This window comes from Dipteris shenzhenensis, chromosome 16, assembly GCF_047967505.1.
Source record: "Dipteris shenzhenensis isolate YYH24624 ecotype China chromosome 16, Dip_SZ_1.0, whole genome shotgun sequence".
NCBI lineage: Eukaryota > Viridiplantae > Streptophyta > Polypodiopsida > Gleicheniales > Dipteridaceae > Dipteris > Dipteris shenzhenensis.
The window spans coordinates 28,130,939-28,203,027 of NC_141611.1; the positions used below are offsets into that span (position 1 = coordinate 28,130,939).

Here is a 72,089-nt window from a genome sequence, read left to right on the forward strand (position 1 = left end):
TTTCTTATTTTGCATCTTATGATCATGACATATTAATATATTTCATATGTCATGCTGGACAGTGTTGCATATCAGCTAGTATCTGCTGTCAAAACAACCACGGAGCAACAAGATCAAGTAGAATTCAAAAGACATCTGCCAGTGGAGCAAAAAGATGGACACAGCTGTGGGCTCGGGGGGGTCACTCATCATATGTAAGCCTATCACGTGAGTTCAAAAGAAGGATATTTTTTATTCCTAAAATTTATAGAAATAAATATACATAAGGGACTATTTAAAATAGTTTTGGAAAAAATTTACAGATTTGTATAGAAAAGGGGTACATTTTATTAATGAAAAAATTTACAGATAAGGTATTTTAAATATAGGCCTTGAATGCACGTGATATAGAGGGTTTATACATAGTGACCCCTCCGAGGCTGTGGGTGGAGAGTTGCCTATAACTGCATGTTGTTTCTTAGAGAGATTTTTGATTTGGAGTTACCAGTCAAAATGGAATCATATACAGAAGCTGATCTGCTAGCATTTCGGGCTGAGAGTATTCAACATCTAATTACTACCATTGGGAAACAACATGAAAATATGACTACATTGCAGCATGTATAAAACCTTATCTTTATACTTGTATGCTTGTTCCAGCCTTTAATTGGGATGTGTAAATCTCATAACTTTTTTATATTTTCTTCCAAGAGGAGAAGAGAATGAGTCTAATGAAAGCATGCTATCTTTATACTTTTATGATTATTTAAACCATTAATTTTATTTGGGATGTGTAAATCTCATAACTTGTCTAATGAAAGCATGCTATCTTTATACTTCTATGATTATTTAAACCATTATTTTTATTTGGGATGTGTAAATCTCATAACTTTTTAAATTTTTCATCCTAGAGGATGAGAGACTCACTCTAATGAAAGCGTGTATGAAACCTTTTTAAATTTTTGCTCCAAGCAGAGGAGAGACTTACACTAATGAAAGCATGTATGAAACCTTATCTGCTTGTTTAAGCCTTTATTTGGGATGTGTACATCGCATAACTTTTTTATATTTTTATGGCAGAAGGAGGATGTGGAGGACATAGCAAGTGAAGAAGAATACGATGTAGACTACTCCCTCAATAAGATGAGTCATAAAAATATGAATCTATTGGAGCAGATTGGAAGTTCATTCACTGCTATGTTGTTAATTCGACAACAACCTCATTTTTTTGAATTTGGTGAAGAAGAGATTTCAATCCTCTTGAATCCTAAGAATGAGGTTAATGTCAAAGTCATTACAACCATCCTCAGGTTTTGATGCAGCCTTTTCCTTGGCTTTATACTTTGCTTATTTTGATTAAACCCAAGAAGCTAATACTTCTTTTTTTAAATATAGTAATGTTATAGAAAATTTTCCGCAAAATATACAAAGCGTTTCATATATGCTCGATCCTTGTATTTCGGAAGTGCTTAGCAACAAAGAAGAAACCATAGAGAATGTTTGCAAGTGGTTGAAGCACGTTCCTATGAATGATGCACGAGTTATTTACAGCATATTATGAGAAGTAAGCATCAAACCCTACTTGTTTTTTCTATTGCATTGCTAGAATTGTCTCAAACACAGTAATTATTCTTTATTGATAATGCAGCTCACATTGGAGTCTGGTAGTCATGGACATCCTTGCGAAAAAGTGCTTCTTTGCCAACTCAATGACATCCGTCCATGGCAATGTGTTAGTGTAAGTATAGACTACACTTGTTGTCACTTCTTGACATGTAGATTGATATGCAATGCACACATTCACTGTTGTTATATGTTTTGATATGCAGATCAGCTCGAAAATTAGTAGATGCTATCGACATAGTAATGCGGCAATGTGACTTGGCACAACAAATAGAGTATATAACATGTCAGGTATCACATCAAGAGAATAGCCACATCTATAATTGTGGATGGAGGGTGGGCTACAATTGCTTTTTGGTACTTGGTCAAAATTTTGAGATACAAAATGACACCACACTATCAACATATATGGATTTGCATCTCTATGCATTTATAACATGTACCATTCGAGCAATCATTGATTGCGAAATGAATGCCATCAAAGAGTCAAAGAGGATAGAAGACCTCAACTCTACAAACATGGCTTCATTAAAAGAATTGGGAAGCTCTTTTAATGTTAGGGTTATGATTCAACATAGACCTCAGTATCTTGAATTTGGGGGAGAGGAGATTTCAATTCTCTCTAGAGCTTCAAATGAGGTCAATAACAACGTTATGATGGCCATTCTCAGGTTTGATACAAACTTTTTCTCTACTTGATAATTCAATATTTTGATTAAATCCAATAAGCTAATATTCATTTATTTGTTGGTGCAGTATAGTTATCTCATGATTTGGTAGAGTCGTACAAAATCGTGTGTATATGTTGGATTCCCTCCTTTCTCCTATACTTAGCGATAGCAGAAAGACAACAGCCGATGTTTGTAAATTATTACAACCTTTACATTTACATGGCGTGCGAGTCCTATTTATGGCATATCATGAGATGTAAGTATCATGGCAACCTTTATTTTCATCTTATACTGGCAACATTGTGTTAAATAATAATGGTTCTTAATTATTTGTGTAGGGAACATTGGAGTCTGGCGGTTTGGAACCTTGAAGACAACTATTGTTGGTTTGTTAACTCGATTGCAGGCTTTCATGGCTCAGTGCAAACGTAAGTATTCTATTAATCTATTGTTACTTCTATATTATGTACCTTATGTGATAGACACACTAAGTTTTTTTAATATGTCACGATGAGCAGGTCGATTGAGAAGTTGGTATCTGCTATTAGAGAAATAGGACAGTACAAAGACTCGGTAGACTTCCAAAAGCGTTTAGTAGTAGAGCAAGAAGATGGGCATAGTTGTGGGTGGAGAGTTGCCTACAACTGCATGTTGATTTTCAAAGAAATTTTCTCACTTAAGCCACAGATCTCATCGAAAGACTCTTTGGAGCTCAAATATTCAGAGGAGGATATACAATTGTTTAGGGCTGAAATCATTCGAGACCTAATTGCTACCATTAGAATACAACGTGCAACTGAAGCAATATCAGAGCTTCCCTTTAAGGAAGAGGAGACTGAGTCTACTATGAAAGCACTGCACACTACAGAAGAAGTAGAGACCCAATGTACACCTACAGCACCACAGCCTCCACTGGAAGCATCAGAAGAGTTGCCACCGCCTCCGCTTGCATTTAAGGAAGAGGATACTAAGTCTACTCTGAAAGCACTACATACTACAGAAGAAGTAGAGACCGAGTGTACATCTACAGCACCACAGCCTCCATTGGAAGCATCCGAAGAGTTGCCACAGTCTCCACTAGAAGCATTACAAGAGTTGTGATGCATGTATGATGTTGTGTTTGTAGTTTTTGTTGATTATACACCAATTTCTGACTTATTACTTAAGTGGCATAATCATGATATTTATATAATTTCTTTATGCACACAATTTTATGATATGAATGTGTGATGATGTGATTATTTGGAAATAAATCCTTGTGTGATGAGAATTTTGATATGAATATGTGATGATGTAATATTTGTAATATAATTATTTCATGCACATAATTTTATGATATGAATGTGTGATGATGTGATTATTTGGAAATAAATCCTTGTGTGATGAGAATTTTGATATGAATATGTGATGATGTAATATTTGTAATATATTTCTTCATGCACACAATTTTATGATATGAATGTGTGATGATGTGATTATTTGGAAATAAATCCTTGTGTGATGAGAATTTTATTCAGTTGGACAGTCTCCACTCACTTAAAGTAGAGCATTTGCAATGCTTCTCTCACTTTATTCCAACCCTTATCCTTATCATCTCCACTCACTTAAAGTAGAGCATTCAATCTCCACTTGCTTTATTCCAACCCTTATCCTTATCATAGTGAACACATCGTGCCTCTCACTTTATTCCAACCCTTATCGTAGTGAACACATCGTGCCTTAATGCACTTGTATTCTTCCATCCTAGTCCTTCCACAAACACTCTCTTATTTCTTACATCCTAGTCCTTCTGAGTAACTTGTATTCTTCTATCCTAGTCCTTCTGCAAACACTCTCAGAGTCTTCTTTCATCCATCCTGATAACCAAGTATTCTTCTATCCTAGTATCCTAGTTCTTCCACAAACACTCTCTTCTTTCATCCATCCTAGTGCTTCTCATTAACTTGTATTCTTCTTGTATTCTTCTATCCTAGTCCTTCCGCAAACACTCTCAGAGTCTTCTTTCATCCATCCTGATAACCAAAGTATTCTTCTATCCTAGTTCTTCCACAAACACTCTCTTCTTTCATCCATCCTAGTGCTTCTCATTAACTTGTATTCTTCTTGTATTCTTCTATCCTAGTCCTTCCGCAAACACTCTCAGAGTCTTCTTTCATCCATCTTGATAACCAGGTATTCTTCTATCCTAGTTCTTCCACAGACACTCTCTTCTTTCTTGCATCGTACTCCATCTCCCTTTCTTTATCATCTCCCCACCCATGGATGTCCTTGGCATTGTCGAAGACGTGGAGTTCAGAATTAACAATCTCAAAGAATGGATTGCTGACCAAGGAGCACAGAGAGAGGCCAGAATTCGACAAGGTTCTCCTTTGACACACATGGAGAGAGAGGAATTTGCTGCACAAAGGCACGCAGAGAGGGAGGAGACTCTCAAGATAGCAGACAGTGAAAGACTTCTAAGACATATGATAAAAGCACGACAAGATCTATTAGACTTCTTAAGTAACCTGCATTATCACAGCTCTCGTCATGGGTGATTTGATGCGGATTCTGAGAGAACAATAAGAGCCTCTCAGAGAAATTATAAAGAAACAATTTGTGATTGCTTAAATTTCTTCTTTGCATGTAATTATGTTGAGGATACAGCTGTGGAGGTAGTGAAAGATTGGGTTGTTGAGAAGATAAGAGAGACCAATGATGAGATCTTCTAGAGTTAGATAAGAGAGATTGTATTAAGGTGTTTTTTGACACCATATGGCTTTCAGTAGTATGATCTACTTCTTGTACAAATGTGATGTTAAGATGATGTTAAGAGAGACTGTATTAAGGTGTTTTTTGGCACCATATGGCTTTGAGTAATATGATCTACTTCTTTACAAATGTGATGTGCTCTTTTTGAAATGTACTCTAGTTTTCATAACATGTCACGCCATTTTTTCTAATTTGATTTTTAAAAATCTTACTTTTTTGTCTCTTTTAACAATGTGATGTACTCTATTTTTAACATCTCACATCATTTTTTCTAATTTGATTTTTTAAAATCTTCCTTTTTGACTCAATGTTTTGTTTTATAAGAGCCTCTTTTTTTGAAATGTTTTATCCAAAATTATCTCACAAAATGAATTTGGACAGTGCAAGAGTCCAAAATTAGTGAAATAGGTCAAGAGGGGGAAGAGGGTAGCTACAACAGAGGGAAATCCCATATTCAAAAAATGGAGGGAGAAATAGGTTGGACCAGAACAGTGGACTAGAGAAAGAGGGTAGACCACCTAAGAGAGAGGGGGGAATCAAAACTTGCCCCAAGTGTGCCCACCACCTCTTGAATGTCATTTGGGGCTGATTTGGGGAAGGTGCACATGGAAGGAGCATTAGGCATGGATTAAGGGCGGGGGGGGGATGGTTTAGGTGGTCCCTACTATAAGGGGAACAACCAATAGGGGCTCTTTGTAGGCCTACCCACCATCCACCTCAACATACCATTGTCCCATGCCTTGGAGCACTGAAGAGGGGAGAGGAGAAAAGTGGAGATGAGGAGAAAGGGCACAGTTAGAGAGCACACCATGAATGACTAATTGTACAGTAGACTTAGTTGAAAATGTAGAATATATACAAACCCATTTAAGGTTAGGATTACGGCATCTAACCCTTTCCTTTATAGCACTCTATTGGGTTAGTTCTATGCACATATGATCACATGATGTTCAACATGATTTCTCAACACCTTCTCCTTCTCCCTCCCTTGTCCCCTCTCTTCTCCCTTCTCCCCCTTCCCTCTTTCTCTCGTGGAAAGACATTACAACAATCTGGGAGCTTCTTGAGTGACACATGTAGATGGCTCATGCTTTGCATTGCTCTCACAAGGAGTAGCTTGGAGTGGAGGCTCTGACGGCATTCCTTCAAGATCCCCTCGACATGTGAGTCATCATTGAGACTACACACCTCAACCATCGACACTAAGCAAAAAGTAGGGGAAGAGCTAAGTAAGAGTGAGCAAAAGAGATTGATGAGAAGTATTCAAGATGCCTTTTTTTTTAGGGTGTGCAACATGGAGGAGAGTGAGATGGAAGGAACCATGTCTACTCTAGAGTGAGTCAACACTATGAAGAGGAGGATTCTTCATGATCGTGAGAGTAGTTTGTAGTTTGAAGGTCATGATGACCTTGCCAGCTAGGTGCAATGGGAGATAGATGCATGCTTTTAGATGACAGCTTTATTACCCCCTCCCTCCTACTGTCCTCCTACTCCTCCATCCACATTCCCTCCTCCTCCACTCTTGCATCTGCACTCCCTCCTCCTCCATCTGCACTCCCTCCTCCTCCACTCCTGCTCCTCCTCCCCCTCCACACCTGCTAGTCCTCCCTCCTCATTCATGCTTGCGAGTCCTCCCCCTCAATCCCTCCTCTTCATATGTTTGTCCTCGATCCCTCCTAGACATTTGATCTGCTAGAAAAATAGTTTAAAAAAATCATATTTGAATTTTATATTTGAATATTATTTCTAATTTTTAAACTAACCACATAATCTTGAATAATTACTAACAACATAAATTGCAATTTTGATTCACAGTTATCTCCATTATCATAAACAAAAAGTACATAAGACCATATCATTGAAGTATTTTGAGATTATAAATTGAGAAATTAAAACAACTAATAAATCTGTTTAAATTTTTTCAAGGTGTTAGTAATGCCAGACAGATCTATCAACTGACTTTAAACAAATGAAATGAAACTCAATTAATGCTAGTACTACCAGTTTTCACTGTTTGCTGACTTATTACATAGAAATGCCAGTTGTGCTAGTTCACACTATCCACTGACTAGTATCTACTTACAAGTAAGAATAGTTGGTTGACTAACAAATGTCACATGATAAAACTTCCACCATCCCTCCTAGACATTTGATCTGCTAGGAAAATAGTTTAAAAAAATCATATTTGAATTTTATATTTGAATATTATTTCTAATTTTTAAACTAACAACATTATCTTGAATAATTACTAACAACATAAATTGCAATTTTGATTCACAGTTATCTCCATTATCATAAACAAAAAGTACATAAGACCATATCATTGAAGTATTTTGAGATTATAAATTGAGAAATTAAAACAACTAATAAATCTGTTTAAATTTTTTCAAGGTGTTAGTAATGCCAGACAGATCTATCAACTGACTTTAAACAAATGAAATAAAATTCAATTAATGCCAGTACTACCAGTTTTCACTGTTTGCTGACTTATTACATAGAAATGCCAGTTGTGCTAGTTCACACTATCCACTGACTAGTATCTACTTACAAGTAAGAATAGATGGTTGACTGACAAATGTCACATGATAAAACTTCCACTATGTTAATGAAACACAGAATTCTTAAATTTATGTTCTAGAATCTATATCTATTACAATTAAAGCAAAGGAAAGATCTCGAAGAAAATAAAAATTACAATGTTTTAACACACATTGAAATTTTAAAAAGTTCTTTTGAATTGCTGAAAAGCACTTTTGACAAACTGTATAACCCTCAGTCTACAATGTATACCTATCTTGAGGACTTACAACTGCAAAGACATAGAGAAATGAAGACTTTCAACTGCAAAGTCAGAACTTGTAGATTGCATGAACAGAAAGGAAAGACACTCAGCATCTCGTAACAGCATATAAAGCAATACCATCAACCTTACATGGACACCTACCTAAACAACTCGCACTGCTATCAATATCTTAGAGGAATGCGAGTAAATAGGAAATAAAAGAAATGCAAGACGTCTCGTTAAGACACATTGTTCTAAAAATACCTCTATGGACACCTACCTAAACAGCTCATATTGCTATCAATATCTTAGAGGAATGCAAGTAAACAGGAAACAAAAGAAATGCAAAGAAAAGACAGCTTCTAATGCATACCTTCAGAATCGGTCATATCAACGTCAATATCTTCAAAAGACAACGAATCGAAGGAAAACATAGATTCCATGTTCAAAAAACACAGTCCTACAGTTTTTTTAGAGGCATTTTTGTTAACAAGAGTCGTTCACATCTCGAAAATGCACGAGGGAAGCATGGGATATGATTTCAGATGAAACACAAATTAATAAGTAGTTCAATGAGGATATCATGGCACAGTTATCAAAGAAGGTAGGTAGAGTATTACATGCCATTACTTGGTAGAAGATCATGAAAAACGAAGACATATTCGACGCATTTCCCTAGTTTGAAGTGAATGCATGCACATCTACCCGGCAAACAACAGAGAAGGTATAAGTATGAAGACATCTAGATTTAAACCTACAATTACTAAAGAAGATGTTAAAAAATAGAACGGAAAAGGAAAACTATTCGATTAACATTCGTTTCTCAGAGGTCACTAGAAGAAGAACAACAACAACAGTGTAATAAACCATGCATGGCGGCGGAAACCTCAAATAGACTAGCAGAAGGTCCGTTTGAGGATCTCTTCATTGATTGCTGATGCCCGTTTTCATTCTCAGGCCTGTCCAAAAATACAGATAACCGAATATCCTACAATGATCACATCTAACAGAAAGCAAAACAAAAGTTTGTCTACATGATCTCAAGGAAGATTTGGCCATGTAGCAGTAATCTTCTACCTCAACAAGCCACTAAAGGAGCAAGGGCAGATGTGACCTGCCATCAAAATGCGTTGCCATAGCAAGAGAGTAGCAAAGGAAGACGCACAACAGCAAAGACCAACAAAGATGGCACCAAGGCAGAAGGTAATAAGCAAGAAGGTAAGAGAAGAATGTTAAAGGTGGAAGAAGAGATGAAAGAGGGAGGAAGGGAGGAGAGACACAGAAGGAGATGGAGAGGATCGCATGAAGATGAAGGAGGGTGAAGCAAGCACCACATTCTAAACTAACACGAAGGAGGGTGAATAAAGAAGTGTAATTAGGATCCAAAGACTAACCTAACTCTTAAATACCAATACTGACACAACCCTAGACATTAACCACACTTAATACTAACTACTAGTTAATCCACCCAATTAATACTAACTAAGTCAACATGACTTTTAACCATAGATGATTTTTTCAAGTTAGTTTCGTTAAGCAGCTAAACTTTTATATTGGCATCAAAAGTTTGTATGCCCCAATAAAAATAAATGTTTGAAACATTCGCCTAGGATTTGAAATTTTTATGCAAAAAAAATTAAAGTTTCACCAGGATTTACATTTTTTCCTTCAAAAATCAAAAGAAAATATATTGAAAAGTAATACATTCTACTAGTATTGTGAAACTAAAAAAATGATCTTGAAAACTTTTGCCAAGATTTTATATTAATATATAAGCATAGCTTCGATAAAAACATCACTGCCTTTAACACACACAACTAAACATCTACACAAAACATGCCACTTTCCATAAGCCCCTTACAGGGGCAAAAAAAGGAAATGGAGGGTGCCAAACCCAACCGCTCCATTCACCAATAATTGCAAGCCCTTCAATAGGAGGCTCAACTAGCCTTCTAAGAGCATGTTCTCGCACCAACCAGATCACTAGTGAGTAGCCATAGCCTTGCAATGTGAGTGTTCCCCTGTGTCAATTCCTACCATGACATGATCCACTAGCTGAACCGACTGCACGATCTGTACTGTGCAAGAAACCACTATATCCAATTTCTTCCAAAGGTCCAAATTGCATTTAATGAAGCTTGAACCCATTTCTTCCCTCACGAATCGCTACTCGACATGCTTCCTAGGAAAAGGTCTTTTTCTATTACACTACATCTCTGAAGCCTTTTGGGATGATTTGATGGGCAGGTCCTTTGTCTTTGCTGGAGCCTCATTATTGGTTGGACATTGGTAAAAATTCCTGAGAGCATTTCAAAAAGAATTTGGATGGTATTTTTGATGCTAGCAAAACTTATAGAGAGCATTTCAATGGGAATATCAATGCTAGTTTTTCTTCAAAAATATCTTTGGGCAAATCGGGGCTTCCTTTGCCTTGATCTATCTATATTTGGATTACATTGCTAGAACCCAATTTTGTGTGTGTGTTGCATTGTTTGTAAAACATATTTTATGAGTACAAAATTGGTCGTACCTATACAAAGATATCCCTAGCTATTTCCTAGCCCTAGCTATTTCCTAGCTCTCTGCTCATCATCCTCACATAGTCATCCAAGTCCTCATTCTCTCCATAGTTACCACCATCCTCTTCATCATCATCATCGGGCCCTCCTTGTGTCCCTCCACTTGCCCCCCCAGTCCACTATGTCTCATTCAATGCTTTATCCACATCTCTGGGCTATTTAAGAAGCACACATATTAGAGGTTAGTACATCATGCACCAATTTTATTTAAGCATTTAATGAAAACGAAAATGTCTATTTTGAAGATCTTACATCAACAAAGCGGGTGAATTCCCCTAATCTTCTCAATCCTCATGAATTTCCTTACCATGTTGGTATGCATACATGTAGACCTTCCCATTTTAATAGACTAAAATTTACAAGAATACATGTTAGATCAAATGATTTAGATGCTACCATAGATATACAATAGAAATCAAAGCTTCCAAGAAGGTATCCCTTCCTCCCAAGCCTAAGTGGGATTGGCCCACTTTAGCCTTCCTAGCTGCAACTCTCCCCCATTGTTGGTCAAACTTTTTGGGCTCGTCCTTCACATACATTTTCTTTCCTCAAATCATTATGAGCCCAAGATGGCTTGCTTGCACCCTAATTGCACCATATAACAAATCCTAATCCTAGCCCAAATGGGTCCATGTATATATTCCCAGTTTCTTTGGAGCACAATTAGTGTATGGTTAGTCTATCTTTTGTACACTCCTCTCTATCCCATTATCAACTTTTTTTATCATAGTATCAGAGCCTATGGTTCTCATAAGCCCTTGCATCCTATCAAGGCAATACACCCTCCTTTGATGCATTCTCCATATTATCCATCTTAGTCTTCGTGAGACTGTGAGAGAGTTTTTGTGAGAGAGAACACAAGCTCTTGCTCTATCAAGGAAACAAGCCCTCCTTTGGGAGGCATTGTCATCTCTATTATAGCTCTTCATCGTATAAAGCTCTTTCATCTCTCCAGTTTGCTCCAAAAATCTCATCATTCCAAGCTATGGAGAGTGAGACATGTCCATTTTAGTATTGAAGTTGAATCCTTGAGAGATTTATAGATTTTGAGAGTGTTTTAAGTAGTGTAAGGTGTCTAAAAGTGGGTTTTTCTCAGCCTAGTGTAATGTGAAAAAAGAGTGCATACTCTATGGGGGCTCAAAGTGCACAAGAAATTACATGAGAGAGATAGAGAGAGAAAGAGAGAGATAGAGAGAGAGAGAGAGAGAGAGAGAGAAGATGCACACAATCAATCTATTCCAATGTACCTCAACCATACAATGAAAGGTTGTATATGTAGTTAGCCTCAAGCACACCTTTACATGTCATCTTGCCATGTGGCATTCATCCTTATCTCTCCACCTCATATCTTATCTTCTCAACTCTTCTCACCTCTTTTACGCAATCATAGGTTTCTCCTTAATACCATTTTATTGCACTGTTCTACCTTCTCTAGCATCACATATTTCAACATAAGGTTCCCTATAAGGTTTTTTGAGAGCCTCCAATCTCCTCAAAATAGTTCTGGTCCAACCTCTTCTTGTTCGACATTAGTCAATTGTTTCTTTGGCTCTTGTGCTTCTACATGACTCCTAAGTTGCAGGCTCTCTACACATCCAATCTTGGTGGACTCAAGGAAAGATCCAACAACACATGGCTGGCAAGTCACATGACATACAATCCTCAAATGCCATCAATCAGAGAATTTGAATCATTTAGACAACCTCAAGCAACAAATCTACAACATCTATGATGGCCACTACCAGGAAGTGACTCAACACAATAGCACAATAACACTATAGCAATGCATCAACATAAGTAGGACTATCTATAACTTGCAAGTACTGACATGCCTTTGGTAACTTCTTCGGCTTTGGCAATATTATTGTAAGCAAATGAGCGGCAATAACAACACATATCACCAACAACCTCTTTAGCAATGGGATTCTAGTTGATAGACCAACAACTTCCCTTCATGAAAGCTTCAATAAGTAGAGTTCCCACAATCATAGTGCCACAACACTAATGCTAGAGCAACATACAAGGGGAAGCCCTTCAACTGATTGTAATAGTGCAAGCCTGCAACAGAGCCACTATCAATGTTTGCCAAACAACCAACACACAACATTTATACTAGAATCCAAGAAAAATAACCAACTAGCAAGTAAGATGGAGATAAGGAGATGGCAAGCCAAGCACAAGAGGTGGGCAGTAGTGCCAAAGTGGCAAATAACAAGATGCCCAAGCAAAAACAAGCCAACACAATGGGATGACTCCTACAATACACTACACAAATGAATGCTTTAGCATAAAACAAAAAGCTATAGCAAAGAAGATAGCAATACAATGCACTATTTCAGCAATACAATGAAGCTCCCTCAATGAAATCATAGCATCTCCATCAATGGAATCTCCTTCCACTAAGTTACTCTCTCTCACTGACACGTGGCTAATTAAAAGTGACTAGATCATTTATTTGAAGACAAGCTATGGCTAGGTTAGTAAAGTTTGGTCAGTAGTTGGCCACTTGGTAGACCTTATCTACAGTGCTACATCACTAGGCCACTACATCAGGAAAACATGTATCAACTTCCACATCACCTATCCATGTGGTAGTGCCATGTCATGGTGCCACATTAGCATCTGTGCTTCACAAGCACACTATGCTTCTAGCACATGCACACACTATCTACATCATCAATGCATCCACATCATCTTTTTTGGGCCCTCTTGTAATCAAAGATTGGCTATCCTTCAGGGAGCCATACCTTTTGATCTAGGAGGAATGTGAGGGATCTCCAAAAACAAAAACCACTCAATTGCTCAAGCTCTACATTCTTATGACCTCATATTTCATATTTGGGATTTCCATAGATTAGTATTTGATGAAACCTCTTCATCAAAACCCCTTCTAGTCATAAGCAGCCGCTCCAAACCTAGCACATAAAATGAATTAAGATAAAATCTAGTTTGCTACTTTTCATCTCAATCAATGTGTAGACTAGTTATACGACTAGATACCTTATAGGATACAACACCAAACAAGCTAATTGAAACCATGCTCTAAAAATTAGCTCCCAAATGGAATTAGCCTCTGCAAAACCTATCATCGATATTCATCTCATACATATCCATACCTATTTCATCCATTGATAGAGGGTAGGGTCACTCTTGTTGAGTCATTTTGCATTTTGGGTTACTGATTCAGGACAGTTGCACATATTCGACTCGCATGCCACCTTGTAAAGTCACTAGTTGACTATTTTGCATTGGTTCTTGCACTATCTTCTTAAGTCTTGTAAAGGCTCCCGCTATCACTGGCAATTAGTTGCTATTCATATATATGTTTTGATTCTTGGTTCATACAACTTGCTATGGTGAATCACATAATGATTTCATATTTCTTGATCAAAGTAGCAAGCTTGATAATAAAAACTATGGCAATTGGAAGTTTAACATGTTAGAATTATTCAATTGAAGAACTTGTGGGATATTGTCACACTCACGGATGATGAAAAGACATTTGAGCCTACCTTGACAACTTCTCTTACCACAAATCAACAACTAAACCTCATAAAGTAGCAAAAATATTGGGATACAAAGGCACAACTTGCCTTAAATATCATCAATTTTAATGTGAAGGATATGATGACCCCTCTTCTTCGTGGTCAGACCTCAGCTATCACTGCATGGAAGACTTTAAAAGGATGGTACAATGCCAACAACATTCTCTTCTTAGAGAATGAGTTGATGAACAACAACCCAATGCTTCCAAATCAATCAGGTCCTGACTTCTTGCTTAGATTAAAGGACCTTGGAGGTCAACTCACATCATTTAGACAAGAGGTCAAAGAAGAGATACTAGTCTAGATTGCACAATCAATGGCTTAGGACCATACTATGGGCAGTTTGTGACTACATTAGTCACTCGAGATACACCTCCATCATTTTAACTCATGTTAGACATGCTCATGCAGGAGAAATTGAGATAAGTTCTCAAAACAATTTCCAAAAATGATGACAATGCATTCACAGCAAGAGGATGAGTAAGAGGTTTGTACATAATAAGAGGCAAGAATTTGGATGCCCCAATAACCAAGGCAAAGGTTTGTATCAAGGCAAGTAGGCATCATCTTCATTGACTCAAAATCATAGTCCTCCTGCCAAGAGGGAGACATGGAATTCCAATGGTAGATGTGATACTAGAAGAGGAGGAAACCAAAGAAGTACTCCTAGATGAGAGGGAAACGACACTTATTGTGGCATATCAATCCATTGGAAACCAAAGTGTAGGAAGGAACAATCGGATTTATCCAATGCAAGCTAGCTAAACACGTCTCACAAGTCTCGCGGAGGCGACAGTCATCAATGGCAATCCACCCACTATGCCTATGATTAAAATAATTCTCAAGACTATCAACACAAATTTTGATCTCACACTATGCTCAATCTAAGAAGTCCATGACTCAAACAAAGAAGGATGAAGACACATGGTGGTTTGTGACTCTGGTGTGAGCAAGCACATGGAACCTAAAAAAGAATGGTTCTCCGATCTCCATCCCAACAAGAACCCGAGAGAGAATGTCATGAGGGGTGATGACACAGCCCACAAAATAAAAGGGATTGGCAACATACCCTTGCACAATAATGTAGGCACCATAAGAAGTAGTGGAGATGCATTCTATGTCCCCACAATGGTCGAGAACCTTCTCTTTGTTGGAAAGATGACTAAGAGGGACATGGAAGTCATCTTCAACAAGTATGGATGCACTGTGAGGGAGCTCAAGAGTCTCAGAGGATCCATCATTGCATAGGGTGTCAAGATTGGAAGAATGCTCAAGATTTCTTCTATCATTCTAATCTAGAGAGCCTAGTAGCTCATCATTAGAGTCAAGATGCTTATTTGAGTACATTTTGGCACAAGAGGTTTGGTCACCTCAACTTCAAAAGCCTTGTATCCCTTAATAAGATGAACATGGTAAAGGGGCTTCCATGGTTGTACTTTAAAAAGGATGTATGTGAGGTTTGTTGCATGGGTAAGAAACACAGACATCCCCTTCCAACATCTTCAAGTCAAAGTGCCAACATATTTCAGATCATGCATTCTGATTTGTGGGATCCAACTGCTATATAGTCTATTGGTAAGTCTTTGTACCTCATCACCTTCATACATGATTACTCAGAGAAGACCTAGATCTTCTTCCTGAAATAGAAGTCTAATGCATTCAATGCTTTTAAAGACTTCAAAGCCTTAGTAGAAAAGTAGACTGGCAAGTACCTGAAGGTTCTCCATTGTGATAATGGAGGTAAATATAAGTCCATAGGTTCAACGCCATACAGTTCTCCATTGTGACAAGGGAGGTGAATATAAGTCCATAGAGTTCAATGCCTATTGCATGCATTATGGAATCACATCAGTTCACATATAGATATACTCCTCAACAGAATGGGTTGCTAAGCAAAAGAACAGGGTCATTATTGAGTCATCTAGATGCATGCTTGATGAGGAGAATGCTCCTAGATAGTATTAGGCCAAAGCATGTGACATAGTTGTGTACTTGATGAATAGGATCCCCAATGCTTTATTCCAAACCATGACACTAGAAGAGACATTCATAGGAACTAAGCCCTTTATTAATCACTTGTGACTGTTTGGATCTTTTATTTATGCTCATGTTCTCGACGATGAACTCAGGAATAAACTTGATGTCAAGCCCATCAAGTGCATCTTTTTAGGAGATGCTACAGAATCAAAGGCATACAAACTCTATGATCCAAATAAGTAGTGATTGATCATATCTAGGGATGTTATCATTAATGAGGCAATTTGATAGTCCTGCTATAGTTTTCCCTCTACCTCAACTAGTAGTGCCAATGATTCATCTGATTTCTTTACCTATAGACTCAAATAGTATGTAGTCCATATTGACCAATCAAAGTAAAGGCAAAGAGGAGGTCCTTAACACAGTGGATACAGCCACTGCCATAGTCATCAATGAAGCCCTTGAGAGTTCTACTTCTAATCTTTGAAAATCTGGTCGTGATTGAAAGGAACCTTAGAGGTGGACCTGCAAGATCAACTATACATTTATGGCCAAAATGATGGTATTTGATAAGCCAACATCCTTCTAAGATGAAATACAAGTCATTGAGTGGAAACATGCAATGGATGAAGAGTACAATGCTCTTCTCAAGAACTAGACTTGGACCTTGACACATCTTCTAGCACAAAAGAAGCCCATAGTATGTAAGTGGGATTACAAAGTAAAACTCATCCTAGATGGAGAGGTTGACACCAAGTTTGCAGCCAAGGGATATGCCCAAGAGTATGGTACAGATTATGAGAAGACCTTTGTACTAGCTACAAACATGACCACCATCAGTATAGCCATAGCTGTTGTAGCTCACTTTGATTGGCCCATTCATCAGATTATTGCAAAGAATTCCTTCTTTGATGGTTTTTGGATGTAGTTCAAATCTACATGACACAACCTCCAAGGTATGCTTTTAGCAGGATGGAACACGAGGTCTGCAACTTGTAGAAATCACTCTATGGTTTGAAATAGGTCCCTTGTGCATGGAATACAAGGATTCATTTGTCACTGTCTAATAGCTAGTTTTCATCCATCATATTCAAATCCATCTCTTTCTATTAGAAAGACTACAAAAAACATCCTTCTTATAGTGCTTTATGTTGATGACTTGATCATCACTAGTTCAAATGTGCATTTCATCTCAAATCTAAGAGTCATCACACCTCAGAGTTTGACATGAATGGTATGGGAGAACTCCATGATTTTACCAAGATCACAAGCATTACACTTTCTTAGGGCAATTATACTCAAATGGTACTTAAGCAATTTCATTTACATGATTGTAAGCCACTCCCTACTCCTATGGAATGAAACATGAAATTGTCCAGCACTTGACAATTCTCCAAATTTAGATCCTCCTCAATACAAGTAGCTCATTGGCAACTTTATCTACTTGACTATGACCATGTCTAACGTTTCTTATTTGGTTAGTGTGGTCATTCAATTCATACAAAATCTCAAGAAGACTCGCCTCCTTGCAGCAAAGAGAGTAGTCATATACCTTCATGGTATATGGGATCATGAACTACATTATGCTAAGTCATTTAACTTACACTTCCATGGATATACAGATGCTGATTGGGCATGAAGTTTAAATGACAAAACATCCACCAGTGGATCTCCCACTCTCATCTCCATTTTATCACCACTGATAATTGGACTCCCACTAATTGAGCATAGGATATTTTGCTCCTATAAGGAGTTTATAACCCTTTCTTTTTGTTATCTAGATGGTGTAAAAAGACCAACATGAGTTTCTTGAATACCAAATCACATAGCTGGTACATCCATCATCATTGATTCACCTCTATGATCCATGATTATATGTATTTTGTCGCTACTGCTCCCTTTCGGCCAGAGTTGCCTAGTGTGGTTGAGCACAACGTGACGTTTGTAACCTGATAGTTCAAGGTTTCTTTTCCCTTATGGCTAAGTTAGTCCGTGCCCTGTCCACCCGTTTCTCGCCCCGTTCTGCTTCCACTTCCACTGAGATTACAGATTCCAAGCACACTTGGAATCTGCCAGTTATTGATCCTGAAGACATCTATAAGTTTCGTATGTTTCAGTATAAAGCTCTACGCCACATCAAGATATCTGAGGTTTGCCTCAATGTCGCTGATGAAGGAACAACTGGCGTTTACCTCCCCTTGTTCTCCCAGAATGAGATTGATCAGTTCACTCGGTCTGGGTATAATTATATCCATTATGGTTGTTTTATTCTTGCTATAGAACCTCTCTTCCGTTCTGGTGTAAATGCTACATGTATGGTCAGCCTTGTAGATACACGCCATTTGACCATTCGTGATGCCCGTATTGGTTTGCTTCATGGTTCACTTAATCGTGAACCTGTCTATACCATAGTCTACCCCAATTTCAAAATGTCTCTTGCAGATCCTCATCTGTCGACTGCCCTTCGTCTCTATGTGCATATCCAAGGGCTCCAAATGAAGTCAGGTTCTGAACACTGCGCAATTCATGTGCGTAGTATTAATTATCTGGTTTCTACCATCAATCCCGTTCCTCGCAATATTCGGACGGGTGATGAATGTATTCTTTATGGTGCGTCCAACGCCGAACTGACGCGTTTCAAGTTCGATGCCTTACCCATGCCCACAGAGTGGGATATGGATTATCAGCAAATTGCCAATGAAGCTGATGCCCTGCAAGCGCCGTTTACAGTAGAAGATACTCCAACGCGTTCACTCATCCGCAGGCGAGCTTCTCCCTCCACGAAGAAAGTTGTAAGGCTCTCATTCCCCTCTTCATCAACAGTTTCGATTCAGAGTAATCAGCCAGTTTCCGATATTGGCTCTGAACCTCAAACTATAGGGAAAAAGAAAAATAAGCACACAACTGAGGCAAGGAATCAATTCAATACAGTTGCAGCACATCTTGGAAAAATGCCCGACAATGCACAATCAAAGTCATGTTAAGTGTAAAGTGAATCATTGGTATTTTGACAAGGACTTTGATGCATGCCTCATATTCCTTTGAGAGAAAGAAAAAAAAAACTAAAGGAATAAAGGAAAATAAAAATAAATAAATGCATACAAGAAAAAAAGGATGGGAGAAGGAAAGAAAAAGAAAATGATACTATAAAAGAAAAAAATAAAGACAATGGCAATAAATAAAACTTTATTTGTGCGATGAGACAAGAATAATATCATGGTTCTAACCATGAATCCAAAAAGTAGTAAATAGAGGGTTTGACTACATGTGTCAAGAATAAGATCATGGATCTAACCAAGCACAAGATCATGGTTTTAAACATGAAGTCAAAAATTAATAAATAGAGGGTTTGACTACATGTGAATTTAAACTAGGTAATGACTCTATATTGTTGGGTTAAGAACATAAAATACACTATCATCTTTCAAAAATTGACCCAAGATAGCCTCTTTGGAATTCAAAAGTGCTAACCATTATATGTTTGCCAAAGCATTGACAAGACAAAAAGGAAGATCCACTATCTCTTACAAGATTGCACCACTCATCTAATCATGTGACAAGAGAAATTTCAGGTCCAAGAAGCCAAAAGGATAGATCGATAGGCACAACCAATAGTACAGGAAGACAACGGTGACAAGGAAGAAGTACCATATTAGGAAGACTACATTGATCACCTAAAAACTTTAGAGAAGTAGCCCTTAAGGCATTTGACAATAATATTTTAACAAGAGTCAACAGGTTAGCCAATCGTGGAACTACTTTTGGGGTGTGAGACCATGTGTGTTGGTAGGGGGATTACAAAACCAATGGCATGACCTCATGATCTTGGATAACCTATACGCTCATCCATTTTTTTATTTCATGATCATTATAATGGGTCCCAAGATCTAGAGTCTAAGGATAACTATAACATATATGTTTATATTGATTTGGAGCTAGATAATCATACTTATTATGATTTATGGCCTCAACCATAATTTTAGAGAATGGTGACACCGAGGTAAATAAGATAATCTGTCATGTTCACACAAAGATAGGAAAGAATAGGATACTCTCTCATGTTCCGTCCATATGTTCTTAGAATAGATTGGAAAGAATACGATCGTTCATATGTTCATAGAGAGCGAACTAGTGAACAACTTGCTTTAGATGAACAAGACAACCACACCTACTTTTCTTGATTATTTTTTGGTTGTAACTTGGGTAGGTCGCTGTCCCCAATCAATTGCCCCCAATCAATTGTCTCGTGTGACTGCTCTCTATAGAATAAACGATTGACGGTATTATATATACGAAGAACTAGAGCGGTTCGATATTTGTGGAAGTTTGTAGTCTATGGTCCTAGCTATGGCCTCCAACGTGTTCTTCTACCTCTTCATCTTCTGCTTGGCCTTCATCCTTACCCTCGTCCACTCTTCTGGTGACCTCCCAGGCTTGCTCAGCTGCCTCCAGGACGATGGTGGCCTTCACAACTTCACCACCCTCGCCTCCGACCCTGCCACTTTTTACCGCCTCCTTGACTTCTCCATACAAAACCTCCGCTTCCAAGAGCCCGGAGTGCCCACTCCCTCTGTTCTCATCCTTCCAAACTCTCCCCAGCAAGTGCAAAAAGCTCTCTCCTGCTCCCTCGACAACGGATGGGAACTGCGTGTGCGCAGCGGAGGACACGACTACGAAGGCCTTTCCTTCATTGCCGATCGCCCCTTTGTGGTCATTGACCTGATGAACCTGCAATCCGTTGAGATTGATTTAGAGTCCAGGACAGCATGGACTGAAGCTGGAATTACGCTGGGGCAGCTCTACTATGCGATATCACAAAGGACCTCCGACTTAGGATTTCCCGCCGGTGTCTGTCCCACTGTGGGAGCCGGTGGACACATAAGCGCAGGGAGAACCGATAGGGAGGAGCTCAATGAACTGATCTTCAGATGGCAGACAGTGGCTCCTCTAACCGCACCTGAGAACATCCAGATTGTTGTGTATCTGTACGGGGGTGGCACCGTCGAAGGAAACCTCGGTGCTCTGTTCTATGGGTATCATTTGGGGCCTCTAAATGAGACTCTTGCACTAATGAACGATATATTTCCTGAGCTTGAGCTCACGGCTGGGGACTGCCTGGAAGGGACCTGGATAGAAGCAGTGGCCAACGTAGGACGTGTAAACAGCCCGAGCAGACTGGCAGATAGATTCAACACGGCGAAGAATTTTTTCAAAGCCAAATCTGATTACGTGCAACATCCCATTCCGAGAGAAGGATGGGCAGGAGCCTTTGACTTCCTAGAGGCAAATCCAAGCTTGGGAAGCTTGCTTTTGGAACCGTATGGAGGGATGATGGCGAGAATACCTGCAGATAGCATCGCTTTCCCACACAGAGCTGGGAACTTGTTCGTCATACAATATCATGCAGATTGGACAAACGATACAGGATCGCCAGAACAGTTCCTCCTCCCTTGGACGAAAAGATTATACAACTACATGGCTACATATGTATCGCAGAATCCAAGGCAAGCGTATGCTGGCTACTTGGATCTTGACCTGGGCACCAATTCTAGCTTTGCACAGGCGCAGACTACTTGGGGCCAAAGCTATTTTTCTCAGAACTTCTATCGTTTGGCAGAAATTAAGAGCCGTGTGGATCCGAACAATGTGTTTCGCCACCCTCAAAGCATCCCACTGCTGGAAAATTATAATCCTCAGGTGGAGGATTCTTTGCTACCGCCTCATAGCAACTTGGTAATTTCAGTCTGAGGTTTGGCTATGAATATATCTTCTGTTGCTCCGATCCCTCTATTTTCTCGCACTCGACTCTCGGTCCTCTCAATGTATCAGTTGTCTTCTTCATATCAAGACTCGAATCGCTGATGTTATGTTCACGTGATTTCTAATATCTGAGCTCCTGGGTCTGTATGGTCTGAATTTGTAGTTCAAGATGTAACATGACAAAGTCTATCGTCTCGCTACATGGAAGTACGATCTAAACCAACGATGAGACATTTGCGTTCGCTTTGTCAATGTAGACTAGGCAGTTCTGTGGACTTGATTTAATGTTATAGTCTAAACATGTCACGCATGCTTTCCTCAGGAACATCGTGGGGCATTCCACGGGATGCACATTCGTGTGACACGGACTATGCTCACGTGACATTTAAGAGCGGAGGAACTTTCCTAGATGTTCCTTGGGTCCCTAGGGAATAGGCTATAGTGAGGACATCAAATTTTTTTTGAAAGGGAGAATTCTGAGATTTGAGGAATTAAACATTTTGGCATTATGAGTGTTCAATTTCTTGGGTGAACGTGATTAGCAAGTGAAGTTTTTTTGGTGGAGCAAAATACGTGCTATGGCGGTGCTTGTGATGGGCATTGTGTGCAGCGAGAATCCATTCGCATCTTCCTCTTTTGAGAATTTGTGTTTTCATTATCAGGTTTTAGCTTCACGGGGTTCTCTGGCACATTGGATGGTTGTAGGACTGTTGTAACAATTGTCTTAGTGCCTTTGTGAGGCACCCAAGTTAGTCCTCATGGTTCTTGGCCTGCCTTGGTTCAGCGTTCCAATCCCACAAAAGAAATTATATTCTCGATGTAGCTGTATGTGATCGCAGTTCAAGGGGTCTACATTCTTCTATGTATGCGCTCGGTGAAGATCAGTTAGATGGCTCGACAGTAGATGACAGAAGGACATCTTCAATTCGTTCTACTTTTTGCACTTGCTTCTCTCTTCTAATCGGACTCGCGGTAATCGTCCACATTTAATATTATATTTAGATACTTGATTCTCACCATCACCATGATGGTCTCTATTCGTCTTCATGGGTGCCTCACACTTATGTAGGCATGCTTCAGTCGATAGAAGTGCCTATGAGGACTTGGCACAATGTTCCAAGAGTCATCCTCGAGTCATCCATCAGTCCCTACCATCAAAGCGTTTTAGGGCAAGCCTAGTGAATATTATTCACCTTGTTTTTTTCCTTTTGGATTTTCAACCATGGGCCTTAATGTTGGCCACTCACACATGGCCCAAAACCTAAAAATCTAACCGAGTAGAGCCGAGGTCCCACTCCCACTCCCTCCTAGCCATGTTGCCTCTCTCTCCTCAAAAGGGCTAACGGGATGTGAGAGAGGCTTCAGTACCATCTTTTATATACCCCCGTATATACCATGTACATTGATAGCCTTGCATGCTTGTACATTGATAACCTTGCATGCTTATGGAATTTGTATACATGATCTTCGTGTCATCTACATGCTACACATTAGGGGAGAATTGGGGTCTCAAAAGGGCCTCCAATTAGTGTTTCCTAATTTCAAGAGATTAGAGAGTGATTTGAGGTGTACCAATGAGAGTGCTAGAAGGTGTGAGGCAATGGTATGTTGAGGTGGAGTGTGGGAAGGCCTGCAGAGAGCCCCTATTGGTTGCTCCCCTTACATTAGGGACCACCGAAACCATCCCCCCCCCTCTTAACCCATGTTTGGCCCTCCTACTAGGTGCACCTCCCCCACATGAGCCCAAAACTGCCTTCAATGGGATGGTAGGGCCCTTTTGGTGAATTTTTCTTCTCCCCTCCCTCTTTCTAGGGCCTCTTCCCCCCACTGTTCTGGTCCAGCCTACCAAATCAGTCCATTTGAACCAAATCCCATGCATTTTTTCTCTTCCCCCTCTTTCGCTACTCCCTCCTACTTTGGCCTGCTTGCTACAGCTCCTCTCTCTCTCTCTCTCTCTCTCTCTCTCTCTCCCTCTCTTGTGCCGCTGTTCGAGCTGCTCTGTCCCTCTCCTTCTTTCTCTCATGTTCCTCTGTTGCTATTGCTCTGTCTCTCTCCTTCTCCCTATTTTGTGCCTCTGTTGGAGCTGCTCTGTCCCTCTCCTTCTCCCTCTCCTGTCCTTTTCTTGCTGCTACTTTGTCCCTCTCCTTCTCCCTCTTTTGTGCCTCTGTTGGAGTTGCATTGCCCTATGTAGGAGTCCCATTCTTGCTGTTGCAACCTCTACAAGCATGGTGAGGAGCAAGGCTACAAGACCACACAATGATGCGACCTCTTGTGTCTTCCACAACACCAAAAATGCATTGGATGAGTGGATCCCTTGCACCTACAGCTGAAATGACTAGTTAGTGATGTAAGGATCGGCCAAAGGTCCACATAAGCTTCCCAAGAGCAAGAAAGGTGACATCTTGCATGAGTGGAAGGGGTGCATCTTAAAGTTTAAGTTTGGGAAGAAAGAATGGCTTGCAAAAGTACAACATGTTTACATGGGAAAAGGTATGTGGCTTCCTCCATCATTCTATCAATCTAGGATACCATCACACTGTGAGCCTTTCTTCTATGTACATTTTTCACCTATAAGTGTAATGAGTCTATTTGGAAATTTTGTGTTTGGTTTCTAAGAGCTCTTATTCATGATGGCAGATGTTTTTCCTTTGGACTTCGAGAAGTGGGAACTAGTTGAATCATTCATAGGCAAGTTCACTGCAATTCATGAGGATTTAGGTGAGCAAATGCATGCCGAGGAGAAGTTGGACTCCTTGCAAATGAAGAATGTGTATTGGTATAATGCAACATACATCACTCCAATGACATCATCAAGCTATGGCGGTTTGTAAACCATTGCACCACCACAACTTCAAGACGTGGATTGCAATAATGTGGACTCGAGGACATTGCACTCGTACAAGGACAAGATTGCAAAGGATGTGGGCATGGCCATGAAGTTTACATTTGAATCCAAATGGGCAAGGTTATCTTGGTTTATGCCTCTGCACGTTTTTGCTTCTTTATTTCAGAATATACATATGCATAGAACAAAAACTATGTGGTCCTGCAAGCGTGTAGATGAAAATGCTCTTGAAGATTTACTTGGGATGAATTGGGGAACCAGGTCAGGTGACCAAAAGGGTGATGTGTTTTAATGTCATGCATGTAAAGACAATGTGGTTATTAGATACCATTTGTCATGCCAAATGTTGTATTTGTTAGATATCAATGCTCCACTCTCGTGTAACTACACGGGAACCAGCTAACTCTACTTGTAAGCCCCCCATATGAGGAGAAGGTATTTGAGTAGCTCGGTTATCTGGTAGGTCCTAGTTTGGACACCAGATGAGGGCTATGTGTGGCCTGATGGCTAGACGGCTTCAGATAGAGTTAGCACAATGTTCCAAGAGTCATCCATGAGTCCCTACCATCAAAGCATTTTAGGGCAAGCCTAGTGAATATTATTCACCTTTTTTTTTCCTTTTGGATTTTCAACCATGGGCCTTAATGTTGGCCACTCACACGTGGCCCAAAACCTAAAAATCTAACCTAGTAGAGCCGAGGTCCCACTCCCACTCCCTCCTAGCCACGTTGCCTCTCTCTCCTCAAAAGGGCTAACGGGATGTGAGAGAGGCTTTAGTACCATCTTTTATATACCCCTGTATATACCATGTACATTGATAGCCTTGCATGCTTGTACATTGATAACCTTGCATGCTTATGGAATTTGTATGCATGATCTTCATGTCATCTACATGCTACACATTAGGGGAGAATTGGGGTCTCAAAAGGGCCTCCAATTAGTGTTTCCTAATTTCAAGAGATTAGAGAGTGATTTGAGGTGTACCAATGAGAGTGCTAGAAGGTGGGAGGCAATGGTATGTTGAGGTGGAGGGTGGGCACGCCTGCAGAGAGCCCCTATTGGTTGCTCCCCTTACATTAGGGACCACCCAAACCATCCCTCCCCTCTTAACCCATGTTTGACCCTCCTACCACGTGCACCTCCCCCACATGAGCCCAAAACTGCCTTCAATGGGATGGTAGGGCCCTTTTGGTGAAATTTTCTTCTCCCCTCCCTCTTTCTAGGGCCTCTTCCCCCCACCGTTCTATCCAGCCTACCAAATCACTCCATTTGAACCAAATCCCACACATTTTTTCTCTTCCCCCTCTTTCTTTGCTCCCTCCTACTTTGGCCTACTTGCTATAGCTTCTCTCTCTCTCTCTCTCTCTCTCTCTCGCTCTATCTATCTCTATCTCCCTCTCCTTTGCCTCTGTTCGAGCTGCTCTCTGTCCCTCTCCTTCTCTCTCTCATGTGCCTCTGTTGCTGTTGTCTGTCTCTCTCCTTCTCCCTATTTTGTGCCTCTATTGGAGCTGCTCTATCCCTCTCCTTCTCCCTCTCCTGTCCCTTTGTTGCTGCTACTTTGTCCCTCTCCTTCTCCCTCTTTTGTGCCTCTGTTGGAGTTGCATTGCCCTATGTAGGAGTCCCATTCTTGCTGTTGCAACCTCTACAAGCATGGTGAGGAGCAAGGCTACAAGACCACACAATGATGCGACCTCTTATGTCTTCCACAACACCAAAAATGCATTGGATGAGTGGATCCCTTGCACCTACAGCTTAAATGACTAGATAGTGATGTAAGGATCGGCCATAGGTCCACATAAGCTTCCCAAGAGCAAGAAAGGTAACATGTTGCATGAGTGGAAGGGGTGCATCTTAAAGTTCAAGTTTGGGAAGAAAGAATGGCTTGCAAAAGTAGTACATGTTTACATGGGAAAAGATATGTGGCTTCCTCCATTATTCAATCAATCTAGGATACCATCACACTGTGAGCCTTTCTTCTATGTACATTTTTCACCTATACGTATAATGAGTCTATTTGGAAATTTTGTGTTTGGTTTCTAAGAGCTCTTATTCATGATGGTAGATGTTTTCCCTTTGGACTTCGAGAAGTGGGAACCAGTTGAATCATTCATAGGCAAGTTCACTACGATTCATGAGGATTTAGGTAAGCAAATGCATGCCAAGGAGAAGTTGGACTCCTTGCAAATGAAGAAGTGTATTGGTATAATGCAACATACATCACTCCAACGACATCATCAAGCTATGGCGGTCTGTAAACCATTGCACCACCACAACTTCAAGATGTGGATTGCAATAATGTGGACTCGAGGACATTGCAGTAATCAACCCATCATCATAGAAGTGCCTCCATGTATCTCCTCTGCAATGGTGGCGGTGATAGGCTGTCTTCATTGGAGTAGGGTATCTGCCCACAATCTCAAGCTGCATGACCGCGACACACTTTGTGGAGGGATTAGTACAAAGAAACAACCAACCTCCTAATAAACTACATAAGCAATATAATTTGAGATCGATACTTACAAATTGGGCCTCCCATGATTCAACACCCCCTGCTCCAAAATGCACGCTTCCATATTCCTCCACCTGGATCCTCCGTGCCTCCACGTGCTGCAGACTGGGGTCCTCCCTTGCTGACTTCATTGCCTTCTTCCACTCACGCTTGTGAGCGGTGTGGGGCGGCCCCCTTGGTGGTTGACCTGCCTCAAGCCTGGCAAGCTCCACTAGTGCCTGCCTCTTAAGCGAAGATCTTTTATTGCTAAGTATCGTAACAATCTTTGACTTGCCCCATTTATCTATGAACTGGCGATTGGGGGGGTTAGGATACCTAGAGCGAACAGTAGCGAGGGTCTCATCAGCCAACCTCTTTGGGTGGTCTTTGTAGTGGATAAAGCAATCTCTGTAATTGTTAGCAATTACAGAGCGCATGAAGGCCATGATGTCCTTCCCCAGCGCATCCATCAAGATGCCTCCTGTCTGAGTGATGTCATAATAAATCGTACCATCACCCAGAGGCACATCTAAATCATCTGAATCATCATCCTCCTCACTGCCACATGGCCCAAAGCATTGTGCCATGCATCCCCCACCGCTCTCCCTGCTACTACGCTTGCTACCCTGTCGTGTCGAGCTCGTACACTGGCCACTCATAGCTGGGGATTGCACGGGACTATGCTGACCACTCGTAGCTGGAGAACCGAGTCTCGACGGCACAGGAGTACGTCGACGGCTCGCTGAGATAGAAGGACCTCCTGACGGCATGGGGGAAGGGGCATAAGATGGGATGGCAGAAGGGACATAAGACGGCATGGGGGAAGGGGCATAAGATGGTACGGGGGAAGGGTCACTTGCTTTTTGTAACTGACTTCATAACCTACCTTAAGAGTAAGGATTTTAGACTCTCTAATCCTAGTACATTGCAATCAATGAGAATGAGAGTGTTAAAGGATTGGGGAAAGAGAGAGAGAGAGAGGGAGAGGGAGAGACAGAGAGGGGGGGGAGGGGGAGAGAGGAGAGAGAGAGAGAGAGAGAGAGAGAGAGAGAGAGAGAGAGAGAGAGAGAGAGAGAGAGAGATGCGATGAGATTATCTAAGTCCATTGGAGAACCAATAGGATCTGTAGAATGAAGGGATTCTACAACCTCACCGACTCCACCACCCACTGCACCTCCAGCACCAACCTCCCCAACTCCATCTCACACCTCCCCAGCTCTAGCTCCAACCGCACCAGCTTCAACTCTATTCTGAACCACCACCTTGACATGTTTGTCATCAAGGACACACAAGCCCAGGTAAGCAATCTGTCACCAGTCATTGGTTTTTCCCTATTGTTAAGGTCAAATGGCCATTCCATAGCTTTCTCTCAAAGACACTCTATGAGTTGTTTTCATTGAGCACAGCACTAAAATAGCTCCAAGAACTAGCAAAAATTGTTGCACAAGGACTAGTAGGACTAAAATAGCTTCAAAATAGGAGTATATTTTCCTTGGTTTAGAAAAGTTATGGTGGTGCATAATGCTTTCTAGTAGGACTAAAATAGCTTCAAAATAGGAGCATATTTTCCTTGGTTCAGAAAACTTATGGTGGTGCAATGCTTTCTAGAGCCATAGCTTGATGATGTCCTTGGAGTGATGTATGTTGCATTATACCAATACACATTCCTCTTTTGCAAGGATTCCGACTTCTCCCCAACATGCATTTGCTTATCTTAATCCTCATGAATCATAGTGAACTTGCCTATGAGTGACTCAAGTAGTTCCCACTCCTCAAAGTTCGAAGGGAAAACATCTGCCATGAATAAGAGATCCTAGAAGTCAAACACAAAATTTCCAAATGGACTCATTACACTTACAAGTGAAAAAAGTACATAGATAGAAAGGCTCGTAGTGTGATGGTATCCTAGATTGACTTAATGATGGAGGCAACCGCATATCTTTTTTCATCTAGACATGTTCCACCTTTGTGAGCCATCCTTTCTTCCCAAACTTGAACTTCAAGATGCGGCCCTTACACTCATGCAAGATATCACCTCTCTTACTCTTGGGAAGCTTACGTGGACCTTTGGCTGATACTTTCATGAATATCCAGTCATTCAAGTTATAGGTGCAAGGCATCCACTCATTCAAAGAATTTTTAGTATTGCGAAAGACACAAGATGTCACAGCATTACATGGTCTTGTAGCCATGTTCCTTACCATAATTGTAAAGGTATAAAAAGCAAAAATGGGACTCCTATAAAGGGTGGTGTAGCTTGGAGGGAGAGGAAAGATCCAACATGAGATAAAAACAACAAGAATGGGACTCCTACAGTAGCCAGTGGTGTAGCTTGGAGGAAGACAGTAGCTCCAATAGAGGCAAAGGAGAGGGAGAGAGGGGAGAGATAGTGTGAGTGAGAGAGAGAGAGAGAGAGAGAGAGAGAGAGGGGGGGGGGTGGGGGGCAGGTAGGAAAGAGGAGCTATTATAGAGAGAGGGAGATAGAGGAGCTACTGTAGCCAAAATGAGTAGAGGAGGAGGGCCTAGATCAAGGGCCTAGATCAAGAGGGGATAGAGAAAGAGGGGGAAGAGGGTAGCTGCAACAGAGGGAAATCCCATATTCAAAAAATGGAGGGAGAAATAGGTTGGACCAGAACAGTGGACTAGAGAAAGAGGGTAGACCACCGAAGAGAGAGGGGGGAATCAAAACTTGCTCTAAGTGTGCCCACCACCTCCTGAATGTCATTTTGGGGCTGATTTGGGGAAGGTGCACATGGAAGGAGCGTTAGGCATGGATTAAGGGCGGGGGGGATGGTTTGGGTGGTCCCTACTATAAGGGGAACAACCAATAGGGGCTCTTTGTAGGCCTGCCCACCATCCACCTCAACATACCATTGTCCCATGCCTTGGAGCACAGAAGAGGGGAGAGGAGAAGAGTGGAGATGAGGAGAAAGGGCATAGTTAGAGAGCACATCATGAATGACTAATTGTACAATAGACTTAGTTGAAAATGTAGAATATATACAAACCCATTTAAGGTTAGGATTACGGCATCTAACCCTTTCCTTTATAGCATTCTATTGGGTTAGTTCTACATATGATCACATGATGTTGAGCATGATTTCTCAACACCTTCTCCTTCTCCCTCCCTTGTCCCCTCTCTTCTCCCTTCTCCCCCTTCCCTCTTTCTATCATGGAAACACATTACAACAATCTGGGAGCTTCTTGAGTGACACATGTAGATGGCTCGTGCTTTGCATTGCTCTCACAAAGAGTAGCTTGGAGTGGAGGCTCTGACGGCATTCCTTCAAGATCCCCTCGAAATGTGAGTCATCATTGAGACTACACACCTCAACCATCGACACTAAGCAGAAAGTAGGGGAAGAGCTAAGTAAGAGTGAGCAAAAGAGATTGATGAGAAGCATTCAAGATGCCTTTTTTGTTAGGGTGTGTAACATGGAGGAGAGTGAGATGGAAGGAACCATGTCTACTACTCTAGAGTGAGTCAGCACTATGAAGAGGAGGATTCTTCATGATCCTGAGAGCAGTTTGTAGTTTGAAGGTCACGATGACCTTGCCAGCTAGGTGAAATGGGAGATAGATGCATGCTTTAGGATGACAACTTTATTGACCCCCTCCCTCCTACTCTCCTCCTACTCCTCCATCCACACTCCCTCCTCCTCCATTCTTGCATCTGCACTCCCTCCTCCTCCATTTGCACTCCCTCCTCCTCCATTCCTACTCCTCCTCCCCCTCCACACCTGCTAGTCCTCCCTCCTCATTCATGCTTGCGAGTCCTCCCCCTCAATCCCTCCTCTTCATATGTTTGTCCTCCATCCCTCCTAGACATCTGATCTGCTAGGAAAATAGTTTTAAAAAATCAGATTTGAATTTTATATTTGAATATTATTTCTAATTTTAAAACTAACCACATAATCTTGAATAATTACTAACATAAATTGCAATTTTGATTCACAGTTATCTCCATTATCATAAACAAAAAGTACATAAGACCATATCATTGAAGTATTTTGAGATTATAAATTGAGAAATTAGAACAACTAATAAATTTGTTTAAATTTTTCAAGGTGTTAGTAATGCCAGACAGATCTATCAACTGACTTTAAACAAATGAAATAAAATTCAATTAATGCCAGTACTACCAGTTTTCACTGTCTGCTAACTTATTACATAGAAATGCCAGTTGTGCTAGTTCACATTGTCCACTGACTAGTATCTACTTACAAGTAAGAATAGTTGGTTGACTAACAAATGTCACATGATAAAACTTCCACTATGTTAATGAAACACAGAATTCTTAAATTTATGTTCTAGAATCTATATCTATTACAGTTAAAGCAAAGGAAAGATCTCAAAGAAAATAAAAATTACAATGTATGTTTTAACACACATTGAAGTTTTAAAAAGGTCTTTTGAATCACTGAAAAGCACTTTTGACAAACTGTATAACCCTCAGTCTACAATGTATACCTAGCTTGAGGACTTACATTTGCAAAGACATAGAGAAATGAAGACTTTCAATTGCGAAGTTAGAACTTGTACATTGCATGATCAGAAAGGAAAGACACTCAGCATCTCGTAACAGCATATAAAGCAATACCATCAAGCTTACATGGACACCTACCTAAACAACTCATATTGCTGTCAATATCTTAGAGGAATGCGAGTAAATAGGAAATAAAAGAAATGCAAGACGTCTTGTTAAGACATGTTATAAAAATACCTCTATGGACACCTACCTAAACAGCTCGTATTGCTATCAATATCTTAGAGGAACACAAGCAAACAGGAAACAAAAGAAATGCAAAGAAAAGATAGCTTCTAATGCATACCTTCAAAATCGGCCATATCAATGTCAATATTTTTAAAAGACAACAAATCGAAGGCAAACATAGATTCCATGTTCAAAAAACACAGTCCTATGGTTTTTTTATAGGCATTTTTGTTAACAAGAGTCGTTCACATCTCGAAAATGCACGAGGGAAGCATGGGATATGATTTCAAATGAAACACAAATTAATAAGTAGTTCAATGAGGATATCATCGCACAGTTATCAAAGAAGGTAGGTAGAGTATTACATGCCATTACTTGGTAGAAGATCATGAAAAATGAAGACATATTCGATGCATTTCCCTAGTTTGAAGTGAACGCATGCACATCTACTCGGCAAACAACAGAGAAGGTGTAAGTATGAAGGCATCTAGATTTAAAGCTACAATTACTAAAGAAGACGTTAAAAAACAGAATGGAAAAGGAAAATTATTCGATTAACATTTGTTTCTCAGAGGTCACAAGAAGAAGAAGAAGAAGAACAGTGTAATAAACCATGCATGGCGGCGAAAACCTCAAATAGACCAGCAGAAGGTCCATTTGAGGATCTCTTCATTGATTGCTAATGCCCGTTTTCATTCCCAAGCCTGTCCAAAAATATAGATAACTGAATATCCTACAATGATCACATCTAACAAAAAGCAAAATGAAAGTTTGTCTACATGATCTCAAGGAAGATTTGGCCATGTAGCAGCAATCTTCTACCTCAACAAGCCACCAAAGGAGCAAGGGCAGATGCGACCTGCCATCAAAATGCGCCGCCATAGCAACAGAGTAGCAAAGGAAGATGCACAGTAGCAAAGACCGACAGAGATGGCACCAAGGCAAAAGGAAATAAGCAAGAAGGTAAGAGAAGAATGTTAAAGGTGGAAGGAGAGATGAAAGAGGGAGGAAGGGAGGAGGGACATAGAAGGAGATGGAGGGGATTGCGTGAAGATGAAAGAGGGTGAAGCAAGCACCACATTCTAAACTAACACGAAGGAGGGTGTGTAATTAGGATCCAAAGACTAACCTAACTCTTAAATACCAATACTAACACAACCCTAGACACTAACCACACTTAATACTAACTACTAGTTAATCCACCCAATTAATACTAACTAAGTCAACATGACTTTTAACCATAGATGATTTTTTCAAGTTAGTTTCGTTAAGCAGCTAAACTTTTATATTGGCATCAAAAGTTTGTATGCCCCAATAAAAATAAATGTTTGAAACATTCGCCTAGGATTTGAAATTTTTATGCAAAAAAAATTAAAGTTTCACCAGGATTTACATTTTTTCCTTCAAAAATCAAAAGAAAATATATTGAAAAGTAATACATTCTACTAGTATTGTGAAACTAAAAAAATGATCTTGAAAACTTTTGCCAAGATTTTATATTAATATATAAGCATAGCTTCGATAAAAACATCACTGCCTTTAACACACACAACTAAACATCTACACAAAACATGCCACTTTCCATAAGCCCCTTACAGGGGCAAAAAAAGGAAATGGAGGGTGCCAAACCCAACCGCTCCATTCACCAATAATTGCAAGCCCTTCAATAGGAGGCTCAACTAGCCTTCTAAGAGCATGTTCTCGCACCAACCAGATCACCACAACATGCCTACACTAAATACATTCCCACTGTCAACCAAGCTAGCCACCACGATCGATCTTGGTGTCTTAGATCCCCTATGGAGTCTGGGTTTTCTCCTCTCCAACTGGGCATTGCAGGGCTAGCTGATAGATACCCTTGATTTTCATCAGAGGCAAATAATATTACCTTCAATGCTAGCGATTCAATAGGATGACTAGGTGCTGGAGAGGCTGACGATCTATTGGCAAGGTCCCATCGATTTGACATTGTGGGTTGAGAGGTAGACTCAAATACGTTCCCGCACACTACCAAGGCTCTGCTCAAAACGTAGCATTCTTTCTCATGTAGCATTGAGCAAGAACATACTCTAAGAGAGCCTCCCTGCACCAACACTGGCACTAGGGAGGGCTACCCAGTGAGTAGCCATAGCCTTGCAATGTGAGTGTTCCCCTGTGTCAATTCCTACCATGACATGATCCACTAGCTGAACTGACTACACGATCTGTACTGTGCAAGAAACCACTATATCCAATTTCTTACAAAGGTCCAAATTGCATTTAATGAAGCCTTGAACCCATTTCTTCCCTCACGAATCGCTACTCGACATGCTTCCTAGGAAAAGGTCTTTTTCTATTACACTACATCTCTGAAGCCTTTCGGGATGATTTGATGGGCAGGTCCTTTGTCTTTGCTGGAGCCTCATTATTGGTTGGACATTGGTAAAAATTCCTGAGAGCATTTCAAAAAGAATTTGGAGGTATTTTTTATGCTAGCAAAACTTCTAGAGAGCATTTCAATGGAAATATCAATGCTCGTTTTTCTTCAAAAATATCTTTGGGTAGATTGGGGATTCCTTTGCCTTGATCTATCTATATTTGGATTACATTGCTAGAACTCAATTTTGTGTGTGTGTTGCATTGTTTGTAAAACATATTTTATGAGTACAAAATTGGTTGTACCTATACAAAGATATCCCTAGCTATTTCCTAGCTCTCTGCTCATCATCCTCACATAGTCATCCAAGTCCTCATTCTCTCCATAGTTACCACCATCCTCTTCATCATCATCATCATCCCCTCCTTGTGTCCCTCCACTTGCCCCCCAGTCCACTATGTCTCATTCAATGCTTTATCCACATCTCTGGGTTATTTAAGAAGCACACATATTAGAGGTTAGTACATCATGCACCAATTTCTTTGAAGCATTTAATGAAAACAAAAATGTCTATTTTGAAGAGCTTACATCAACAAAGGGGGTGAATTCCCCTCATCTTCTCAATCCTCATGAATTTCCTTACCATGTTGGTATGCATACACAACAAGACAAAGCACCCATAGACGCGTGCACAGACGCGTTTCATGAACTAAATAAAAAACTTACGGGCGTGTCTATTTGCGCGTCTGGAGACCCACGTCTAATTGCACGTCTATATATCAGACTTACGCGCATATAGACGCGCACAAAGACGCATAAATAGATGCGCTTATAAACGCTTTTATAAACGCTCATATAGATGCAAGTCGAACAGACAGACGCGAATATAAACGTGTTTTTAAATGCACTGATAGACACGCTTTTTTTTTTAAAAAAAAATTACAGAATACTGTGTATGTTGTGTATGCTATATAGTTACAAGAATCCCATATCCACATTCTGTAATTCCAAATAAAATATTACAACTCCAAAACGCAATAAAATTGAAAGCTCAAAAAGTACTTGTATATACATATAGCACGAAGCTAAGCCACGTCATGTGGCTTCAAGTACAAAAAATAAGGAAGCCAAGCCATGTCATGTGGCTTCAAGTATAAAAAATAAGAGGAGTCTATAAACAAGAGGCACGAAGCCAAGCCAGTGGCTTTAAGTACAAAAAAGAGTAGCTAGCACTACTTATACGACTAATCTATGTTCTCTAGGTCCTCGCTCCCTTCCACGCTCCCTTCCACGCTCCCTTCTGCGCCTCCTTCCTCCTCTTCCTCATCGTCTTGTGCATGGGCCTGTAAACAAGGGACAACATATATCAATGTATGAAAAATCAAATCTTTACTTGTAATTTTGGCATTCTTTACTTACTTTCAAATACCTCAGGGGCATGTCCAGTAGCTCGGGTATACTGCTCCTCAGTAATCAACCCGTCATCATAGAAGTGCCTCCATGTATCTCCTCTGCGATGGTGGAGGTGGTAGGCTGTCTCCATTGGAGTAGTATATCTGCCCACGATCTCAAGCTGCATGACCGCAATACACTTTGTGGAGGGATTAGTACAAAGAAACAACCAACCTCCTAATAAACTACATAAGCAATATAATTTGAGATCGATACTTACAAATTGGGCCTCCCATGATTCAACACCCCCTGCTCCAAAATGCACGCTTCCATATTCTTCCATCTGGATCCTCCGTGCCTCCACGTGCTGCAGACTGGGATCCTCCCTTGCTGACTTCATTGCCTTCTTCCACTCACGCTTCTGAGTGGTGTGGGGCGGGCCCCTTGGAGGTTGACCTGCCTCAAGCCTGGCAAGCTCCGCTAGTGCCTGCCTCTTAAGGGAAGATCTTTTATTGCTAAGTATCGTAAGAATCTTTGACTTCCCCCATTTATCTATGAACTGGCGATTGGGGGGGTTAGGATACCTAGAGCAAACAATAGCGAGGGTCTCATCAGCCAACCTCTTTGGGTGGTCTTTATAGTGGATAAAGCAATCTCTATAATTGTTAGCAATTACAGAGCGCATGAAGGCCATGATGTCCTTCCCTCACGCATCCATCAAGATGCCTCCTGTCTGAGTGATGTCATAATAAATCGTACCATCACCCAGAGGCACGTCTAAATCATCTGAATCATCCTCCTCCTCACTGCCACATGGCCCAAAGCATTGTGCCATGCATCTGCCACCGCTCTCCCTGCTACTACGCCTGCTACCCTATCGTGTCGAGCTCGTATGCTGGCCACTCGTAGCTGGGGACTGCACAGGACTACGCTGACCACTCGTAGCTAGAGAACTGAGTCTCGACGGTTGGGGAGTACGTCGATGGCTCGCCGAGACAGAAGGACCTCCTAACGGCATGGGGGAAGGGGCATAAGACGGGATGGCAGAAGGGACATAAGACGGCATGGGGTAAGGGGCATAAGACGGTATGGGGGAAGGGGCATAAGACGGTACGGGGGAAGGGGCATAAGAAGGGGCATAAGACGGCTGTGCGGACTCCGCTGGGGTGATCTCAGGCGGTGTGGGGTGGCTCGGAGTCTGTAGTGCCGACTCCTGAGGAGTGTTAAGGGTACCCGTCATATACCCGTATAACTCCGCAGGACTAGGAGGGTGCCCTAAAAGATTATATAAGTCCTTCCAAATCGATTCCCGCGGATCAGGTGAGCTAGAAGCACTTCCTCCCCACATGTTGAACTGGAAAAAAGGAAACAAATCTATTACTTTGGGAGCTGAGAAGAAAGGGGAAGAAAAAAGCGGCTCTATCAGAGCGCGTCTATAGACCCGTCTGATTTGCGCGTCTATAGACCCGTCTGATTTGCGTTTTTCAATTCGTTTAAAAGCGCGTCTAACAGTCCGTCTAACTTTCCATCTAACAGGGCGTTAAAAGTCCGTTTAACAGAGCGTCTGTGTGAGCATCTATAAACGCGTCTGTGTGTGTCTGCAACAAGCCAAATGTGTAGATAGACACGCCTGTAGACACGCTTTTAGACGTGCCCTGAGACGTGCCTATAGACGCGCTTCGACAGACGAGAATACTAAAAAGTCGAAAAGGACGTTGCGCCCGACAAAAGAACGTGTCGCTCATACCTAGATCCTGCGTTTCGTGGATGCGAGAAAGTACAAAACTGGAAAGAGCAAGCAAGAACAACTTCAAAAGGACTTACTTCGAAAAAGGTATGGAAGGATCTTCCTTTTCCAAACTTGTTTCTTCTCCTTGTTCGTACTCCTCCTCTCCTTTAGGCTTGGAAGCAAGTGTAGGTACGGTCCCTTTCTCTTGAGTGAAAGCTTGGAACTTGTATGGGAGGCTCTCTCTTAAGCTTCGAATCTATGGAACTGCTAATAAAGAAGGAAGGAAGCCACTCGCGAAGTTTAAGTAAGGTAAAGAAAAGCAAAGCGAGCGACGCACCGAAAAGCAGGTTTAAAAGTCGCGTCTATAGTCGCGTCTATTAGCGTGTCTATAGGCACATCTAAATACACAGAGTAGATGCGCGTTTAGACGTGCCGATAGACGCGATGTTAGACGCGACTATAGACACGGCGATAGACACAACACAGAGTTTAAATTAAGCATTGTCAGTGGAGGCGGTTTGTTTAGTGGAGGAGACATTTCCACGTTCTATTCTCACAAGCCAACTACATCTCATAGTACATTTCGTGGATGAGATTGCTATATGCAGTACTATACATGCACGATGGTTGTTCTTCCTCGAGCGCTTGATGAAGACGTTGAAGGGCTTCGTGAGACAAAATGCAAGACCCGAAGGTAGCATGGCTGAGGGTTGGTTGGTACAAGAGTCACTTGTATATATTTCTGAGTTTCTTGTTGATGTGGATAGCTCTCTCCCACGACTATGAAGAGATGATGAAGACCTAAGGATGACCTCTATTGTGCCTCAAGGAAAAGGACGCAACAAAGTAATAGACACGGAGTTGCATAATAGTATCAACCTCTTTCGCGTGCTTAATAGTGATGTGATGAAAAGATGGGTGACAAGATACGAGGATGCAAAGGCAAGAAGACAAGAAGAAAGGGCCCTCTTTCGTACACACCACAGATCTCGTGTGCCATACCCTCAGCATCTAAGAGCACTTCCAAAGGATATTCATGTGGATTGGCTACTTGATGAAATGGAGAAAGCAGAGAAAGACGAGGGGATGCATATCACAATGGAAGAATGGGAGTATGCTAGGGGATGCATGAGCAAGGTTGGTATATAGAATGTTATGCATAAGTTAGGAGCTTTTTATAATTTAGATTGCTTATTTAATTGATTTTTTCTTGGTGTAGTGCACTATGTTCAATGCTATATGGTGTGAGGGCAAGCATTTTTGAACACAACGGATTGATGATAAGAGAAACACACAAGATTGCGGCGTCATTGCTAGCTTTGAGGGAGCTAATGGAGCCATGGATGATTATTGTGGCGTAATCCAAGATATCATTATGCTTGACTTTCGATGCTTCTTTGTGTATGTTTTGGATGTAAAGTGGTTTAAGGACGTGGTGGAAAGAGGCCCTAATGCAACAATCAAACGCCATGCAAGTGGCTTTGTAACTATTGACTCCACAAAGTTTTGGCAAAGTAGGAAGGACACACTAGTACTACCGCAACAATGTGAACAGGTACTGTGCACACACATAAAAATACTCGCTTTTAAATATTTGATGCAAGAAAAGTAACATGATTGTATTTGTGTTTGAATTAGGTTGTCTATCAACCAATGGTGGATAATAATAGATGGTGGCATGTCATACCTATTATGCCACGTTCCAAAGTGATGTATAGTACATTTACTAATATGGAGCATATGGAGGATGATCATGGCCATGGACATGATGATGACCGTGATACAAGAGAGGAGGATGATCATGAGATAGGAGATATAGATATTGAGGCTGGCATTACCCATGAGGACGAGCCTACCATTGGAGATGTTGATTTCGATGAGCACATGAGTGGCACAAGTAGTAGTGGGTTGAATGTATTTGTAGATCTAAACACTTGTTTGGATTTTGAAGTAGATAGTTTGGCAAGGGTTGATCTCATTGAGGATGAGATTGAACCGTAGCCCCACAATTGATATTGGCAAAACTATTTTACATATTGTCTCATTCTCCTCATTTCACTTAATTCTTGTATATGTGGGCTTGCAAAAAATTATGTGCTTTGGTAATCATGGGCAATGTTTGCAAAGCAATGATGTACACCAAAATCTCACTTTCTGTATTCTCTGGAGTGCGTTTATTTACGCGTCTAAATGCGCGTCTGATTCTCAGTATAAACGCACAAATAAACGTGCGAATACACGCGCAAATAGACGCGCTAATAAACGGGATGTTAAACGGGCCCATATTTTCTCAGGTCAAACGCGTAAACAGACGCGGTGATTTACGCGCAAATAAACGAGCGTTTAGCCGTGCCTATAGACGCACCCGTAATTTTGCTACTAAAGCAACGCCTATAGACGCGCTCGCTATTTTGCGCATCTACCAAGTGCGTCTATAGTTGCTTTGTGTTGTTGTGATACATGTAGACCTTCCCATTTTAATAGACTAAAATTTACAAGAATACATGTTAGATCAAATGATTTAGATGCTACCATAGATATACAATAGAAATCAAAGCTTCCAAGAAGGTATCCCTTCCTCCCAAGCCTAAGTGGGTTTGGCCCACTTTAGCCTTCCTAGCTGCAACTCTCCCCCATTGTTGGTCAAACTTTTTGGGCTCGTTCTTCACATCCATTTTGTCTTTCCTCAAATCATTATGAGCCCAAGATGGCTTACTTGCACCCTAATTGCACCATATAACAAATCCTAATCCTAGCCCAAATGGGTCCATGTATATATTCCCAGTTTCTTTGGAGCACAATTAGTGTACGGTTAGTCTATCTTTTGTACACTCCTCTCTATCCCATTATCAACTTTTTTTATCATAGTATCAGAGCCTATGGTTCTCATAAGCCCTTGCATCCTATCAAGGCAATACGCCCTCCTTTGATGCATTCTCCATATTCTCCATCTTAGTCTTCGTGAGACTATGACAGAGTTTTCGTGAGAGAGAACACAAGCTCTTGCTCTATCAAGGAAATAAGCCCTCCTTTGGGAGGCATTGTCATCTTTATTATAGCTCTTCATCATATAAAGCTCTTTCATCTCTCCAATTTGCTCCAAAAATCTCATTATTCCAAGCTATGAAGAGTGAGACATGTCCATTTTGGTATTGAAGTTGATTCCTCGAGAGATTTATAGATTTTGAGAGTGTTTTAAGTAGTGTAAGGTGTCAAAAAGTGGATTGTTCTCAGCCTAGTGTAATGTGAAAGAAGAGTGCATACTCTATGGGGGCTCACAAAGTGCACAAGAAATTACATGAGAGAGAAAGAGAGAGAAAGAGAGAGAGAGAGAGAGAGAGAGAGAGAGGAGATGCACGCAATCAATCTATTCCAATGTACCTCAACCATAAAATGAAAGGTTGTATATGTAGATAGACTCAAGCACACCTTTACATGTCATCTTGCCATGTGGCATTCATCCTTATCTCTCCACCTCATATCTTATCTTCTAAACTCTTCTCACCTCTTTTAAGCAATCATAGGTTTCTCCTTAATACCATTCTATTGCACTGTTCTACCTTCTCTAGCATCACATATTTCAACATAAGGTTCCCTATAAGGTTTTTTGAGAGCCTCCAATCTCCTCAAAATAGTTCTGGTCCAACCTCTTCTTGTTCGACATTGGTCAATTGTTTCTTTGGCTCTTGTGTTTCCACATGACTCCTAAGTTGCAGGCTCTCTACACATCCAATCTTGGTGGACTCAAGGAAAGATCCAACAACACATGGCTGGCAAGTCACATGACATACAATCCTCAAATGCCATCAATCAGAGAATTTGAATCATGTAGACAACCTCAAGCAACAAAACTACAACATCTATGATGGCTACTACCAGGAATGACTCAACACAATAGCACAATAACACTATAGCAGTGCATCAACATAAGTACGACTATCTATAACTTGCAAGTAGTGACATGCCTTCAGTAACTTCTTCGGCTTTGGCAATATCATTGTAAGTAGATGAGCGGCAACAACAACACATATCACCAATAACCTCTTTAGCAATGGGATTCTAGTTGATAGACCACAACTTCCCTTCATGAAAGCTTCAATAAGAAGAGTTCCCACAATCATAGTGCCACAACACTAATGCTAGAGCAACATACAAGGGGAAGCCCTTCAACTGATTGTAACAGTGCAAGCCTCCATTGTCAATGTTTGTCAAACAACCAACACACAACATTTATACTAGAATCCAAGCAAAATAACCAACTAGCAAGCAAGATGGAGATAAGCAGATGGCAAGCCAAGCACAAGAGGTGGGCAGTAGTGCCAAAGTGGCAAATAACAAGACGCCCAAGCAAAAACAAGCCAACACAATGGGATGACTCCTACAATACACTACACAAATGAATGCTTTAGCATAAAACAAAAAGCTATAGCAAAGAAGATAGCAATACAATGCACTATTTCAGCAATGCAATGAAGCTCCCTCGATGAAATCATAGCATCTCCATCAATGGAATCTCCTTCCACTAAGTTACTCTCTCTCACTAACACGTGGCTGATTAAAAGTGACTAGATCATTTATTTGAAGACAAGCTATGGCTAGGTTAGTAAAGTTTGGTCAGTAGTTGGCCACTTGGTAGACCTTATCTACAATGCTACATCACTAGGCCACTACATCAGGAAAACATGTATCAACTTCCACATCACCTATCCATGTGGTAGTGCCATGTCATAGTGCCACATTAGCATCTATACTTCACAAGCACACTATGCTTCTAGCACATGCACACACTATCCACATCATCAATGCATCCACATCATCTTTTTTGGGCCCTGTTGTAATCAAAGATTGGCTATCTTTTAGGGAGCCATACCTTTTGATCTAGGAGGAATGTGAGGGATCTCCAAAAACAAAAACCACTCAACTGCTCAAGCTCTACATTCTTATGACCTCATATTTCATATTTGGGATTTCCATAAATTAGTATTTGCTGAAACCTCTTCATCAAAACCCCTCCTAGTGATAAGCAGCTGCTCCAAACCTAGCACATAAAATGAATTAAGATAAAATCAAGTTTGCTACTTTTCATCTCGATCAATGTGTAGACTAGTTATATGACTAGATACCTTATAGGATACAACACCAAACAAGCTAATTGAAACCATGCTCTAAAAATTAGCTCCCAAATGGAATTAGCCTCTGCAAAACCTATCATCGGTATTCATCTCATACATATCCATACCTATTTCATCCATTGACAAAGGGTAGGGTCACTCTTGTTGAGTCATTTTGCATTTTGGGTTACTGATTCAGGACAGTTGCACATATTCGACTCGCATGCCACCTTGTAAAGCCACTAGTTGACTATTTTGCATTCGTTCTTGCACTATCTTCTTAAGTCTTGTAAAGGCTCTCGCTATCACTGGCAATTAGTTGCTATTCATATATAGCTTTTGATTCTTGGTTCATACAACTTGCTATGGTGAATCACATAATGATTTCATATTTCTTGATCAAAGTAGCAAGCTTGATAGTAAAAACTATGGCAATTGGAAGTTTAACATGTTAAAATTATTCAATTGAAGAACTTGTGGGATATTGTCACACTCACGGATGATGAAAAGACATTTGAGCCTACCTTGACAACTTCTCTTACCACAAATCAACAACTAAACCTCATAAAGTAGCAAAAAGATTTGGATACAAAGGCCCAACTTGGCTTAAATATCATCAATTTCAATGTGAAGGATATGATGACCCCTCTTCTTCGTGGTCAGACCTCAGCTATAACTACATGGAAGACTTTAAAAGGATGGTACAATGCCAACAACATTCTCTTCTTAGACAATTAGTTGAACAACAACCCAATGCTTCCAAATCAATCAGGTTCTGACTTCTTGCTCAGATTAAAGAACCTTGGAGGTCAACTCACATCATTTAGACAAGAGTTCAAAGAAGAGATACTAGTCTAGATTGCATAATCAATGGCTTAGGACCATACTATGGGCAGTTTGTGACTACATTAGTCACTCGAGATACACCTCCATCATTTTAACTCATGTTAGACATGCTCATGCACGAGAAATTGAGATAAGGTCTCAAAACAATTTCCAAAAATGATGACAATGCATTCACAACAAGAGGATGAGTAAGAGGTTTATACATAATAAGAGGCAAGAATTTGGATGCCCCAATAACCAAGGCAAAGGTTTGTATCAAGGCAAGTAGGCATCATCTTCATTGAATCAAAATCATAGTCCTCTTGCCAAGAGGGAGACATGGAATTCCAATGGTAGAGGTGATACTAGAAGAGGAGGAAACCAAAGAAGTACTCCTAGATGAGAGGGAAACAACAACTATTGTGGCATATCAATTTATTGGAAACCAAAGTGTAGGAGAAACAATCGGATTTATCCAATGCAAGCTAGCCAAACAAGTCTCACAAGTCTCACCAAGGCGATAGTCATCAATGGCAATCCACCCACTATGCCTATGATTAAGATAATTCTCAAGACTATCAACACAAATTTTGATCTCACACTATGCTCAATCTAAGAAGTCAATGACTCAGACAAAGTAGGATGAAGACACATGGTGGTTTGTGACTCTGGTGTGAGCAAGCACATGGAACCTAAAAAAGAATGGTTCTCCGATCTCCATCCCAACAAGAACCCGAGAGAGAATGTCGTGAGGGGTGATGACACAACCCACAAAATCAAAGGGATTGGCAACATACCCTTGCACAATAATGTAGGCACCATAAGAAGTAGTGGAGATGCATTCTATGTCCCCACAATGGTCGAGAACCTTCTCTTTGTTGGAAAGATGACTAAGAGGGACATGGAAGTCATCTTCAACAAGTATGGATGCACTGTGATGGAGCTCAAGAGTCTCAGAGGATCCATCATTGCATAGGGTGTCAAGATTGGAAGAATGCTCAAGATTTCTTCTATCATTCTAATCTAGAGAGCCTAGTAGCTCATCATTAGAGTCAAGATGCTTATTTGAGTACATTTTGGCACAAGAGGTTTGGTCACCTCAACTTCAAAAGCCTTGTATCCCTTAATAAGATGAACATGGTAAAGGGGCTTCCATGGTTGTACTTTAAAAAGGATGTATGTGAGGTTTGTTGCATGGGTAAGAAACACAGACATCCCCTTCTATCATCTTCAACTCAAAGTGCCAACATATTTCAGATCATGCATTCTGATTTGTGGGATCCAACTGCTATATAGTCTATTGGTAAGTCTTTGTACCTCATCACCTTCATACATGATTACTCAGAGAAGACCTAGATCTACTTCCTGAAATAGAAGTCTAATGCATTCAACACTTTTAAAGACTGCAAAGCCTTAGTAGAAAAGTAGACTGGCAAGTACCTGAAGGTTCTCCATTGTGATAATGGAGGTAAATATAAGTCCATAGGTTCAACGCCATACAGTTCTCCATTGTGACAATGGAGGTGAATATAAGTCCATAGAGTTCAATGCCTATTGCATGCATTATGGAATCACACATCAGTTCACATATAGATATACTCCTCAACAGAATGGGTTGCTAAGCAAAAGAAGAGGGTCATTATTGAGTCATCTAGATGCATGCTTGATATGCTCCTAGATAGTATTAGGCCAAAGCATGTGACATAGTTGTGTACTTGATGAATAGGATCCCCAATGCTTCATTCCAAACCATGACACTAGAAGAGACATTCATAGGAACTAAGCCCTTTATTAATCACTTGTGACTGTTTGGATCTCTTATTTATGCTCATGTTCTCGACGATGAACTCAGGAATAAACTTGATGTCAAGCCCATCAAGTGCATCTTTTTAGGAGATGCTACAGAATCAGAGGCATACAAACTCTATGATCCAGTTAAGTAGTGATTGATCATATCTAGGGATGTTATCATTAATGAGGCAATTTGATAGTCCTGCTATAGTTTTTGCTCTACCTCAACTAGCAGTGCCAATGATTCATCAGATTTCTTTACCTATAGACTCAAATAGTATGCAGTCCATATTGACCACTCAAAGTAAAGGCAAAGAGGAGGTCGTTAACATAGTGGATACAGCCACTGCCATAGTCATCAATGAAGCCCTTGAGAGTTCTACTTCTAATCTTTGAAAATCTGGTCGTGATTGAAAGGAACCTTAGAGGTGGACCTGCAAGATCAACTATACATTTATGGCCAAAATGATGGTATTTGATGAGCCAACATCCTTCTAAGATGAAATACAAGTCATTGAGTGGAAACATGCAATGGATGAAGAGTACAATGCTCTTCTCAAGAACTAGACTTGGACCTTGACACATCTTCCAGCACAAAAGAAGCCCATAGTATGTAAGTGGGATTACAAAGTCAAACTCATCCTAGATGGAGAGGTTGACACCAAGTTTGCAGCCAAGGGATATGCCCAAGAGTATGGTACAGATTATGAGAAGACCTTTGTACTAGCTGCAAACATGACCACCATCAGTATAGCCATAGCTCTTGTAGCTCACTTTGATTGGCCCATTCATCAGATTATTGCAAAGAATTCCTTCTTTGATGGTTTTTGGATGTGGTTCAAATCTACATGACGCAACCTCCAAGGTATGCTTTTAGCAGGATGGAACACGAGGTCTGCAACTTGTAGAAATCACTCTATGGTTTGAAATAAGCCCCTTGTGCATGGAATACAAGGATTCATTTGTCACTGTCTAATAGCTAGTTTTCATCCATCATATTCAAATCCATCTCTTTCTATTAGAAAGACTACAAAAAACATCCTTCTTATAGTGCTTTATGTTGATGACTTGATCATCACTAGTTCAAATGTGCATTTCATCTCAAATCTAAGAGTCATCACACCTCAGAGTTTGACATGAATGGTATGGGAGAACTCCATGATTTTATCAAGATCACAAGCATTACACTTTCTTAGGGCAATTATACTCAAATGGTACTTAAGCAATTTCATTTACATGATTGTAAGCCACTCCCTACTCCTATGGAATGAAACATGAAATTGTCCAGCACTTGACAATTCTCCAAATTTAGATCCTCCTCAATACAAGTAGCTCATTGGCAACTTTATCTACTTGACTATGACCATGTCTAACGTTTCTTATTTGGTCAGTGTGGTCATTCAATTCATACAAAATCTCAAGAAGACTCTCCTCCTTGTAGCAAAGAGAGTAGTCATATACCTTCATGGTATATGGGATCATGAACTACATTATGCCAAGTCATTTAACTTACACTTCCATGGATATACAGATGCTGATTGGGCATGAAGTTTAAATGACAAAACATCCACCAGTGGATCTCCCACTCTCATCTCCACTTTATCACCACTGATAATTGGACTCCCACTAATTGAGCATAGGATATTTTGCTCCTATAAGGAGTTTATAACCCTTTCTTTTTGTTATCTAGATGGTGTAAAAAGACCAACATGAGTTTCTTGAATACCAAATCACATAGCTGGTACATCCATCATCATTGATTCACCTCTATGATCCATGATTATATGGTTTTTTGTCTATCAATGGTCTAGGTTAGAGTTGGTGAATCTTAGGATGAAGCTTCTACACCATAGCTTCCACCTCCTATGGAAGAGCATCTACAATGTGCACTCTCCCTCAATATTTGGGACCTAGAACTTTAGAAATTTTATACAACGTATGCCTACATGTGGGATCACTACTATGGTACTCTTTCGAGGTGTAGTTAGACAATGACATGCTTTTCCAAAAGTAATCACATTTCAATAGACAAAATAATAATAGACTCAATGCCTACAATCCAAAAATTGCTAAGTTTTACTTCACATATTATTTACCACTTCAAAACCTATCAAATTTATTCAGTCAAAGTATAAATGGCAAAGGAGCCTTTTGCTCACAATCATCTCCTTTCAATTCAATGTAAAGAAAAAGTCTAAGTCATCAAAGGTGAGAGCAACGTATTCTCAAATGTGCTTCAAGATCCAACTATCTATAACCTAAAAAATTGGAATTCACCTTTTTGAAAATGTATCTCTATCCTTGTTGCATCCATTATATATTAGTACATAGGGATCCATATGCCATGATTATTTTCCCAACACTGATAAGCCTATCTCAAATAACAAAGTCAGTGCACAGCTTGTAAGTAAGATTTCCTTATTAACCACGCATCTAAAATTATCTCCCTTCTAGAAACCTTCTCTAACATCCCACGTTGGGCATAGGAGATATCAAGAACTTCTCTAGCAACTCTTTACAATGGTCTTTGTTTTTTGAATGAAGGCTGGTTTCAAGTAATGGATAAACACTTGTAATGGAGGCTATGAACCAACTCATACACACATATTTTGAATCAAAAGTAAAATTTAGTGATGATTGAATATCTAAACTTGCCTTCATCCCAAATGCATATATAGTGAATGGATTATAAGTAAGAGGACATTCTAGACTAGTAGAGTTAGGAAGAGGAACTAAACAAAGGCCTCCATATGCACCTTTTATTTGAGGTACTTGTAGGTAGCATGCATATTAGAAATAAATAATAGACTTTGGTAAGGAGATAGGACCCTAGTACTCTAAGAACCTTAACTCCACAATGTTTGAAAGGAGTTTGCATAGACTTTTTAGTATGCAAATTCTTTCACTTAGGAATAAGGTCCCCTCTCATATGATGCCACAAGACAAGGGCACAACATTTTTCTTCTTGGAAAATAGGGTAACATATATCTCTAATCCAATTTTCACATTAGCACCACAACATCGTCACACATCTCATGTAGGAAAAACTACAACATTTATGCAAGAGGGAGAACAAGAGATCTTATTTCCTTTCTTCTCTTAAATAATGATAAACATGTTCATACGCCAATTCCCATTATAGTCCTAGCATGGGAATAAGTAAATGATTAGGAAAGGCTTGGATTTCATCTTGACGAGCTACAGAAGAGAAGAGAAATGCATTGTCTTAAAAAATATTTGTGGCCTAGTGATAGGATCTAAGGTGTATCAAGGAAGTTCAAGAGGTTGATTTTGTTGGATAGGCCCATTTCAAGATAACATTAGTACTTTATGCTAGCACTTCATAAGGAAGCTCAAAACTATCGTCAAATCTTTGACTAAACATAAAGACCTCCAAATTTTGATAAAGAACTCATACAAAAATGTTGGGCTATAGCTACATGCATCTTTGAATGAGCTTGCTGTTGATATAAATTTCATAGAGAATTGAGAAGTAGTCAAAAGGCTATGGCTATATTACTAAAAGGTGGTAGAGAATATCACAAAATAGACAGCTCGGGGGGGTCACTATGTATAAACTCTCTATATCACATGCGTTCAAGGCTTATTTGTAAAATCCCTTATCGGTATATTTTTCATTAATAAAATGTACCCTTTTTCTATACAAATCTGTAATTTTTTTCTAAAAACATTTTAAATAATCCCTTATGTAAGTTAAATTATGTAAATTTTCAAAATTAAAAATATCCTTCTGTTGAACTCACGTGATAGGGTTACATAAGATGAGTGACCTCCCCGAGATAGACAGGCATAAAACTAAAGACATAGGTGCAATAAGGGACATTACCCCTAATAACAACACTTGGCCAAACTAAATTTCTCAAATCCATTAGGACTGATGAATGAAATAAAAAATAATTGGATAGAGTGACACAAATTAAGGAATAGATGAAGCTTGGGTAAGAACAATTCTTACCTCAAACTATAGGGAAAAAGAAAAATAAGCACACAACTGAGGCAAGGAATCAATTCAATACAGTTGCAGCACATCTTGGAAAAATGCCCGACAATGCACAATCAAAGTCATGTTAAGTGTAAAGTGAATCATTGGTATTTTGACAAGGACTTTGATGCATGCCTCATATTCCTTTGAGAGAAAGAAAAAAAAAACTAAAGGAATAAAGGAAAATAAAAATAAATAAATGCATACAAGAAAAAAAGGATGGGAGAAGGAAAGAAAAAGAAAATGATACTATAAAAGAAAAAAATAAAGACAATGGCAATAAATAAAACTTTATTTGTGCGATGAGACAAGAATAATATCATGGTTCTAACCATGAATCCAAAAAGTAGTAAATAGAGGGTTTGACTACATGTGTCAAGAATAAGATCATGGATCTAACCAAGCACAAGATCATGGTTTTAAACATGAAGTCAAAAATTAATAAATAGAGGGTTTGACTACATGTGAATTTAAACTAGGTAATGACTCTATATTGTTGGGTTAAGAACATAAAATACACTATCATCTTTCAAAAATTGACCCAAGATAGCCTCTTTGGAATTCAAAAGTGCTAACCATTATATGTTTGCCAAAGCATTGACAAGACAAAAAGGAAGATCCACTATCTCTTACAAGATTGCACCACTCATCTAATCATGTGACAAGAGAAATTTCAGGTCCAAGAAGCCAAAAGGATAGATCGATAGGCACAACCAATAGTACAGGAAGACAACGGTGACAAGGAAGAAGTACCATATTAGGAAGACTACATTGATCACCTAAAAACTTTAGAGAAGTAGCCCTTAAGGCATTTGACAATAATATTTTAACAAGAGTCAACAGGTTAGCCAATCGTGGAACTACTTTTGGGGTGTGAGACCATGTGTGTTGGTAGGGGGATTACAAAACCAATGGCATGACCTCATGATCTTGGATAACCTATACGCTCATCCATTTTTTTATTTCATGATCATTATAATGGGTCCCAAGATCTAGAGTCTAAGGATAACTATAACATATATGTTTATATTGATTTGGAGCTAGATAATCATACTTATTATGATTTATGGCCTCAACCATAATTTTAGAGAATGGTGACACCGAGGTAAATAAGATAATCTGTCATGTTCACACAAAGATAGGAAAGAATAGGATACTCTCTCATGTTCCGTCCATATGTTCTTAGAATAGATTGGAAAGAATACGATCGTTCATATGTTCATAGAGAGCGAACTAGTGAACAACTTGCTTTAGATGAACAAGACAACCACACCTACTTTTCTTGATTATTTTTTGGTTGTAACTTGGGTAGGTCGCTGTCCCCAATCAATTGCCCCCAATCAATTGTCTCGTGTGACTGCTCTCTATAGAATAAACGATTGACGGTATTATATATACGAAGAACTAGAGCGGTTCGATATTTGTGGAAGTTTGTAGTCTATGGTCCTAGCTATGGCCTCCAACGTGTTCTTCTACCTCTTCATCTTCTGCTTGGCCTTCATCCTTACCCTCGTCCACTCTTCTGGTGACCTCCCAGGCTTGCTCAGCTGCCTCCAGGACGATGGTGGCCTTCACAACTTCACCACCCTCGCCTCCGACCCTGCCACTTTTTACCGCCTCCTTGACTTCTCCATACAAAACCTCCGCTTCCAAGAGCCCGGAGTGCCCACTCCCTCTGTTCTCATCCTTCCAAACTCTCCCCAGCAAGTGCAAAAAGCTCTCTCCTGCTCCCTCGACAACGGATGGGAACTGCGTGTGCGCAGCGGAGGACACGACTACGAAGGCCTTTCCTTCATTGCCGATCGCCCCTTTGTGGTCATTGACCTGATGAACCTGCAATCCGTTGAGATTGATTTAGAGTCCAGGACAGCATGGACTGAAGCTGGAATTACGCTGGGGCAGCTCTACTATGCGATATCACAAAGGACCTCCGACTTAGGATTTCCCGCCGGTGTCTGTCCCACTGTGGGAGCCGGTGGACACATAAGCGCAGGGGGATACAGTTTCCTCTCTCGAATGTATGGCCTTGCTGCAGATAACGTGATTGATGCACTCCTTGTGGATGCCAACGGTGACCTCCTAGACCGGCAGAGCATGGGGGAGGACCATTTCTGGGCTATCCGTGGTGGCGGAGGAGGAACCTGGGGAATTGTCGTTGCCTGGAGAATCCGTCTCGTTCCAGTTACTCCAAGAGTGACGGCATTTAATGTGTGGAGAACCGATAGGGAGGAGCTCAATGAACTGATCTTCAGATGGCAGACAGTGGCTCCTCTAACCGCACCTGAGAACATCCAGATTGTTGTGTATCTGTACGGGGGTGGCACCGTCGAAGGAAACCTCGGTGCTCTGTTCTATGGGTATCATTTGGGGCCTCTAAATGAGACTCTTGCACTAATGAACGATATATTTCCTGAGCTTGAGCTCACGGCTGGGGACTGCCTGGAAGGGACCTGGATAGAAGCAGTGGCCAACGTAGGACGTGTAAACAGCCCGAGCAGACTGGCAGATAGATTCAACACGGCGAAGAATTTTTTCAAAGCCAAATCTGATTACGTGCAACATCCCATTCCGAGAGAAGGATGGGCAGGAGCCTTTGACTTCCTAGAGGCAAATCCAAGCTTGGGAAGCTTGCTTTTGGAACCGTATGGAGGGATGATGGCGAGAATACCTGCAGATAGCATCGCTTTCCCACACAGAGCTGGGAACTTGTTCGTCATACAATATCATGCAGATTGGACAAACGATACAGGATCGCCAGAACAGTTCCTCCTCCCTTGGACGAAAAGATTATACAACTACATGGCTACATATGTATCGCAGAATCCAAGGCAAGCGTATGCTGGCTACTTGGATCTTGACCTGGGCACCAATTCTAGCTTTGCACAGGCGCAGACTACTTGGGGCCAAAGCTATTTTTCTCAGAACTTCTATCGTTTGGCAGAAATTAAGAGCCGTGTGGATCCGAACAATGTGTTTCGCCACCCTCAAAGCATCCCACTGCTGGAAAATTATAATCCTCAGGTGGAGGATTCTTTGCTACCGCCTCATAGCAACTTGGTAATTTCAGTCTGAGGTTTGGCTATGAATATATCTTCTGTTGCTCCGATCCCTCTATTTTCTCGCACTCGACTCTCGTTCCTCTCAATGTATCAGTTGTCTTCTTCATATCAAGACTCGAATCGCTGATGTTATGTTCACGTGATTTCTAATATCTGAGCTCCTGGGTCTGTATGGTCTGAATTTGTAGTTCAAGATGTAACATGACAAAGTCTATCGTCTCGCTACATGGAAGTACGATCTAAACCAACGATGAAACATTTGCGTTCGCTTTGTCAATGTAGACTAGGCAGTTCTGTGGACTTGATTTAATGTTATAGTCTAAACATGTCACGCATGCTTTCCTCAGGAACATCGTGGGGCATTCCACGGGATGCACATTCGTGTGACACGGACTATGGTCACGTGACATTTAAGAGCGGAGGAACTTTCCTAGATGTTCCTTGGGTCCCTAGGGAATAGGCTATAGTGAGGACATCAAATTTTTTTTGAAAGGGAGAATTCTGAGATTTGAGGAATTAAACATTTTGGCATTATGAGTGTTCAATTTCTTGGGTGAACGTGATTAGCAAGTGAAGTTTTTTTGGTGGAGCAAAATACGTGCTATGGCGGTGCTTGTGATGGGCATTGTGTGCAGCGAGAATCCATTCGCATCTTCCTCTTTTGAGAATTTGTGTTTTCATTATCAGGTTTTAGCTTCACGGGGTTCTCTGGCACATTCGATGGTTGTAGGACTGTTGTAACAATTGTCTTAGTGCCTTTGTGAGGCACCCAAGTTAGTCCTCATGGTTCTTGGCCTGCCTTGGTTCAGCGTTCCAATCCCACAAAAGAAATTATATTCTCGATGTAGCTGTATGTGATCGCAGTTCAAGGGGTCTACATTCTTCTATGTATGCGCTCGGTGAAGATCAGTTAGATGGCTCGACAGTAGATGACAGAAGGACATCTTCAATTCGTTCTACTTTTTGCACTTGCTTCTCTCTTCTAATCGGACTCGCGGTAATCGTCCACATTTAATATTATATTTAGATACTTGATTCTCACCATCACCATGATGGTCTCTATTCGTCTTCATGGGTGCCTCACACTTATGTAGGCATGCTTCAGTCGATAGAAGTGCCTATGAGGACTTGGCACAATGTTCCAAGAGTCATCCTCGAGTCATCCATCAGTCCCTACCATCAAAGCGTTTTAGGGCAAGCCTAGTGAATATTATTCACCTTGTTTTTTTCCTTTTGGATTTTCAACCATGGGCCTTAATGTTGGCCACTCACACATGGCCCAAAACCTAAAAATCTAACCGAGTAGAGCCGAGGTCCCACTCCCACTCCCTCCTAGCCATGTTGCCTCTCTCTCCTCAAAAGGGCTAACGGGATGTGAGAGAGGCTTCAGTACCATCTTTTATATACCCCCGTATATACCATGTACATTGATAGCCTTGCATGCTTGTACATTGATAACCTTGCATGCTTATGGAATTTGTATACATGATCTTCGTGTCATCTACATGCTACACATTAGGGGAGAATTGGGGTCTCAAAAGGGCCTCCAATTAGTGTTTCCTAATTTCAAGAGATTAGAGAGTGATTTGAGGTGTACCAATGAGAGTGCTAGAAGGTGTGAGGCAATGGTATGTTGAGGTGGAGTGTGGGAAGGCCTGCAGAGAGCCCCTATTGGTTGCTCCCCTTACATTAGGGACCACCGAAACCATCCCCCCCCTCTTAACCCATGTTTGGCCCTCCTACTAGGTGCACCTCCCCCACATGAGCCCAAAACTGCCTTCAATGGGATGGTAGGGCCCTTTTGGTGAATTTTTCTTCTCCCCTCCCTCTTTCTAGGGCCTCTTCCCCCCACTGTTCTGGTCCAGCCTACCAAATCACTCCATTTGAACCAAATCCCATGCATTTTTCCTTTCCCCCTCTTTCTCTGCTCCCTCTTGCTTTGGCTTGCTTGCTGCAGCTCCTCTCTCTCTCTCTCTCTCTCTCTCTCTCTCCCTCTCCTGTGCCTCTCTTAGAGCTGCTCTGCTGTCCCTCTCCTTCTCCCTCTCATGTGCCTCTGTTGTTGTTGCTCTGTCTCTCTCGTTCTCCCTATTTTGTGCCTCTATTGGAGCTGCTCTGTCTCTCTCCTTCTCTCTCTCCTGTCCCTTTGTTGCTGCTACTTTGTCCCTCTGCTTCTCCCTCTTTTGTGCCTCTGTTGGAGTTGCATTGCCCTATGTAGGAGTCCCATTCTTGCTGTTGCAACCTCTACAAGCATGGTGAGGAGCAAGGCTATAAGACCACACAATGATGCGACCTCTTGTGTCTTCCACAATACCAAAAATGCATTGGATGAGTGGATCCCTTGCACCTACAACCTAAATTACTGGATAGTGATGTAAGGATCAGCCGAAGGTCCACATAAGCTTCCCAAGAGCAAGAAAGGTGACATCTTGCATGAGTGGAAGGGGTGCATCTTGAAGTTCAAGTTTGGGAAGAAAGAATGGCTTGCAAAAGTACAACATGTTTATATGGAAAAAGATATGTGGCTTCGTCCATCATTCAATCAATCTAGGATACCATCACAATGTGAGCCTTTCTTCTATGTACATTTTTCACCTATAAGTGTAATGAGTCTATTTGGAAATTTTGTGTTTGGTTTCTAAGAGCTCTTATTCATGATGGCAGATGTTTTCCCTTCGGACTTCGAGAAGTGGAAACCAGTTGAATTATTCATAGGCAAGTTCACTGCGATTTATGAGGATTTACATAAGCAAATGCATGCCGAGGAGAACTTGGACTCCTTGCAAATGAAGAATGTGTATTGGTATAACGCAACATACATCACTCCAACGATATCATCAAGCTATGGCGGTCTGTAAACCATTGCACCACCACAACTTCAAGACATGGATTGCAATAATGTGGACTCGAGGACATTGCACTCATACAAGGACAAGATTGCAAAGGATGTGGGCATGGCCATGAAGTTTACATTTGAATCCAAATGGGCAAGGTTATCTTGGTTTATGCCTCTGCACATTTTTGCTTCTTTATTTCAGAATATACATATGCATAGAACAAAAACTATGTGGTCTTGCAAGCGTGTAGATGAAAATGCTCTTGAAGATTTACTGAAGATTTACTTGGGATGAATTGGGGAACCAGGTCAGGCGACCAAAAGGGTGATATGTTTCAATGTCACACATGTAAAGACAATGTGATTATTAGATACCATTTGTCATGCCAAATGTTATATTTGTTAGATATCAATGCTCCACTCTTGTGTAACTACACGAGAAACAGCTAACTCTACTTGTAAGCCCCCCATATGAGGAGAAGGCAATTGAGTAGCTTGGTTATCTGGTAGGTCCTAGTTTGGACACCAGATGGGGGCCATGTATGGCCTGATGGCTAGATGGCTTCAGATAGAGTTGGCACACTGCCAACTAGGCTACATATAAGTATGGGAAGGCATCCCATGACTGACCGCACTGAGGGTAGACAGAGCATTTCTTGGGGTAGCCCACTCTCAGGCTACGGGGCCCGTTTGGAGCCCTATATGATCTCGGAGGGCTCTGGGCCAAATGGAGACCATAGGTTAGTTGCTCTATTCTATGCCATGGTTCTAACATGTGGTCGGTGGCCTATTTTGGGACCGACCTCCAGTCAGTCGTTTTGGGCCGACTGGCTCGGTCTCCCAATCACAGCTGAGGGAGGGAATTGCTGAGGTCCTTTGAGATAGCAGAGAGAAGAATCTTGCTACCTCCTCATCACTCATCTGTGCTACAAACTCGTCGGGACTCCCGACAAAGCCATGCATGGCTAGCAAAGGAGTTCCCCGAGGGGTAGTCACAGTGCTAGGTGGAAGAGGAGTCAAACTAGGGGTAGTCATAGTGCTAGGTCCGAGAGGAGTCGGACTAGGGGTAGTCCTCGGGGTATTCACCTAAGAGGAATCAAAGTCCTCTGGAGCATAAAGATCATGAGCTCTTCTCCTGCGAGGCTGTCCATACTCATCGGATGAGCGACGTGATCCCATGTCTAATATAGACACAAACATGAAAACAAAAAACAAAAAAACAAACATAAGCATAGGCATAGGCATAGGCATATGCAAAGAGGGGAAGAAGAGGAAGAAGAGAAAGAGGAAGAGGAATAGGAATCTGAAGAGAAGAGGAATCTCTTATGCTCATGCATAAGCATAAGCATTCTTATGCTCATGCTTATGTTTATGCATGAGCATAAGAGAAGGGGGAAAGAGAGAAGAAGAGGAAGACAGAAGGGGGAAATAGAGAAGAGCATAAGAGAAGAGGAATCTCTTATGCTCATGCATAAGCATAAGCATGAGCATAAGAGAAAGGGAAAGAGAGAAGGGGGAAAGAGAGAATAAGAGAAGGGGGAAAGAGAGAATAAGAGAAGGGGGAAATAGAGAATAAGAGGGAAAGGAAAGGGGAAAGGAAAGCAAGAAGGGGGAAATAGAGAATAAGAGAAGGGGGAAAAAAGAGACATATGCTCATGCTTATGCATGAGCATATGTCTACTTCGCTTATCCTCATGCATAAGCATAAGCATGAGCATATGTCTCATTTTCTTATGCTCATTCTTTTACTTAAGCATAAGCATAAGCATAAGCTCATACATGAGCATAAGAGAAGGGGGAAATAGAGAATAAGAGGGAAAGGAAAGGGGAAAGGAAAGCGAGAAGGGGGAAAGAGAGAATAAGAGAAGGGGGAAATAGAGAATAAGAGGGAAAGGAAAGGGGAAAGGAAAGCGAGAAGAGGGAAATAGAGAATAAGAGAAGGGGGAAAAAAGAGACATATGCTCATGCTTATGCATGAGCATATGTCTACTTTGCTTATGCTCATGCATAAGCATAAGCATGAGCATATGTCTCATTTTCTTATGCTCATGCTTATGCTTAAGCATAAGCATAAGCATAAGCTCATGCTTATGCTTATGCATGAGCGTAAGAGAAGGGGGAAATAGAGAATAAGAGGGAAAGGAAAGGGGAAAGGAAAGCGAGAAGGGGGAAATAGAGAATAAGAGGGAAAGGAAAGCGAGAAGGGGGAAAAAGAGAAGGGGGAAAGAGAGAATAAGAGAAGGGGGAAATAAGAGACAAATGCTCATGCTTATGCATGAGCATATGTCTACTTCGCTTATGCTCATGCATAAGCATAAGCATGAGCATATGTCTCATTTTCTTATACTCATGCTTATGCTTAAGCATAAGCATAAGCATAAGCTCATATGCTTATGCATGAGCATAAGTGAAGGGGAAAATATGAGCTTATGCTTATGCATGAGCATAAGAGATACAGGGGAAAATAGAGAATAAGAGGGAAAGGAAAGGGGAAAGGAAAGCGAGAAGGGGGAAATAGAGAATAAGAGGGAAAGGAAAGGGGAAAGGAAAGCGAGAAGGGGGAAAGAGAGAATAAGAGAAAGGCGAAATAAGAGACATATGCTCATGCATTATGCATGAGCATATGTCTACTTCGCTTATGCTCATGCATAAGCAGAAGCATGAGCATAAGCATATGCATGAGCTTATGCTTACGCATGAGCATAAGAGAAGGGGAAAACAGAGAATAAGAGGGAAAGGAAACGGAAAAGGAAAGCGAGAAGGGGGAAAAAGAGAAGGGGGAAAAAGAGAAGGGGGAAAGAGAGAATAAGAGAAGGGGGAAATAAGAGACATATGCTCATGCTTATGCATGAGCATATGTCTACTTTGCTTATGCTCATGCATAAGCGTAAGCATGAGCATATGTCTCATTTTCTTATGCTCATGCTTATGCTTAAGCATGAACATAAGCATAAGCTCATATTCTTATGCATGAGCATAAGAGAAGGGGAAAATATGAGCTTATGCTTATGAATGAGCATAAGCGAAGGGGGAAATAGAGAATAAGAGGAAAAGGAAAGGGGAAAGGAAAGCGAGAAGGGGACAAGAGAGCATAAGTGCATGCTTATGCATAAGCACAAGCTCATGCTTATGCTTATGCATGAGCATAAGAGGAGGGCGAAATAGAGAATAAGAGGAAAAAATAGGGAAAGAAAGAGAGATTAAGAAGAGGAAAAGGAAAGAGGAAAAAAGAGAAGGGAATAGATTGAAGGAGGGAAGAAGGAAAGAGTTTGAGGGGAAGAGAGGGTTCCTATGCCCATCACTGCAATGCAAATAACAAAAATAATAAATGGAAAAAAGAGGAAGCACTTACCTGAAATAGTACGTCCCGCTCGGTGTTGTGGACTGGCCCTACAAAAGACAGGAAACAACCCATTTTTACAAATAAGATGTTAGAGGAAGGAGGAGATTACAAAAGTATCTTCTTGAAAGGAGGAGATTGAGGAGACAAGGAAAGGAGGAGATTGAGGAGACAAGGAGAAAGAGAAGGAAGAGAAATACAGAAAAAAGTGGTGAGTCTTCTTTCTTTCTTGGAATCTCATTTTTTGTTTCAATCCTTTGAAAACAAGCATGAAAACTAGTTTACAGGTTTAGCAATACAAGGAGAAGCACTCACAAAACTAAAGCTAACAAACAAACAACCTGCATTGTTGAAACAAAGTCACCTCTTGAACAACTTCCTTTCAAGAAAAGAAAGAGGGAAAAGGGTAGAAAGGGAATATAAGAGCTAGGAGAAGGGTGAGGAGTGGGGAATAGAATAATGGGAGGTTGTCGGAAATAGGTGGGAGGTCGTCGAAAATAGGTGGGAGGAGAGATTGGCTTGCTTGCTTGAGAGATTAGAGAAGAGGATAAAGAAAGCACCACGTGACGAGAGTCTCGGGTTTTAACCCACAGCATCGCTATATAGCGATGCTTATAGCGACGTTTTTTGATTAAAAACGTCACTATATAGCGACGAAACAGAGCAAAAAGGTCGATATATAGCGACGCTTACAATCTTTTTTTTTGTAGTAGCATGAAACAAATCTCATAGATGCTATTTTATAACTGTTAATATCTCTTCCTCATGCTTATGTTGTGATTTTATAAGTGTAGATGGAAGGGACGAGTGGAAGCTCATCCGATGATGTGCCAATGCCCGGGAGCACAAAGTGGCTTACGAAGAGGTTATACTATCATTGCACTCATTGCAAGCGAGAAGTACGACATCAACATCATATTATCATGTGCCACTTGCGGATGTATGGGGAGGAGCGTGTTGCACGTGTTGATGAACCATCGGTAAGTGAAAGCTATTTAAGTTTGCAGTCTTATTGTATACCAAGATATACAAGCTAAGATCTTATATCTATGCAAAATCTTAAAACAAGATGCAGAGGGTGATGAGGGTACGCATATAACTTCTCACTTTCAGCAAGAGTATAGTCTCTCGGATGATGACAAGGGTATGGTCGACATGATGGATTCCATTTTTAGAAGCACTACATCTAATGTACACGTGATGTTAGAGTCTGAGGTCAAAATACGAGTGTTGCAATCAACACAATCGTACAAGGGTGCTAGGATGTCTAAACTACGTGCTTGTCTCCCCGGGGGATTCATAGGCAGAAACTTATGATATCACGTGAGTGTACAATAGGGGTTTTTTCAAAATGAGGCATAAGCTTATACATTAGGGGTGGGGGCTCTTTTTTCCCCCCCAATATTGAATTTAAGCTAGGGGGACCATGTCATATTTAAGAGGGGGGACATAATATAGGTTACCTTGGGTAACTAGTCCAAACAAGTTTGATTTTCTGTATGGTTTTAAATAGTCATAGGGAAAGTAACCTAAATTTGCTTATTATATAATCTAAATGCTTGAGAAAGAATGTAGATTTAAGGAAAGGGGGGGACATAATGGAAATTTGGTGGTATCTTATAAGCTTAAATAGGGGTGTTTTATCATCCTACATGGATCTTAAATAGGGGGTTTTCTTGAAGTTCATGCACGCAGGTGACGTCCCCCTTTAATGAAGAGTGAATCCCCTGGGCTTGTCTCTCAATCTTGAATCTACAAGTAAAGTATGGGTGGTCGGATACAAGTGTCTCGGCCTTAATGAGGTTAGCTCTTACATTAATTTGACTCATTATTCAGATATTGTTTGTTTTGAGAATCATCATGTTTGGATTAGTGTATACCGAGTCATCATTGTTCGAAGCCTATGTATGTTTTGAATTGTCATAGGTTGCTCCAGAAGATGTTGCCTGCACCAAATACCATGCCCGCATCAAGAGATGAAGCGAAAAAGATGCTAACAACGGTGGGTATGGATTATGATACCATCCATGCTTGCCATAATGATTGTATTCTCTTTCGTCATGAGCATGGAGATTTGGCTAGCTGTCCAAAGTGTGGGGAACAATGATATACAGATGACTTGCAGGGTGAGCGGGTACCAGTAAAGGTCTTGAGACACTTTCCCATCATTGCAAGAATACAACACATGTTCCGATGCAAATCCATAGCGGAGTTGATGACATGGCATGCATCTCATTAGTCCACTAATGACACATTGAGGATTCTCGTAGATTGTGCAGCTTGGAAGCACATAGATAATCAGTGGCCGGACTTTGTGAGGGAGCCACGCAACTTACATCTTAGGCTAGCCATGGATGGGGTGAATCCTTTCAGGCTACGCTCGACATCTTGGTCAACATGGCCCATAGTCGTGGTGAATTACAATATCCCACCATGGCTAACAATAAAAAAGGGACACCTCATGCTTGCACTACTTATGCCAGGAAAGTACAAGGCAAAAAACATGGACGTGTACATGGCACCTTTGATAGAGGAGCTATAGATATTATGGAGAGGAGTGCAGGTCTTTGATATTTCCAGAGCTCCTAGACATACCAATGATATTTTGGTGAGGGGTATCTTGATGTGGACCATGCATGACTACCCAGGATATGGAGAGTGCGCAGGTACGTGGTTGTGCCTTTACATGTATAATGAGGGATTATGCCTTTTTGACTCTCTTTCATGGGTACCATGCTTGTCCTGTTTGTGGACCGGCTCTGAAATCGCTTGCACACTACTCCAAACATATGAGGAAAAATGTTTATGAAGGTCGTGCTATGAATAGGATGTCTCGTTTGTGGCCCCAAGTGCATGCTTCGAGAAAAGTTGACCTCCCAAAAGCAACGTGGATCCTCTCTACGAGGGAAGAGGCAGTGGTCAAGGCAGACATTGCCTCTTTTCAAACACTTACAGGGTACATGCGTTGCTTGAAAGGAGCATTTTCAAAGGACAATAAGCTTAGTGGGCTCAAGTCCCATGATTGGCACAAGGTCTTACAGGTATTCTAAGTAGAATTAGTGTACCGATAATCGTGATGCATTAGCGTAATTATTATTATGTTATATTGTTGACATGACTTCATTGTTGCTTTGATAGTTCATCCTCCCAATTACAATAAAAGGGTGCTTACAAGAAGATGTTAGAAATGCTATATTCAAGATCTGTGGTATTGTGAGGTATGCTTACTATCAAATCGTATTGAATGTATTTTCTTCAATTTAAGCTGATTAATGTGTAGACTGATTATGAAAATATCTTACATGGACATGTGAAATAGGTGGATATCTCAAAAAGAGATCTCTATATCAAGCATCGAGAAGGCTAGGGTGGAATCCATCGAAGTTGTATGCTTTCTTGAGGAGCACTTTCCCTCGACCATTATGACAACTCAAGTCCACTTGCTTGTGCACATAGTTGATGAGGTGGCTATAGTAGGTACCGTTCATAGTCAATGGATGTTTTTTCTCGCGTGGTTTATGAAAACTTTAAAGGGATTTGTAAGACAAAGAGCAAGACCGAAAGCAATCATGGCAGAGGGATGGCTTCTGCAAGAGTCATTAGTATATATCACAGAGTTTCTTGCATCCACGGATCCCCATGCCGCAAGCTTTGCATAACAAGGATGATGATCGCATCGTTGGCGAGGTTCCCCAAGGAAAAGGGATTGAAAGAAAGATGAGCGAAGAGCAAATGGAGAAATTCAATAAGTTTTGTATCCTCAATAGCCTTGAGATGCAGAAGTGGATTGAGAGATATGAAGTGGCCAAAGCAGAAAAAATAAATGCAAGGACGAGATTTAGAGTAATGTACAGGTGATCACAACCATATCCATGAGATCTGGCTCTTCTCCATACTCACATGTCACTTGATTGGCTACAACTGGCTCTTCATAAAGCCGAACGTGATGGAGAGACAATAAACGAGTGCGAGCGAGAGTTATCATTTGGATGTATGGTGCATGTCAGTTTCTTACCTCTTGACATAATTAAGTAATTATTTATAGCAATATATGCTATAAAATAGATGCATCTTCATTGTTTTAATGATGCCCTATTACAGTACAAAAATTATAGTGCATTATGGTCATATGGATGACATTTTCACGTGAAATGCATCGATTCAAAGAGAGTCACGTATGATTGTGGAGTCATGGCTAACTTCACACAAGATAGCCAAGCAAGTGCTTCGGATACCAATCTTCTCTCCTCACAGTTGGATTATTGTTGTGGAACCATACGCGACATCTATGAAATTGATTTCAGATGATTTACTCTTTTCATTTTTGATGTAAAATGGTTTAGAACTATTTACAATGGTCCCCATGCGATAGTGAGAAAAGATAGTAGCGGTCTCTTTGCAATAGACTCCACCAAACATTGGACCGATGAAACTGATACTTTTGTTCTTCCCGAGCACTGTGAGTAGGTGCATACTAATGATTTAATTAATCGAAGCTTTTGTTTTTAAAGTCCATTGATAAATGTGCTTGAGCATAGTTTCATATATATAATTGACAACATTTGGCACCCATCTTCAATATGGGTGGTTTTTCATCCGGATCGTTCTGATCCAAGATGGTGGTATGTGATCCAAGTTGCACCATGAAGTAAGCAAATTTTTGAAGATCGAGATGTGGATATGGAGATGCCACTACCAATGCCGGATCCAATTGATGAATCTAGCGAAGAAGATGTAGATCACCATATGAGCCAAGAGGAAGATGCGCATAATGACATCGCACGAGAGGAAGATGGAGATCACGATATTGAGGAAGAAGACAACAATCATGAAGAATCACCACACTTTATTGAAGAAGATGATCAAACACTTTTAGGTGAATGTACGATGCTAGAGTACGATGATGATATAAGAGATCAACTCCATATAGAGTTGGAGATAGACTTATTTGGTTCCTTAGACTTGGCTCAAGATGAAACAGTTGATGTAAATGCTCTTAATTGATTTTTCTCATCTCAAACTTGGACATGAATATATGAGCTTCAAAGGCTTGATGTACATGCTCTTATTTTTTAATTCTTTATGAGCTCAAACATGTATGAAAATTTAAAAAAATTTGTCATTGGAAAAAACTAACTTTTAAGGCCTATATAAAAAAAAAAACTCTCTAGAAAAACGTCGCTATAAAATAGTATATCAGCGTCGCTATATAGCGACACTTAAAAGTTGCTATATAGCGACTTTTAACAAAAGTCGCTATACAGCGACGCTTCACGAAACCCGCTTTTCATATCAACAATTAACGCTCAGCGGGTGCTAAACATCAATACATAAACATCGCAATAGGATCCGTGTGTAGTAGTGTTAGGAACATAGAGTAATGCAAAAGGAACCTAAGTTTGGATATGATTAATATTTTTAGACTCAAGAGAACCCACATTGCACCATATTAGAAGCACCAACAAGAGGGTAAATGCATGATTAGGTTAGCCAATCGTGGAACTACTTTTAGGGTCTGACATCATGTGTGTTGGTAGGGGGATTACAAAACCAATGGCATCTCTTGATGATGATCTGGGATAACCTATATGCTCATCCATTTTTTTATTTCATGATCATTATAATGGGTCCCAAGATCTAGAGTCTAAGGATAACTATAACATATATGTTTATATTGATTTGGAGCTAGATAATCATACTTATTATGATTTATGGCCTGAACGACAGTGAGGCAAATACGATACTCTTCATGTTCATAGAAAAATTGGAAAGAATACCATCCTCGGGATGTTCTTAAAATAGATTGGACAGAATATAATCGTTCAAATGTTCATAGAGAGCCAACTAGTGAACAACTTGCTTTAAATGAACAAGAGAACCACACCTACTTTTCTTGATTACTTTTTGGTTGTAACTTGAAAGAGTCATATGCAACCGCTCCAAACCTAGCACATAAAATGAATTAAGATAAAATCTAGTTTACTGCTTTTCAGCTCAATCAATGTGTAGACTAGTTATACAACTAGATACCTTATAGGATACAATGCCAAACAAGCTAATTGAAACCATGCTCTAAAAATTAGCTCCCAAATGGAATTAGCCTCTCCAAAACCTATCATCGGTATTCATCTCATACGTATCCATACCTATTTCATCCATTGACAGAGGGTAGGGTCACTCTTGTTGAGTGATTTTGCATTTTGGGTTACTGATTAAGGACATTTGCACATATTCGACTTGCATGCCACCTTGTAAAGTCACTAGTTGATTATTTTGCATTGGTTCTTGCACTATCTCCTTAAGTCTTTTAAAGGCTCTCACTATCATTGGCAATTAGTTGCTATTCATATATAGGTTTTGATTCTTGGTTCATACAACTTGCTGTGGTGAATCACATAATGATTTCATATTTCTTGATCAAAGTAGCAAGCTTGATGATAAAAACTATGGCAATTGGAAGTTTAACATGTTGAAATTATTCAATTGAGAACTTGTGGGGTATTGTCACACTCACGGATGATGAAAAGACATTTGAGCCTACCTTGACAACTTCTCTTACCACAACTCAACAAGTAGACCTCATAAAGTAGCAAAAAGATTGGGATACAAAGGCCCAACTTGCCTTAAATAACATCGATTTCAGTGTGAAGGATATGATGATCCCTCTTCTTCATGGTCAGACCTCAGCTATAACTACATGGAAGACTTTAAAAGGATGGTACAATGTCAACAACATTCTCTTCTTGGAGAATTAGTTGAACGACAACCCAATGCTTCCAAATGAATCAGGTCCTGACTTCTTGCTCGGATTAAAGAACCTTGGGTCAACTCACATCATTTAGACAAGAGGTCAAAGAAGAGATACTAGTCTAGATTGCACAATCAATGGCTTAGGACCATACTATGGGCAGTTTGTGACTGCATTAGTCACTCGAGATACACCTCCATCATTTTAACTCATGTTAGACATGCTCATGCAAGAGAAATTGAGATACGGTCTCAAAACAATTTCCAAAAATGATGACAATGCATTCACAGCAAGAGGATAAGAGGTTTGTACATAATAAGAGGCAAGAATTTGGATGCCCCAATAACCAAGGCAAAGGTCTGTATCAAGGAAAGTAGGCATCATCTTCATTGACTCAAAATCATAGTCCTCCTACCAAGAGGGAGACATGGAATTCCAATGGTAGAGGTGACACTAGAAGAGGAGGAAACCAGAGAGGAAGTCCTAGATGAGAGGGAAACCACAACTATTGTAGCATATCAATCCATTGGAAACCAAAGTGTAGGAAGAAACAATTAGATTTATCCAATGCAAGCTAGTCAAACAAGTCTCACAAGTCTCGCCGAGGCAACAGTCATTAACGGCAATCCGCCCACTATGCCTATGATTAAAAAAATTCTCAAGACTATCAACATAAAGTTTTGATCTCACACTATGCTCAATCTAAGAAGTCCATGACTCAGACAAAGAAGGATGAAGACACATGGTGGTTTGTGAGTCTGGTGTGAGCAACCACATGGAACCTAAAAAAGAATGGTTCTCCGATCTCCATCCCAACAAGACCTCGAGAGAGAATGTCGTGAGGGGTGATGACACAGCCCACAAAATCAAAGGGATTGGCAACATACCCTTGCACAATAATGTAGGCACCATAAGAAGTAGTGGAGATGCATTCTATGTCCCCACAATGGTCGAGAACCTTCTCTTTGTTGGAAACATGACTAAGAGTGACATGGAAGTCATCTTTAACAAGTGTGGATGCACTGTGAGGGAGCTCAAGAGTCCCAGAGGATCCATCATTGCATAGGTTGTCAACATTGGAAGAATGCTCAAGATTTCTTCTGTCATTCTAATCTGGAGAGCCTAGTAGCTCATCATTAGAGTCAAGATGCTTATTTGAGTAGATTTTGGCACAAGAGGTTTGGTCACCTCAACTTCAAAAGCCTTGTATCGGGAAGTAGCAAGCTAAGGGTGTCCACTTTTTGTTCACTCCCCAATCCTTAGGAGGTGGAAAAACAAGCGTTTTAGCACACAAAAATGCAAATCTCACCTACTTCCCTATGAATCTAGTCTTTGAAGTCTTCTGACACAACATCACACTTGCTATTGTGCACACAATCGTATAGTCTGATCGAAAATTCGATGCACACAAAAAAAATTTCTTTGTGTCACACGGCATGGTTCCAAGGTGGTCACACGTTTGTCACGAACAGAGAGTGTCATATTAAATTCTAAATTTCTCACTCATTTTAGATTAAATGTTATTGAAACTTTGTAACTGGTCTCTTTGCATTATGTAGAGCTTAACTTGATTTATTGGTAATTTTTTGAATGATTTATCTAATTATAAATAATTATTTATAATAAATAAAGTCATAAAATACATGCATTTTAGTAGCACACCACTTTTTTTTAGTATTTTGAATAATTAAGCAAATTCAATTCAATTAGCATGTCATCAAGGAGATGTGACATCACTCCTTGCCATGTCACCTTACATTGCCACACGTGCTGCCACATGTGCCACCTCATCATTCCACATCATGAGCCATGTCATCACACCTTGCCACCTTGGCGTACCTCCTCAACCTTGCCACATCACCAATCCCTCCACCTCAATTTGCCATGTCAATCTACCACCTCATGAATGCCAACTCATCATGCCACATCACCTTTCAATGTCATGGAAGAGACTATATTACCACATCATGACCATGCATGGTGCCACATCAGCCAGATGTATACACATGACGATGTGCGGGGCATAGAATACCTCGATCGAGGTATATGACCTGCGTGAGGCATACAATACCTCAATCGAGGTATATAACCGAGGATATCGAGGGATACCTCGATTGAGGTTTATACATGCGTAATGCATTGAATACCTCGATCGAGGTATATGGTCTGATCGAGGTATATGATCTGGGCTCTGGGCATAGCATACCTTGATCGAGGTATTTGAAGGTACAAAACTTAGCCAATTAGTTTCAATCTTAGAACCAAAACTTAGCCAATTAGTTTCAATCTTAGCACCTCTCCACCAATAATAATGAAGAGCAATCTAAGAGCAATCTAGTGGATGAGTTGAGGCTCTCTATAAGACACCACGTTTTGGTTCATTTCACCCATTCTTAGCCATTCTTGCCTCCTCATCACTTTGTCACACCTTCCATCCTACTTTCATTGAGAATGGGTTCTCAAAGCCGTAGAGCTAGTAGACGTGAAAGATGTAGGAAAACCCCCCCAAATCTCATTGACGAGGAGCACAAGCAGAAGGGTCGTGAGTGCAAGAGAGCCTCTAGAGCTCGAGCTCGTGCTGCCACCATTGATCCACCTCCATCTCTACCTCTATATCCCACCTCCACCCCCACCTCCACCCCCAACCCCACCCCCACCCCCACCTCCATTGTCCCCCCATCCTCATCCGCTCCCCTACCTCTAGCCTCCGCCCTTCCCCTAGCCACCTACATTTTGGGCTCCACCTCTACCTCTTCCCCCTCCACCCTTCCCCCTCCCCCTCCCCCCGCTCTGCTTGGTGCCTCCCTTCCCCGGTCCACCCTACCATCTCCCATTGATCCCCTTGCCCCACCTTGCAGCAGCAGTGTTGCTTCACGACGTGACTTGCCGAAGTCCACTATCCGTCATCGTACTAGCAAGATTGTGAAGTCTTTTTTTTGTGACCTCACGCCAGCTTTGCAGTCTTCTCTTCTCATGTCCCTGATTGATCACCCTGACTTGGTAGAGTGTAGGAGGCTTGCTGGTCTTGGTGCACGTAGAGATAGGGTTGTATCTAGCGAGGTCCTTAGCAGTGTTCGACGTTCCTATGCTTCTATTAAGCATAGGAACTCCAATGATGCCTTGGCAGCACGTCGTGCTATTGTGGCTGCCATTAGTAGACCTCATATGATAGGCCATGTGCGTACCGCTTCACGTCTTCTTCAGATTGCACCGTGCACATTGCGAGCAGGCATTGCGAGCAGGCATCATTAGGAGGCAGAGTCTAGAGGATAGTGAGACTGATGCTCTTTGGGCTTCGAGTGGTCGTGCACCTCGCAGCGTTCAAGGGGTCTACGTTCTTCTACATACGCGCTCGGTGAAGATCAGTTGGATGGCTCGACAGTAGATGACAAAAGGACATCTTCAATTCGTTCTACTTTTTGCACTTGCTTCTCTCTTCTAATCGGACTAGCGGTAATCATCCACATTTAATATTATATTTAGATACTTGATTCTCACCATCACTGTGATGGTCTCTATTCATCTTCATGGGTGTCTCACACTTATGTAGGCATGCTTCAGTCGACAGAAGTGCCTATGAGGACTTGGCACAATGTTCCAAGAGTCATCCATGAGTCCCTACCATCAAAGCATTTTAGGGAAAGCCTAGTGAATATTATTCACCTTGTTTTTTTCCTTTTGGATTTTCAACCATGGGCCTTAATGTTGGCCACTCACACGTGGCCCAAAACCTAAAAATCTAACTGAGTAGAGCCGAGATCCCACTCCCACTCCCTCCTAGCCACGTTGCCTCTCTCTCCTCAAAAGGGCTAACGGGATGTGAGAGAGGCTTTAGTACCATCTTTTATATACCCCTGTATATACCATGTACATTGATAGCCTTGCATGCTTGTACATTGATAACCTTGCATGCTTATGGCATTTGTATGCATGATCTTCATGTCATCTACATGCTACACATAAGGGGAGAATTGGGGTCTCAAAAGGGCCTCCAATTAGTGTTTCCTAATTTCAAGAGATTAGAGAGTGATTTGAGGTGTACCAATGAGAGTGCTAGAAGGTGTGAGGCAATGGTATGTTGAGGTGGAGGGTGGGCAGGCCTGCAGAGAGCCCCTATTGGTTGCTCCCCTTACATTAGGGACCACCCAAACCATCCCCCCCCCTCTTAACCCATGTTTGACCCTCCTACCACGTGCACCTCCCCCACATGAGCCCAAAACTGCCTTCAATGGGATGGTAGGGCCCTTTCGGTGAATTTTTCTTCTCCCCTCCCTCTTTCTAGGGCATCTTCCCCCCACCGTTCTATCCAGCCTACCAAATCGCTCCATTTGAACCAAATCCCACACATTTTTTCTCTTCCCCCTCTTTCTTTGCTCCCTCCTACTTTGGCCTACTTGCTACAGCTTCTCTCTCTCTCTCTCTCACTCACTCTATCTATCTCTATCTCCCTCTCCTCTGCCTCTGTTCGAGCTGCTCTGTCCCTCTCCTTCTCTCTCTCATGTGCCTCTGTTGCTGTTGCTCTATCTCTCTCCTTCTCCCTCTTTTGTGCCTCTGTTGGAGCTGCTCTGTCCCTCTCCTTCTCCCTCTCCTGTCCCTTTGTTGCTGCTACTTTGTCCCTCTCCTTCTCCCTCTTTTGTGCCTCTGTTGGAGTTGCATTGCCCTATGTAGGAGTCCCATTCTTGCTGTTGCAACCTCTACAAGCATGGTGAGGAGCAAGGCTACAAGACCACACAATGATGCGACCTCTTGTGTCTTCCACAACACCAAAAATGCATTGGATGAGTGGATCGCTTGCACCTACAGCTTAAATGACTAGATAGTGATGTAAGGATCGGCCAAAGATCCACATAAGCTTCCCAAGAGCAAGAAAGGTAACATCTTGCATGACTGGAAGGGGTGCATCTTAAAGTTCAAGTTTGGGAAGAAAGAATGGCTTGTAAAAGTACAACATGTTTACATGGGAAAAGATATGTGGCTTCCTCCATTATTCAATCAATCTAGGATACCATCACACTGTGAGCCTTTCTTCTATGTACATTTTTCACCTATACGTGTAATGAGTCTATTTGGGAATTTTGTGTTTGGTTTCTAAGAGCTCTTATTCATGATGGCAGATGTTTTCCCTTTGGACTTCGAGAAGTGGGAACCAGTTGAATCATTCATAGGCAAGTTCACTACGATTCATGAGGATTTACGTAAGCAAATGCATGCCGAGGAGAAGTTGGACTCCTTGCAAATGAAGAAGTGTATTGGTATAAGGCAACATACATCACTCCAATGACATCATCAAGCTATGGCGGTCTGTAAACCATTGCACCACCACAACTTCAAGATGTGGATTGCAATAATGTGGACTCGAGGACATTGCACTCGTACAAGGACAAGATTGCAAAAGATGTGGGCATGGCCATGAAGCTTACATTTGAATCCAAATGGGCAAGGTTATCTTGGTGTATGCCTGTACACATTTTTGCTTCTTTATTTTAGAATATACATATGCATAGAACAAAAACTATGTGGTCCTGCAAGCGTGTAGATGAAAATGCTCTTGAAGATTTACTTGGGATGAATTGGGGAACCAGGTCAGGCAACCAAAAGGGTGATGTGTTTCAATGTCATGCATGTAAAGACAATGTGGTTATTAGATACCATTTGTCATGCCAAATGTTGTATTTGTTAGATATCAATGCTCCAATCTCGTGTAACTACACGGGAACCAGCTAACTCTACTTGTAAGCCCCCCATATGAGGAGAAGGCATTTGGGTAGCTCGGTTATCTGGTAGGTCCTAGTTTGGACACCAGATGGGGGCTATGTGTGGTCTGATGGCTAGACGGCTTCAGATAGAATTAGCACACTGCCAACTAGGCTACATGCAAGTGTGAGAAGGCATCCCATGACTGACCGCACTGAGGGTAGACAAAGCATTTCTTGGGGTAGCCCACTCTCAGGCTGCGGGGCCCGTTTGGAGCCCTAGATGACCCCAGATGGCTCTGGGCCGAACGGAGACCATAGGTTAGTTGCTCTATTCTATGCCATGGTTCTAATGTGTGGTTGGTGGCCTATTTCAGGACCAACCTCTAGTCAGTCATTTTGGGCCGACTGGGTTGGTCTCATAATTGGGTCTAACCGACTACGACTGGTGGCTATATAAGAGCAAGCCCGTAAAGCCCATAATCATCACTGGCTATAATAACCCTGATTCCTTAGCATCGAGCCTCTGTCCTCTACTGTTTCCAGCATGCCATCGAAGCTTCTCACACAGGAGCGCATGGCTGGAAGGCAACACCATCTATTGTATCAGTTTTACAGTAATCAAATCTTTGATTCTCCATACTATCTGCTTTTCTCTCTTGCATACGAGATCCTGTTATCCATTGAGCATAGACGTTGTATTGTTTTCTTACATGGTATCAGAGCTTGGGCTCTAGTAAGAAGATTTGGTAGTGTGTTTCTGTTTGCGAGTAGATTATGAGAGATGGCCTAGCTAGCAAGACTGTGAATCCCACCATTCGACGAAAGTGAAAAGTTGGACAACACTAACTATCCACTCTGGAAGCTCATGATGAAGATCCTAAGTGCATACGAGTTTTGGGATACTACTACTGGGATGGATGTGAAGCCGGTTGCGAGACTGGATCCAGCTAAAGCAGGACAACAGATAGTACCAACTGCGGATCAAATTCTCGCATGGACAAGAAGAAATGCAGATGCACTGTGTTCTATTGTCTGCAGTGTAAGTGATTCTATCATGGCGTTAATTCAACATGTCACCATAGTGGAGGAGACATGGACGATCTTGAAAAATCAGTACGAGACCACGAATCAGATGCAAATTCAGAATCTGGAGACTCAACTCGCGAATGAGAAACTGTTTGAGTGTGAAACAGCAGAGAAGTTCATCACTAGGGTGAAGAATCTACGCAATCAAATGACTACGATTGGCATCACCATCACCAGTGAGAATCTAGCATGAAGGTGCATACGGATTCTCCCACCAAAGTACAACGGTCTTGTTACAACGCTGAATACACAGAACAAAAATCTGCCCCTCAACTTTGAGGATTTCAGTGCGATGCTTTTGGAGGAGGAGATGCGTCAAACGATGAGGACTGGAGAAGATTCGGCTTTCTCGGCTGGATCAAAGAAAGGTAAGGGTAAGGACTCTGGTAACCCATCTTCTTCTGAT

The 72,089-nt window shown here is 41.0% G+C and overlaps 1 protein-coding gene and 1 pseudogene across 1 annotated transcript; both read left to right on the plus strand.

Moving 5' to 3' along the window:
* Positions 1-20,254: 20,254 nt before the first annotated feature.
* On the plus strand, positions 20,255-21,780 carry LOC147892782 (berberine bridge enzyme-like D-2 pseudogene; annotated as a pseudogene).
* Positions 21,781-50,373: 28,593 nt separating this feature from the next.
* Positions 50,374-52,034, plus strand: LOC147892783 (berberine bridge enzyme-like D-2). The gene has a single exon (XM_087386786.1). The coding sequence runs from the start codon at positions 50,374-50,376 to the stop codon at positions 51,991-51,993; it is 1,620 nt and encodes a 539-aa protein (XP_087242912.1). The 3' UTR covers positions 51,994-52,034.
* Positions 52,035-72,089: the final 20,055 nt, after the last annotated feature.

Bases quoted from the DNA above. Each gene is read 5' to 3' on its own strand.
- LOC147892783 (XM_087386786.1), top strand. From the start codon at position 50,374: ATGGCCTCCAACGTGTTCTTCTACCTCTTCATCTTCTGCTTGGCCTTC.